Below are 72,089 nucleotides of genomic sequence, written 5' to 3'. Positions count from 1 at the left end.
CTAATTTAAATATATTATTTTCTTTTATTTTCTCTTCCCTCACTCCTTCCAAACATGTAAAAGAGATTTTCTCTTCCTTCACTCTCTTATCTTCTTCTATCTTCCCCTCAATTACAACCAAACACAATGTAAATGTTTGTGAGAAAAATCAAACGCTTTCTGTTGTATTCAAAATAATAATAATAATAGAACCAAATATATATATATATATATATATATATATATATATATATATATATATGAAATATAATAACAGACTTAACAGTTGTAAGGACAAGTTTTGCAACCCAAGGCTAAAATGTATGGGATATTGGTCCAGTGAGCCTAGTATAATAAATTTGTAGAGAGTGAGTTGAAGAGCTAGGCCCTAATGAATTGGACAACGGCTAGTATGAATTTAGAGGATGATTTTGCAAAAACAAGAAGCATTGATCTGAATGAATTCATTGTCCGAGGAGGTAAGTCTCCATATAAATCAATTAAAACGATTAAAAGTACAATTTTGATGACTACAGTGTTTTCTTTCTCTTTTTCGGTCCCCTCCTCATGGAGGGTCTCTTACATTATATAACTCCCTTTGGACCATCTTGATCTTACACTTGTTGATCATTTGAGCCCTTACTTGATTACCTGTCTCATCAGACACCCTCTTTGGCTTTCTATGAATTGTGGTAGCCAAGGCAGTACTGTTCAGGGGTCTTCTCCACATAAATGCGGCCAGAAAAGTAGCTGCAGTGCATTCAATGCTGTGGTAGCAGCTTTCCCTTAGATATTTTTAGGTTCTCCTCCTTCTCGTATGTTCATGATGCACATCCTTATCACTAGAGCTTCTTGGAAGGTCACCCTGATTGTTGGAATACATACTTGAGCTGTATTTATCATACCCAAGGAGAAATTCATTCTCGGACCACCTTCCACTCATTCCTTACTTATGAGACTCTAAACTGGAATCACCCATAACTATTTATTCCTCCTTGGACCATTCATGTTCTCGGCCTAGGCCCAATACCCAATGTATGATTTGGGACCTTAACCTTACAATAGCCCCTCAAAACTCTAGTTTATTCCTCTCATTAGAAAAGAAAACTGGGGTTTTGAATTTCTAAGAGTTAATTCTACTTGATCCTTTGATTTATACGCGTGGGAGTGCCGTTTCACGCGCCCCATAATTGCCACTGACGGTTCAAAGCTCGGGAGGTGCCATTAACTGCTCCAGGCGGCGCTTTGTTCCCCAAATCTAGCTGTGAGGCGCAGATCCAATGGTTGATCTTTCTCTTGGAATTTTGAGTGGGATAACTCCCACTCATTTTCACCCTCTATATAAAGCCTTGAGGGAAATCATTTTCCCCTCATTTTATGAATTTTCAAGTTCTCCAAAGATCTCAAGCACTCCGACTCACTAAACTCTCTACACTCCTAAGTTTCCCTAATTCTTTTCCTTAAGAAATTTCCAAAAGATTTTTCTAAAGGTTCAGGGTTTAATACACTCACTTGCTTTCGTAAGTACCTATCTCTTTAAACTTTCTTTTTCTCCTTGGCCTTCTTTCTTTTTTAGAAAACTTCCTTTGCGTTATCTAGGTTTGCTTAGATGGGTAGATTCATGCACCTAGTAGACTCTCCGGCCGGTATGGAGAGTTTTAGGGCCAAATATCATATCCCACAAGGAATAGGCCTACAATATTGTGCCCCAGACCAAGTACTTACAAATAAAGGGGAGGGTGAAGTTGTCATTCCAATGATCGCCTTTATAGAGGGAGGAATGACACTTCCCATGGGTAGGATAACCAGAAACTACCTGCTCAATCACAAGTTGTGTCCCCATCAGTGCGCTCCCAACCTGTTTAAAGTCCTAAGGAGCGTAGATTTTTTGAATGATCAGATGAACTTAGGGCTCACATGGCACGACATCGTTCACATGTACGAGTGTCGTTCCCTTACCAACACTGGATATTACCTCATGTCCCGATCCGATGTTGTTAGATTGATATCCTGCCTTCTTAAGTCCAACAAGGGCTTGAAGGATGACTATTTTGTAGCCTCCGGGGAGTGGCACGAAGGTCTTCACTGCCCAGTTCAGGCGGGAAGACCAGGCGGGGTACCCTATGATTAGGTCCCTTAGCAAGGACTTTAGCCTTCTTAGTTAGTGTTTTTTTTTTTTTTTTTTTTTTTTTTAACTCTGCCTTAACATTTCGCCTTCTCGGATAATAGTTTTTATTGATCTAACCACAATTTCCTCCTCGGATGTTTTTGCAGATAAAAACCACATTGCTCTAAGACTCAGTTTGGTCAATCTACCGGGTCTCAACAAACTGGTGAGATCTAAGATATTCATAAGCGAAGACAGACAGCTACGGGCCGCTCACTTAATTTTGGATTACGAGCCTCTGTCTCGCATATTTCAGGACGTAGGCTAGGCAATAAAGGGTGGTGATCCTAGATTAGCACGCATAGACATCTCTAAGCCGAGGTTTTTGGCTCGAAGAGACCTTCCGCCTATTGAGCTGCCCATTCAACGCATCCCTCAGGAAGTAGCCACTCTGAGGGAGGAGACAACTTCTACACACTTATCCCTCAAGGCCGAGATCGGCCAATTCCACCTTGAGGAGGAAGGTGAAGTGCCAGAAAGGCCGGTAGAGCTCTCGGACTCTGAGGCCGATTTTGATAGATTTTATGTTGCCCATTCTCCGAGGTTAATAGTTGCTTGGGTTGATACTAGCTCAGAAGACAAAGAAGAAGGTATGGACTTAAAGCAAAGGACCAGCTTAAAGGGTCTACTGGCCAACAAGAACAAGGGGTTAGCTTCGGAAGAAGTCCCCAAGACCCAAGTTCCTCCGATTCTCCCCTCTCCTCCTTTCCCTATGACAGTGGTGGGACTGCTCCCTAATCCCGATTTAAAAAAGAAAAGAAAAGTACAGGAAGTGGAGGAGGGGGAGGTGATTCCTCCGAAAGGGGCAAAACAGCCGAAAAATGTTAGAGATAAAAGGGCTCCCTTCGTGGAGAGCTGTGAGGAGTCCGGTGGTACTGAAGTGCACCGAGGGTCGCGCACATGGGCCCTTTGGCTAGAGTTGGCGGGTGCTCTCATTTCTTGGGATGCCACGATCTGGGAGTCTCAAAAGGGGCACGCCACCCACCTCGCCGAGGCCTTAAAGCAGCCTTTTCTCCTCCTTAAGGATATGTAAGGTCTCAGGCGTACCAGGCAACTGGACCTTTTCATGTCATTGAAGAGGGACCTTGCAATGGTAAGTCAATCAACATATTTTTTTGTTAAATACTAAAATGCACATTTATTCATATATGTATATATTTTTTATGACCCCTTTGCTACTTTTATGTAGGTTACCCAACAAATTTATGTAGCTAAGGAATGGGTTAGGAATGCCTATGATGAGGTTAAGGCTGAGGTCCACTTCCGTTTTGAGGTTGAGAAGGCTCTTGGAGCCCTGAAAGAAGAGCACAAAAAGCTGGGCAATAAGCTGACCGTCGCCGAAAGGGAACGTTCAAGTGCCCTGGCTAGTCTGAAAAACGTTGAGGCCCAGTGTTGACACCCTATTTTACAACCTGCATTTAACCTCACATGGAGGGTAAAAGGGTAACTTCACCTTGGAAATATGCATCTTGATTCTGGTCATTAGATCCTTAATCTCATTTCATCAAAATGATTTTGATGTTGTAACGATTAAATCGATTGGTCATAAGCCCGAATCGGACCACTAGATTGAAAGTTATTATTAAATCAAGTTTTAATTACTGAGATACACCATCACAAATTGAGTCCGACTATATATGATTATGAACAATTGATTTCAATTGGTTATAAGTATAATAAATTTGAGATCAATGATGTGTCATAATTTGATTGATTAGGACTACATTATATGGTAGGGTTGCACACACCTAATTAACTAGATAGTTAAACATTAATTATTCAATGAGTAATTTGTGCAATTATCTTTTAATTAAAGTAATTTTGAAACTAGTTAAGTCTGAAATAGGAATGATTGGAGCCACCTAATGTTAATTGGGAACTAATTTGGGACCTATTAATGTTAATTGTGCTGAAACCATTTTCTAATAAATGACCTTTACTCACTATTTTATCAATATCTGTTAGAATATTTTGAATCTGTGAATGAGGTTAATTTTTCTAGAAACTAGACATCCGGGGCTTCAATTTGAGTACAAGAATGAGACAATTCCGATTCTAATTAAGTCAAATATGATTTTTTGAAGTTAACTCTACAGACTGTTATAGCAGCTACAGGAAAACCGAACTTTGCTTGCTCCTTACTCTTATCAATCTCTACATTTAATGCACCAAATTTCCCTAAAGGCTAAAATGAGATCTAGGTTCATGATTTCTTGTCAACCCTCATTAAATGGCCTTCCATTCATATTTGCTCCACCACTACTATATAAACCTCTCCTCTCCTTTATTTCAAGACACAAAAAACCTCCCTCTCTTCTCTTTTCTTGAATTCTAGTGAAGTTGAGTAGTCTTGTCATATCTTGGTTTTCTTAAGACTCAAGGTATTGAGTGAGACTCACTCTCCCTCTCCTAGCTCTTCTTTTCCTCCACCCTTAGGACCTCCATCAAGAGTCCCCTCCTCCACTATATGGATCTTGCATGAAGGTATAATCCCCTTCCCTAACTGTTTGTTTATGTTACCATAATAAGAATTTAAGATTAAAGCATGATAATTCCCTTGAATATGTTTGAAGGTTTTTAATTGTTCTTATGTGTTCTTCATATGTTCTTGGTTGTTCATCATATGTTCATGCATATCACTAGATTTAATCTTAAATCTACATCAAAAGTATAAAAAACATGTTTGTTTAATAATTATTTCAAATCCTTGAATCTAGGTTATCATCATCTACACATATTCACTAGAATTTATTTTTCAATCCAAATGCAATACTTAATAAATTGAATTAGGGTTTATCACATGCACACACATTAAATTCAACATGTAAATTAATTGACATATTGGATGATATAATATGAATGTTGGCCACCATAGTCTAGAAAACCGATTTCACCGGGCAAGTTAGGTGCCTAACACCTTCCCACCTTGTAACATAGCCGCCGAGCTTAGATCAATGGTTAGTAGATCAAATGCTTATCCATGTAATTTTCGATTGTTAGATTGTAACTAGGAAACAAAGCCATGTTATTTTCCTATGATCAATGTAAATTTAATTACAAATTAATAAAATGAGGAATTTTTCAATTTTGGTTTTCTTATTTATTCCAATAATTAAATAAGTGGCGACTCCATTGTAAAATCCTTAATCTAAAGGGGAAAATATAACTAGTCGAATCTCTATTTTAAGAGGCAATAACACGACTCCACCCATTCACGTAGGTTAGGCCCAACATCATAAAATGTCACAAAAACGGGGCCGGGGGCGCAGTCTCTCACAGTGGTGACTCCACTAGGGATATTAAGGGCTAAGTTTCAATTAGATTATGGTGGCCAACCATGTCATTGTTTGTTTATTGCTTTTATGTACATAATATGTCTAATATGTCATTATATTGCATCTCATGCATCATTTGCTTGAATAGAATTTATTTTATTTGTGTGTAAGCTCGGAAGCCCGGTAGTATTAGCCGTGGATTGTGGTCTTCTTGAGACTCACATACTCAGCGGTGAACCTACCACCCACCGCGACAAGGATCATCATGGTTATGCCATGGTGGTTCATAGGGGCAAACTGTACCGTTCGGACCAACGCGGCACTCCTGGCGTCATAAGTTGGGAGGTACGACGTCCTAACTTGTGGGGACCTTTAACCTATCTTCTACCATGTTGTAATGACCCATAGAACCTAACTTTGGGTCGGTCCATGTAAATTGCATTGCATTACACATGTGTTTGGCCGTTGTTTGAACCATGATGAGCCCAAGTCCAACGCTTGAGCCCATCATAATTGTTTGAACCTTGTATGCTATCAATGAACTCAAGCCCAAAGGATAGTGATTGAACTCTACTTGGTATGGAAACCGAAAATTGTTTCTTGAATCATTCTAAGCCCAATACTTGAGCCCATCAAAGGTGTATTCACATGATCAACATCAAGGGCCAAAAGTTCACAAGGTACAAGCCTTCCAAGTGTAAGGTCAAGCCATTTCGAGCAAATACTAAATGATCATATGGTTCAAGCCTTCCAAGTGCAAGCCCAAGCCATTTCATCATAATCAAGGTTTAAGCACACCAAGCCTCAAGCATTCTAAATGGACCAAGAAGAAGCAAGTGGCCCAACTTTGCCTCACTCCACATTTGGTTTGCAACATCATGGTTAAGCTTAAAGTTTGTTTATTTATTCCATGTGTTCTATTTTTTTTTTTTATAATTCAAAAATTTCATGTAGCATTTAATGAGCTTTGTTTGTGTATATATATTAAAAACAAAAAAAACAAAAAAAATTCAAAAAAAAATTCAAGATTTCCAAATCTTTCCAAAAAAAAAGAGAAAAATTTTCAAATGAAAAAAAGTCTTTGGACTAGGGGCATTGAGCCCTTAAGTCATTTTTTTGAAAAAAAAAAAAATCTTTGAACTAGGGGCATTGGTCTTCCTAGTGACTTTTTCAAAAAGGCCCTTTTTTTTTTCTTTCAAAGATTTCAAGATTCTTTGAAGTCTTCTTTTCAAAATGGTACATGAAGATCCCTTGGACAAAAATATTTCTAAATTGTGATGTTTAAAGGCTTGAACAATCAACTTGTATTGAGAAATGATTAATTTCATTTGATCCGTGTAAACACTTTTGCTAAATTACTTTGAATAAAAGAAGAAATGGGCTTACAATGCAATCAAAGAAAATCTATCCATCAGAAAATTCAAAAAGCTCATGCATTCATTCCAAATTTCTGAAAACTTTTGTGTCTCTAATAGAGCATTCATACTTTTTCTTTTAAGAGGAATTTATTAAAAGAGCTCAAGTCACTGTGCCTGCAAGCAAGCATTACTAGGGATAAGAGGCCGTCTTTGGTAAAACAAGATTATACCTTAACACCTAGAATGATCATTATCCATTGTTAGCCCATTTGAGCCTTTAAACACTTAGCCTCTTTTTTGCATAAACCCACTAAAATCTAAACCTAGGGTGGGAAAATTCAAAGTATGCATGCTTAAATCTCATGTTAAGGAGGAGTCGACCTTGTAGTTTTGAAGCTAATTAATAAAGCTCTCCTAGAATACATGAAAGACAAGCAGAGAATTCATTAAACTAAAGATAAGAGATCATCAAAGTAAAAGGAGTTTTCATTCAATCATGAAAAGAGAAATGAAATTCCATCAATGTGAGAGAAAACAAAATGTGCATCAAGTTTGAAGAACCTAAAATTCATCATGCCAAGAAGAGTAGAAGGTTCATTCAAAAGAAAGTTCATCAAAAAAGGAAAAGATTCATCAAGTACAGAAATGTGCAAGTGCATTAAGGCAAGAAAGAAGTCTAGAGAGTGCATCAAAATGACCAAAAATCATTGAATTGAGAAATACAAGGAGGGCAAAAGGTCCCCAAAAGTTCATTCAATCAAGAGATGAAAGAACAAAGAAAAAATGAAAAAATGAAAAAAAAGAAAGCCCGCTAGGCTGAAAACCCAAAAGGGTGGTCTAGGCAAAAGTTAGGGCCAAAGGAAAAAAAAAAAAAAAAAAAAAAAAAAAAACCCCTAGACTGAAAACCCAAAAGGGCGGTCTAGGTGAAAATTAGGGCCAAAGAAAAGAAGAGAAAAAGGTAAGATCCTAGCAAATTGAAAACTTGAAGATGTAATCTAAAAAGAAAAGGATTTTACAAGATGAAAGTCTAGAGTTATGATTCAAGAGGAATGAGCTTACATACAAATGTTGATACAAGTGAGCAATGAAGACTCTTCTAAAACTTGATTTTTGAGTAATGCTTACTTGGGGGAAACATCATAGGGAATTTTGAGCCTTTTATATCTTTCATTTCATAACCCAAACCCAGCCTACATTACAACTCATAAGTAAAGACCTCCTTGAAGTCTTGCTAGTTGTAGGCACATCTTAAACTCTAATAATATTTTTTTCTTGAATTAAAAAGGAAAAATGCTTAAAATTGTCAAACCCCACATGATAATATGTCCGAGGAAAATTTTTCTCAAATTCTCAAATCCTTAAAATGACTCAAAAGAACTTTCAAACCTGGAACACTCTCTTCGTTTGCACCCAACAATGTGATTCATAAATATTATCACATTTCATTTCTTGATTGCCTTTGGAGACTTAATCTGACAATGTTCAAAAGGATGAAGCAAATTTGATTACATGAGTTTAATGATCTTGATCCTTCTTAATCAAAGAGATTTGTTTGATTCTTAAACACTTTGATTTGCCAAAATGGTTGTTCAAAGGATCACCTCTTGTTCCTAAATATATATATATATATATATATATAAAATAAAAAAAATAAAAAAAAAAGGAGAAGAAAGAAAGAGAAATCTCATTTCCACCAAAAAAAAAAAAAAAATCATTCTTTTTCAAAATCCAGTTCTCTTGAACTACGTCTTGACCTGATCCTCTACGAGAGAGGTACGTAGGCAGCCTTTCAAAGGCCAGGTCCCAAGCACCTAAACAATCTTGGGGAACAAATTCAAAACAATGTGACAAAATTGTTTGGGTGCATGTTAGGCTAAACTCATTTGTTTTGCATCAAGCATGCTTAAACTTGGGGCATTGGCCTATTTATATTATATGCAGATATGTCCTTCTCGCATGAAAGCATGTTTTTATTTAAGGCATCAATCCTTTTTTTTTTTTTTTTTTTGCAAGTGTGTCCACATTAGGGGCATTGGCCAAAAATGTTTTCATGATAATTGGTTTCTAACAAGCTAGAGAAAGAAAGTCATTTTGCAGGAACCAATGATGGCGGATCGTGATCTTCTTTCATGTTCCCCAATGGTAGCAATATCAAATTAACTCAGCTTCCATCCAAGCAAGGAATATGCCCCAAACTAGGGGCATTGGCTAAGTGCATCCAATTTCTTGTAATGAATGACTCCATTGCTGATTGAAACTTGCTTTTTTGCAGGAATCAAAGTGAAGGATCCTTTATCTCATTCAACACAAGTTATCTCAGATATGCACCCTCATATAGCCAGATAATAGCATGATCTATACAGTGTAGGATCGACAGTAGTTCTCCTACCTCCAAGGGATCGACCTTAGTTCTCCTGAAACTCATAGGATTGAACTTAGTTCTCCTATACACTGTAGGATCGACAGTAACTCTCCTACATTCAAGGGATTGACCTTAGTTCTCCCGAAACTTATAGGATCGATTTTAGTTCTCCTATACACTGTAGGATCGATAGTAGTTCTCCTACCTTTAAGGGATCGACCTTAGTTCTCCCGAAACTCATAGGATTGATTTTAGTTCTCTTATACATTGTAGGTTCTCCTACCTTCAAGGGATCGACCTTAGTTCTCCCGAAACCCATAGGATCAACTTTAGCTCTCCTATACCTTGTAGGATCGACATTAGTTCTTCTACCTTCAATGGATCAATCTTAGTTCTCCTGAAACTCATAGGATCGACTTTAGCTCTCCTATACACTTTAGGATCGACAGTAGTTCTCCTACCTTCAAGGGATCGACCTTAGTTCTCCCGAAACTCATAGGATCTACCTTAGCTCTCCTATACCCTGTAAGATTGACAGTAGTTCTCCTACCTTCAAGGGATCGACCTTAGTTCTCCTGAAACTCATAGGATCGACTTTAGTTCTCCCATACACTGTAGGATCGATAGTAGTTCTCCTACCTTCAAGGGATCGACCTTAGTTCTCCCGAAACTCATAGGATCGACCTTAGCTCTCCTATACCCTGTAGGATCGACAGTAGTTCTCCTACCTTCAAGGGATCGACCTTAGTTCTCCCGAAACTCATAGGATTGACTTTAGTTCTCCTATACACTGTAAGATCGACAGTAGTTCTCCTACCTTCAAGGGATCGACCTTAGTTCTCCCGAAACCCATAGAATCGACCTTTGCTCTCCTATACCCTGTAGGATCGACAGTAGTTCTCCTACCTTCAAGGGATCAACCTTAGTTCTCCCGAAACTCATAGGATCGACTTTAGTTCTCCTATACACTGTAAGATCGACAGTAGTTCTCCTACCTTCAAGGGATCGACCTTAGTTCTCCCGAAACCCATAGAATCGACTTTAGCTCTCCTACACACTGTGGGATCAACAGTTTGACCTTAGTTCTCCTGAAACCCATAGGATTGACCTTAGTTCTCTTATACACTGTAGGATTGACAGTAGCTCTTCTACCTCCAAGGGATCGACCTTAATTCTCCTGAAACTCATAGGATCGACCTTAGTTCTCCTATACACTGTAGGATCGACAGTAGCTCTCCTACCTTCAAGGGATCGACCTTAGCTCTCCCAAAATCCATAGGATCTATAGCAGCTCTCTTATATTTCCAAACCAAAAAAGGTGATGGCAGCACAAAAAAAGATTCATTTACTTGTAACTGCTTGTTGTGATAATAGTGAATTCTCGGGAGTGGTGACCTTAAAATCACTCGGAGGGGTTTTTGTCATGTTAGTTTTCCCCATTTGAAAACAAATCACCCATGTCAAATTTATTTTTTGCTGCACTTTAGTTATTGGTGCTTTGTTTGTGCTACCACGCATTTTGCATGTTAATTTGATTAATTAATAAACTTGGCTAATTAATCAATTAATTCATCACAAGAGGTCAATACATTCTCGGCCTATCACTATTTCTTATCATTTCAATTCTTCACCAACAATCACAACGGTACGTAATTACGTTATTGTCTTCTATTGTTTAATTCTTTTTTATTTCGGTTTATGTCATTTGATCTGTTTATATATTATAAAATGTGTTCTAATATTACAAGTAAAGCCATTCTGGCAGGCAGGTTCATTGTATATTCAAGTAGTTCATTGTATACCAAGTTAAATATATTATATATTGCATAAGAGTACAGTTCATCTAATTCTTTGTCTTTGTCTAATTTTTATTATTATTTTTAATCCTTGATGTGACTTTGGAAATGTTAAGACTTTGAGTTTGTTGATTTAATTTTCCTAAGTTGTAACGCAGAGCCTACTGTTTTCTAATTTTCTAAGTTGTAAGGCAGAGCCTACGTTTTCTAGAGATGATATATCTCTTTTTCATTGACCCTATGTTTATGTTAGAATTGAGATTATTCAATGAAATCTACCTTTAGTTTTTTTGTTTTTTTTGTGCATTAGTTATATTTTGAGATTATTTAATAGAATATTGTATTTTGTGATAATTTTTTTTTTAAATGTTGTTAATGCCAACCCGCCGAGTTGAAACCACCAAAATTTGTAACCAATCTGCCGGCTTTAGACTTTGGTGGGTTGGTAGTGGATTGAAATTTTTCTAACCCGCTAGTGGCAGATTGGATAGAAATATTGGCGTTTACCCGCCTAATCCGACCCGCGCACACCCCTAATTGGAATTATAGGAAAGAAAAGAAAAGAAAATTGAGAAAATGAGCATCCATCTAGGCCCACTTTTCTCATCCGCCCAAAGTGGGCAGAAATAAGGAAAAAACCATGTAAAATGAGTGCAACTTTTGGGGGCCCACTATGGAGAACATTTAAAATTTCAATTTTATCCATCACAAAGACAAACATTCTAGATTTTATCAGATTATTTAGATAAAAACATATATCTAATTTAAATATATTATTTTCTTTTCTTTACTTTTCTCTTCCCTGAGTTCCCTCACTCCTTCCAAACGTGTAATAGGAATGGATTTTCTTTTTCATTTCTTTTCCTTTCACTTCCTTCACTCTCTTCTCTCCTTTTCTCTTCCCCTCAGTTACAACCAAGCACACTGTTATCCTCTCTTTATTTCTAGTTTCAATTTTAGGCATCAAAATTGGGATTTGATTTTGGGCTAACCATTAACCTTTGTCTCTGGTCCTTTTTGTCTTAGAGTGAAGCGGATCAAGTAGCTGTTTAGTGACAATGTTGGAGCTTAGGTACATGGCCCTTAACAATAATGGAGGCCTGCAAAAGGGCCATGAAAGAAGAGACAGCCCATAGTTATTTTCGTTTTCACCGACCAGATGAAAATGTCTTACTTTACTGATGTCCCCATCTAATCTAATGAATAGTAATATAATTTATAGCAGGGTTCGGTTCTTTATTTTAAGGGTAAAAAATGTAGAATTTTATTCATTTGACAGGTTGTAACTTGTATTATTACACCAAGCCTTTTAGATCAATTTTAATTGTATCTTGCACACAATCTAGGTATTTTAGTGGCAGACCCATGCGGACAAATTTGACAATTTTATTTTTTTTGTTAAGTGAAAAATAAAATTAGTATATTAGAATTATAAATATTAGTTCCAAACTCTTCTTAAAATAATGTGATTATTTTCTAACAAAGTATAATTTAAACAATATATTAATTTTCTAAATTAATTTAACTATATTACTTCTCAAAAAAACAGTTATCTATATTTGTTATTTAAACGTGTTTAAATTTTTTAAGTTTAGAAAACATAATTTATTTTACATTCAATTATTATATGAAGCAAGATATTTTCTAAACAATGTAATGTGCGGTTAGAATTTGTTTCTAGTGCTCTTTACAAACGGTTCATCCTTTATGTGTCTCGAATAGCTTAAATAGGAAGAAAATTTAAGTAAATCCATCACTTATATGATATATATAAAGACTTTAATAACATAAGAAAAAAATGTACTTGTATCAAGAATTTACCAACATTATGCTGATAATGTGACATAATTATCAATAAAGTAGCTTCTCTTTCTACACAAACTTCTTCTCCCAAAACGTTAATATTGTTGAAGGTATTTAGCAGTAAATTACTCGTGGTTTTAAAAACAAGTTTGGTCAAAGAACCAGTTTTGGCCCCAGTTCTCGATTTTACCTGATTTTTTAATCAATTTTAGGGGATTTTACCAAACCAAATTCGAGCCCAATTCCTGATTAAACCTGTTTGTTTTTAGACCCCTTATAATACAACCAGATTAACCTAGTTAATTAGTCAAGTGATTACTTAGTCAAATTATCAAATTTAGGTTAACACAAATATCATATTATTGTAAAGTGCGGAAAATAAGGAACACAACAACATGATAACCCAGGAAAACCAAACCGATATAAACCTGGGGAGAATTTAACCTAACTATCCTCAAGGTAAAACAAATCCACTATAAAAGAATTGAAGTTTACACAATAGCGACTTAGACCACTAACATCCTATTGCTACCTCGAGTAGGAAACTTACTACCATGACTACGTGACAGCTCCGAGTCCACGGACTACTTCTTTCTTAGATTCCTAGCAAGTACAAGTACTCCCGCTTTTGTATCTTTAAGCTCTTGAAAGCAGCAATTGAATCAATCACCAAGCTCTTGACATCAATCTTGAGATTGGAAACCCTAAGTGTATGTGAAGCCAAACACTTCTAGATCTCACAAAAAATTCACACACACAGCATAAAAAGCAACATTAAAACGTGGCTAGGGTTTTCCCTTTTATACTTAAGACAAAACATAAAACCCTACACGTCAAGCGAGCTTGGGCTGAGTTCGAAATTCTGCAGAAAAAAAAAATCTGCACGACTTTTGATCGATCGAGTCTAATTCTCGATTGATCGAGCCAGGCAGATTTACATAGTAAATCCTGCAGTAACTCAATTCCAACTTTACATAAAAACACATACTTTAAGCAAGTCTAAACAAGACTAAAACGTTTTGATCATGGTTTGCCAACATTACAAAATGAAGTTCTAATACATTAGTTCCTAATTCCTTAGAACCTAACAAAACCGATCAGTCCGGTCCCGCTTTTAAAACCATGAAATTACTTATCCAACGCACTACCCCTATTCAACTGCAAATCAGCTTAAATATGTTGAATTGCAGTACATAAAGATTGCATGAAAAATTTCAATTTCTCCTGCATGCCAAAATCATCATTAATTATTTTCAGTCATGCATAATAAGAATTATCCATGATAACTAAAACCATCATTTACTAACCATCACAGTAGAAATAACCATAATAAAAATAAAAGAGAAGAAAAAAATTATACAATACAAAATGAAGATTATGTTTAATGTTTCCCTTCCAAACAAAAAGTCCTTGATCAATTCATTTTTCTTTTCAACAATTTTATGATTTTTTTTTTTTGAAATACATAGTTTATGTTTTGGATATTAGGGAGAGGAATTGTAGAATTTTTTTTTTTTTGTTACGGTTATTATTTTAACATAATTTTTTCGTGTTTTAGATATTATTAAGAGAAAGCTTGGGTATTGATGTAATTTACTTTCTTTAATGCTTTCAAATTGTCGGCTCATTGGGTTTTGGATCTTAAGTTCTTTTCTTTCTTGTTATTAATTTATAAAATTTTCAAATAAATTTTATGCTTTGCAGGCTTTCATTAGCAGTGAAAAATGCTTTGCATATTAAGGAGAGGAAACATTTCATTTTTTTGGATTGATGATATTTTTTTTTTCAAATACGGCTTGTGGGGTACAGAAATTGAATAAGGTAGTATTGCCATGTGTCATACCTAAGGCCGAGAAGGCCAATGCAATTCTAGAGGAGGTCATATTGTAGAGAAAGATCTTCAAAGAAGAGGTTAGCCCTTACGTGACTAAAGGGATGGTAGCTTCCACCCCATTTAATACATCCTACCAAACCTCCTGACCACATTTATGTAGAGAAGACGTCTGAATAGTGCTGCCTTGGTTGCTGCATTTCACAGAAGGTTTGGGAAGATGTCTGATAGGATAAGCACTTGAGTAGTAGCATGCATGATCAACAAATAGAGGGCCTAGATCATTTAAAAGGGGCCATATAATGTAAGAGATCCTCCAGGGAGAAGGGGATCAAAAAAACCTGTAGAAAAAATATTGTAGCATAAAGAACAGAAACTGCAATCAAGTCCTAGAGTGATATATTCAAGAGTTACTCTTCTCGGACTTTGCCGAGGAGGAATTTCTTTGCAAAAGACTTGTTTTTCTCTGTTTTTCCTTGTTTTCTTACCATCTCTAGTCCATTGTGAGCGTGGTTCAATCCATTGAAGCCTAGTTTTCAACGCACTATCTAAAAATTCTTTGTATTGGGCTCCTTGGGCCTGAGTCCTTCTACCTTTTGGGCTTAGGAATCAAAACCTGTCCTTACATGGCTAATGTGGTTTTTATTTTAGTGAGAGGAAATTTGGTTCTTTAGAATATTTGTGGCTCTTTTGTTGTTTTCTTTTTTTATTTGGATTTTATTCCTAATTTTCTTACGTTTGGTTTGGAACAAATTTTTGTTCATATTTTCATTTAATCGATTATCATTTGACATATTTTCTATCTTTTTTGGTTACTTACCATCTCTCATAAGTTTTTTGTTTCCTTTTTTCTCAGATTATTTTGTTTTTTATAGGTACAAAAACATTTTTACAAATAGTTGGTATATATGGATGACAAAACATTACAAACATTTGTTTTTAACCTCACCCCTAAAAGTGTCATGATTATGCATGCAAAGGTAGTATAATTGATAACGGGAATGGTAACCAAATGCATTAATGCCTATATCACGCACTGAAGTCAATATTTATATATTGAAATTATAATATGGCTAATAAATTAAATATTAATTTTACTGTTTTATTTCTCTTATTTTTTGTTTATTAAAATGATAGTATTATATGCTCATTGTATTGTAGAATATAAATATAATTAAAAGACCAAAATATTGGTAGATAGGAATCAGGATATATTCCAAAACCAAAATATATTCAAATAGATATCCATAAATTCTAGTGAATTAATTTTCACGCATGCATGGGTAAAATCTATGTATATATATATCTCTTATTGATTGATTTGTCAAGAACTACAAATAATTTTTCAATCTTACTTCGTTGAGATTCAATTTACAAATTGTTATTCAACGTAACAAGTAAAGGCCAATGGATGAAAGAAATGGCATAGAGGTAAGTAATAATGTAATATAGCATGATGTTTTGCATACACTAAATTTCATATATTTGTAATTTATAAATAAATAAAAGTAAGAGGGGCAACCAATTCAAGATCTCAATCATATGAGGTTTAAGAGACAAGTAAACATGTTTTATACATTGGGGATTTTTTTTTTTTTTAAAACAAAATACGTTGCAAAATTTGGGTTGCTAAGAAATTAGCTTAGAGGATACCCTTGGAAATCATATAATGACTTTGTGAAGCAAGTTCTACTTATAGGCAACATTTGGTGATTTCTTTGAGATGCTATATTGCCTTTGAAGTTGTTGGTGTAAAAAAATTCATATATCTTGTTAGGGTTTGGTTCAAATTTATTTACACATGAGATACATTTTTTTAATGCATGGAACTTTCTATTTAATTTTTTTAAAATTAAATCTCCAATATTGGATTATATTGTCTCCTTTTACTCTCCATATTTGCAAACTATCAACTTCATCAAAGATCAATAATCACATGATTTATACTGGATTATATTGTCTCTTTTTCACTTTTAAAACTACACAAAAAATTTTGTTTTATGATTAAATAGTAATGTCTAAATGATGTCCAATTAACTTGAAATTCTGCATGTTTATTAAAAACAAAGGGAATTTGTAATCAAATGGTGAAGTTTTCAAAATATGAATTTAATAAAAAAATTATTGGTGTAACATTAATTACATAGTTTCACTGCATGTAATTATATCAGTGGATTTTTGAAAAGTAAACACTATATTGTTTAGGTACTAGACTATCTCCAGCCAACCAAGTGTTAATTGTTTACCCATTTACTATAGCTAGATTTGTGCATTGCTTTCAGAGAATTGATGTATATAATATATTTTGGTTCACAACCTTTTGCTGACACACCTTGTAATCGGTTCTTAAAATTTCCAGGTTAAGAATGAGAGTAAAGATTTATTTAGTAGATTGCCGGATAACATTCTCTACTATATTCTATCAATCCTAACCAGAAAAGATGCATGCAAAACCAGCATACTATCCCGCAGGTGGAGGTCCCTTCCACACGGACTACACTCGGCACCTATGTATGAAGTTCCGTATGAAGACAATTGTTCAAAATTGACGTTAGGTTGCTGTAATCTAATACAATATCATATTGATTTTAATAAACTCAAAGGATTAGTAACTCTTATTCTAGATGTAGTTATTATAGATGAAACTGTTATGGCAAGTATGCTTTCTACGTGTACCCTACTTGAGGGTCTGACCTTAGATGCCTGCAATGTTGATTCAAATCTAATTGTTACTGGTCCACCATCTCTTCGTCTGAAAAAGTTGAAAGTGCGATATTGTTCTACAAAGAAGATTGAGATTTCTGCTGCAAATCTCATTGCATTTGATTTTAGTGGAGACATTACGCGTATTTCTTCCTTCAGCGCTCCACGATTGTTGAAGGTGCATTTTTACACAGGTACTAAAAGCAGCACATTTGCACATGGACTAGCCCAATTCGCATCCCATCCTTGTCTAGAGGACCTTTCTCTTGTCATGGACTCTAGTACAGTAAGTGCATATAACTTTAAATTATGTTATACTACTCAAATTTTTTACTTTGTACGATAAAGCTGCTGTACATTATCTTTAACCCTTTATTGCCTTTGTTTAGGTGCAAGAAATACCTCAAAGCGTGCCATTATTTAGGAATCTCAAAGAATTGAACTTGGAAGTGTACCTGAGTTGTGGCTTAGAAGAGGATGGACTTTGGTGGGTTTTATCTATTCTCAAGGCTACTCCTCTTTTGCAGAAACTTGAACTTACCGTTAGTCATGAAATTTTATATATATGAAAGGTAGTGCATGTTTCTTGTGGATGTCTTTTCTCTTGAATAGTCGAACAAAAAATTTTTAAACTACATTGCGCCTGAATTTTATATACTATTGTACCACTTTGCTATCAATATATGTTGAAGTATATTAAAAAAAAAAGGGATAATTATAGTAAACTCACCTGAGATTAGGTCCGTTTTCATTTTGCCTACCTATGGTTTAAAACTTTACACTTTGCTCACCTGAGGTTAATTTTGTTAGCCTTTCGTAACCCACCTCTCCGTTTACTGTTAGAAAAACACATTTTTAGGCTAAAACAAATATAACAAGAATAAAAAAGCTAGGGTTTTTCATTGCTCATGAATTTCAATGAGAATAAAGTGGAGGAACAACACACCAATCAAATGACTGAATGAAATTATTTTTAATCTATAACAATATCAACAATTTCACAACAGGCCAACTATCACAACAGCCCAACTATCACAACAGCCACAATCACACCAGTACTTAACCCTTTCTTCGAAGGCAATTTTCCTTTTGCTTGACTCATAACAGGTGCTTCTGGTAATGATCTCGAGTTCAATGGCACCGTCTGAGCCAATGCAGTCATTTGAGATGTATTGGTGAACGAACAAGCAGGCAAAGGACTCGACCCACATAGCTTGATTTCCTTCGTTCATCTCGGGTTCCTTGGTGAACGAACGAGCTCGGGTTCATCTGATTTCCTTCGTTCTCGCATCTGTCTCAGTCTCAGCCTCCATCTCGACGGTTTGGAGCAGATCTAGGAAGAGGGCCGGCGGTGGTTTAGAGAGAATGGAGCTTGATCTCGGCCTCCGTCCCGGTCTTGGCCAAAATGGAGCTCGATCTTGGCCTTCGTCTAGGCCGGCGGTGGTTTTCTTTTTTTTTTTTTTTGCTTTTGGGTTATGGGTTTGATAATGATTTGATTATGGTGGGATTATGGGTTGTGGCTTGTGGTGGTTGTGGATTGTGGGCATGGTGGTGGTGGAGTGGGTGGCAACGCTTCATGGGTTTCAATTTTTTTTTCTTTTTTTTTTTTTTTTTTTTTTTTGGTTGTGGGTTTTATTTGATTTTGGCTTGCTAATGGTGGTTGACCTCCATGGCTGCCGTTAGCATCATTATGAGCCACCGCCACGACAGACAAGTCGCCGTACAAGCCACCATCAAACTTTAGGTCGAAGCACTCGACCACCACCATCGGCAGGATGAACAATGGTGCTGTTTTTCTCTCTCTGGTTTGTTTCTATTTTCTGTTTAATCTATGATTGGGTTCTAAAACTTTTTTTATTACAGTTTGGGTTTGAAAAATTAGAGGGATTTTGGTATGGATTCAGAGGATTTAATTGGTTTTGGATGTGAGTAACTGAAAATTTTGAACTATATTTACAAATGTTGTGTTCTTGTGTTCATGAGGAAAATATTTAATGGTTTGTGTTTGATCCATGTTATGTTCTATTTTTAATAAAATTGTGTTTTTCTAACGGCTGAGGGTGAGGGTGGGTAATGGATGGGTAGCAGATTGAAGTTCAGGTCAACAAAGTGTAAAGTTTTAAACCACGGGTAGGCAAAATGAAAACGGGCCTAACCTCAGGTGGGTTTACTGTGATTATCCCTAAAAAATAAATAACAAAGTTCCGCATTGATGTCGCTAATAAGTTTGTTAGGAGTAAGATTGTCACATAAGGCCCTCACCATGCTAGCAATATTTTATATTAAGAGTAATACTAATCACACACTCTTTATTACATACTCACTATACACATATAGTTACTCAAACAAAAAAATTTATAACAAGATTTCACAATTTTAATTTAAAACATCATAATTTCAATTGAAATTGTGTTTTAAAAACATAATTTCAAATGGTGTATATATAAAGTGTGTAATAAGGAGCATATAATAAGATTTTCCAATACATTAATATTCCTCCATTAGTTATTGTGAGAGCGCCAAAAGTTAATTTCATGCATGTTTAATGGAGATCAATTTATGTGTCCCCTGCCTAGGTTGGAAATATTGTGCATCGTGTTTGGAGTTATGTGTAATTATAGAATATTTTGATAGTACAATACAATAAATACATATTTCTTCTTTTCATTTTATAGTGGATCATATTTATAATATTGATAATAAGATTTACTATTCATGTGAGATGGGTGAATATATACCATGGGCAGCACTATAGCCAGCCCAAAAGGGTTCAAAACTTCAAATGAACCCCCTAACTTGGCGAAAAAAAGAATTATATATAATTTTTTTTGACCTCCTAAAATAAAAATTTGAATACCCTGACCCTAAATTTTGTTTAAACCCAACTAAAATAAGTTTGAATATAATTATCTTAGTGCTACTTTCATAATATTTTCACAATAATTTTATAATAAAAGTTAAGTAGTAAGTTGTAACAAGTTTTTATCTAAGCTCATAGCTGACATCACTTATTTACATACCTTTAACAATTTGTCACCTAGATTTTATTATGAAAGTGTTGTGTCAGTAACACTACTCTAAAAATTGCTCCTTTGTTAAAAAAAATACTAATTTTAGCAATTTTTATTTTTATAAAAATACACTTCTACCTCCTTAACAATATCATTGATTTTTTTAAGAGTATTGTTATAGTCACACATTTTTCTACAACATTTTTACAAACTATTAAGGTAGCAAATTCTTATTGGTTCACATTGGGGCCCACCTCTTATATTATTCTTTTTACTTATCAATAGCCACTCATCATTTCAACTATTTATAAAAAAAGTTTATAATTTTAGAATTTTTCTCATTTTAAAGACCATAAAAAAAAAAAAAATGTATAGATCTAAAATCTAAAACAAAATATACAAGCCCAAAAAAATTTATTCCAACAACAAAAATTACCAATAGTAAAACTAAAAAAATAAAAAAATAAATAAAGTCTAGTTAACCAATTTTACCCAAAATAAATAACTTGACCCTTTAAAAAATTTTAAACAAAATAAATTTTTTTTCTTACCTAGCAGAGCACATATCAAAGACAAAAAAATAACTAAAATAAAAATCAACGACTAAGTAGTCGTAGAGTTAGAAGCCGAACTCACTGCTCACAACCAGCAATAAAACTGCTCCTCCTAACTTTAAGTTCTGGCTTCATCCCATATCAATTAATCTGTGTCTACATTTGTGATCCTTTCCTTATTCACTTTATCTCTCTTTCTCTTTTCCATGTTTTCTTTATGTCTAATCAAGTAGTTTGATAAATATTCTACAAATTACCAAATCCAAAAAGTTTTTTATTGCTTGATCCAATTCTAAGGGAATGACCGCATGTATGCTTAAAAAGCCGTACACTTCAAAAGCTAAAAATTTTATCCGTTGCTATTTTTTTCTTACTTTCACGTTTACTCCCATTCCTACTTCTAAGTATATTATTATTCTTCTTTATCATATATTTTTATTTAATTGATATTACATATAAATATAATAAATTATCTTTAATTTGATAAAAATATATGATTAGTTATTTAATTATATTTATTTATGCATTTAATGGTTGTTGTCTTGCTGATCGTTAAACTATTAATAATTTTTTTAGATTATTGTACAATATAGTTGTATTGTACACTAAATTGTATTTAGAATACTATTTTAGATTACTGTATATAATATGAAAGTTATATATACTAAAAAAAAATAAATCATTTTATTTTTTACTCCTCCACAACAAATTTTTGATTCCGACACTATTGACCCCTCTCAAAAAAATCTTGAAGAATATGCATTTATTATACTCTCAAAGTAGTCCATAATGTTCCTAATTTTAGCCTTATCCAATAATGTAATTGTGCCATGTAATATATACACGTAAGTTGTGTAGTGAACAATATTGCATTATGCTTTTCTTTGATCAACATGGTCAATACTTGGTTCATTCTAATTTCTACAATAGAACCCTCCCACTTAAGTAATATGCAAACTCTTAATTTTAGTCAAATGCATCTTGTACATCTTCCAATTCCTAAAATTTTGATATACTATCTTGGTTGTAGGTATGTGATCAAGACTTCTATGAGAACCAACTAGAAACACGGAGTTTTTCTAGTTTTTCACATGATCAATTGAGACAAATTGAGATGCATGGGTTTATGGGTAGCTGGTGTGAAGTCGAGTTTTCGATTTATATGCTTGAAAGCTTAACAAAACTCGAGCTAATGGTTATCGACCCATCTAGGAGGTGTTATCGCAATGGAATGTGGGCCAATCATACAGTTCCTTCTTGGGAAGAAAAACACAAGTCAATTGTCCAACACAAATTTGAGAAAGTGAAAATGAGTGCTCAACTCAAAATCTTATAAAGTTATAAGGTGCTACAATTTAAGCATATTAGCAAATAGCAAGGCACCCTTGCTTCATGGAAACTATTTTTTTTATCTTTATTTTTTTAGAAAAATGTTTTCTTTTAAGTTTGAATGTTTGAAACTTTGGATTGAATAACTTAAACCATACTCCTATATTTACATATATGAATAACAGGTGTAATTTTATTATTCTCTCTCTACAAACCACAATTCTTTAACACCCTTAATCATACTTCAAATTAGTAACAAGCAAGATTACATAAAACGCATTTAGAGAACAATATATGAGAGAGTCTACAGCATTTATTAGCAAACGGTCCATGAACAATATAAATACAATTCTTTATTCTACCATGTCCAATCAAGGGATCAAATATGACGTTCAAATTAGTTTGTTTACATGGGCAAGAGAAAGTAGATGAAGAAGGTGATATTCCATGTCTTTGTTTCTAACGAGCACGCCCTGAAAATAATAAGGGATCATTACAGGTATTTATGTCGAAGCCTTAAGATCATAGTTGGTGCAAATATTTCTGGTTCGAGTTACAAGACTATTCCGGACGATATCATTGATGAAAACTGCAATAGAGGTAGAAGAGATTACATTTTGAATGGTCGATCAAAGCCACACTTCGAACCCCCTCCAACAGTTACTGTTCAAAACGAGGAAGAATTCAAAAATGCATGTCTTGAGGAAGGGAGTACTATCACAATTCCTGAGGATGTTTCTCAGTTTTTGTATGAATCGATCGTAAAGCTTGCAGAACAGAAGGGGGTTTATGTTGGTGGTGTTTTTAAGGAATGGTGGAACCAATAAGGACGGCTTGATGCATTTGGGGGTCTAAGGCGGAAATTGATTATCTTGTTTTAGATGCAAAATTACTGCTAATTAACATGAATTATGTATAATTTTTTCTTTTTTTAGAAATTTCATGGATAGAAAAAATTTGACAAAATATTTCATACTTGTTGATGTGGTAAATTAATAGTGGTAAGTAAAATAGCGGTGTCAATGGTAAACTTAGATGAGAACTAGTAAAAATTTGCTACTAAACTCTTATTATTATTCTTATTTTTTCTTAGAATTGCAACATTCACAATATTTTTTACAACAAATCCTAGGTTTTAAGTTGCTTTTTAATTTTTATTTGAAAATATCACTATAATTATTTTTTTGCAATCAATAACAGGTTGTAACAACTTGCTACTTAGCATTAGTTGTAAAAGTGTTTCGTAAAAAATATTGTGAACGTTGCATTTTTCTCTATTTTTTTTTTTTCATCCAGTAAAAAAATATTATTTTATATATTGATTATAAATAACCCTATCAGTCAAAATTTGGGGGCCTTTTTTTTACTTGGAGCCTTAGACGATTGCATCTCTTGTTCCACCATTCAGCCGGCCCAGGAACCAATGCAAGTGTCATTCAAAACAATAGGAGTATATAATAATAATTTGGTTTAGGAGCATATAAAATTATAAATTATGCTGTTTATTATATGTCTATGACTGGTATTGTTTTTATTATTTACCTCAATTTCCGTGGAATTAGAAAGTTTTTGGAACTAGCAACTTATTATTCTTTTATGGTTTATACTATATTATGTGTTTAAGGCATTGGGTTTGAATAAAAATTTATGATTTATAATTTATGCTTCGGTTAAGTTTTGTTATTGAAAAATGGAAAAATGTGTTGCTAGATCTTATATATCTCAGTGGTCATTTCGTGTTTAATTTTTTTTTTTTTTTTTTATAATTTACAGCAACTTAAGCGGCGACACATTTATAATAAGTTAAAAAATCGTTGTAGAGAGAGAGAGAGAGAGAGAGAGAGAGAGGTTAATCATTAATGACAGCCATGGCCATTTATGATTCTCATCATTTTTAAATTTATTTCTGCTCACCTTAATTCATACAATGCAATAAATGAGCACTCGATTACCTTGTTATTTCTTCTTTCGTTTTTATGTTCATTTTTTTAAGGGACTTGCAATTGGCTTAAATCTAGTGTTCCTCTATACTGTAACTGAACTGTCATTTTTTATAAACCCAAAACACCCTATATTACTCTAATACAGATTCAGACAAACTTATGCGTGTTGATGAATTATCGATTCATAATGAACAAAAAAATTATGGTTTATACATCACAAAAAGCGAAAAAATAGAAAAAAGAAGAAGATAATATTTGTTGCGTTTAATTAATTTGTTTATAATTCTCTATGCAATGGTTTATAATCCTTCTTTAAAAGAGCTTATTCTGAACTAGTAATCATCAAAATTTTAGGTCTAATATGTTAGGTGTACTTCAGAATTCAGGCTGACTTATTTTCTCAAGTCAGCATATCATAATTTTATTGTCTAGAAAATCCATATCATCGCTCTCTCTCTCTCTTAAAAACAAATTGAAATTAGGTTTTGGACCATGTTCATTTAAAGCCCAAAAGAATCCCAAAATCCATCCAACCAAACAATTAATTGGTTTCATGGCTTGTATAATTTTTACTTCAGGGAGGGCTCATGGACCACATTATATTTCTTATCCCCACAAAATGAGATTCCTCAAAAAAAAAAACTCATATTATCAAAAATGGGTTGTTTAGGAAAATTCCAAAAATTCAAGTCTATTGGAATATTTGGACAATGTGATTGTGAGACCGACCCATATTTATTGAGGGCCCAAACATTAAAGGCAAAATGATATATGTAGCTGACCGGCATTCAACCCAAGAAGGCTTATCAAACTAGAAGACAAAACATTCGTTAGTATGTGAAAAAAAAAAAAATCTTGCACATCCCACTAAGAAGTAAGCTGCCAGCACATAAAGCATTCATCTCTTTTATTTGGCATATTAGCAAACGAGACCAAAGGTATGGTTACAAGGCCAAAGTTCAAAGATGCCCCAACCAAATTCAAGAAATGAGGAAATTTCCCATCACTCATAACACTTCAAGATGAAACTGCACCTTAAATCTTCAGTTCATGGTCCAAACACATGAGTTTTCGTGGATGAAATTTGAGAATTTGTGATTTGGAGGGCAGTATAGCTCCAACAATTCCCAAAAGTAATTGGGCATTAAGCTTGGTGTATCCATCAACTTTTTGAGGTCTTGAAAGGGCCAATACGTAATAGGATTTCATCACCAAGCTAGTTTTAGGGAAATGGGTCTCCCTCTCCTCTCTTTAGTCTAATCAAGATTTAATACCTTTTATTTGTCGAGAATTTTTTTTGATGAAGAAGAAAGATCAAACAAAGGAACAAAGTTTGGAGGCATGAATAGTCATTTCTCTTATACAATATTTGCCCGAATATAAGTGTTTCTAACTTTTTATTGAAAATTTGTCCCTAAAATACAACCAAACCTATTGGTTTCTAAAAGATTTCAAGCGGTTTTAAAATTTCAAAAGTTAAATGAAAATGAGAGTTAAACCCATATTTATAAGCCAAGTGTAAATATAAATAAAGAGTTATAATTGTTAAAAAATGGTTAAAATAATTTCCCACTAGTGTAATTTTGGTCATAGAAACTGCAAAAACCAAAATTTTGCACAATCTCACCTAAAACTCGCTGGATACTTACTAAAGCAAATTATACAAAATTTCAAATCAGAGAGCCACAAAGATCTCACCTCTCACTTGGATCTACCGAGATGTTGACCAACTTTTCTGACCTTGTGTTTTCCACTTTTTTACTATTGTTTCTTTAATGACCTCACCTAAAAAGGTAATATCACATTTTTCACCTACAAAATGGGATTAAATAACATTCTTCCACTACCAAAGTGGAATCAAACATGTATTGCAACCTAATAGGATATATAAAATACCCAACCTCTAATCATCAAAGTAGCTTGTAGCTTCGGGATAAATAAACCAAATGACTTAAATTTTCCAATATTTCCTCTCTTAGCCAAAGATTATATAGGTTATCAAGAACCCATTACCCAAGGGAGAGGAATACCACTCCTACGAGTTGGTCTTTTCCTCCCATTTTTTCCACTTTACTTTCAAGATTTGGCATGGTTTAGGAGGACCAAGTAAAGTACCAAAGAACTAACCATCTAAGAAGTAAAGACCTTATCATCATCTACACTCAGAAAATTAATGCCATCTTTCTTCCCAATTCCCATTATTCTCTTTCCTCACATCACCATTATTCTCAAGACGCCTTAGAAAATCCTTTTCCACACATCACAATTATTCTCTTTCCTCACTTCACTTCACTTCTCTTCACTTAAAGCCTATTTAAGTAAGATAAAATTGCTCTCATAAAGGAGTCACACATCTTTCTAAGCTAGTGATCAACAAGAGAACTTGACCCAATTGATCACACTCTTTTCCTCCAATTACACTCAAATTTTTTCCACTAATTCGAAAGTTTTAAGGTTGAACCTATATTGGTTTACTATTATTGTTACCATTGGATTTTTATTATTTTATTCATATCTTAGTGATGGTTCAAGGGTGTTAAAGAATCGTAGTTGTAGAAAGAGTATGTTGTGTCTGAAGAAAGGAATGCACTGCTATCCAGAGAAGGGAGAAGATTACGTGGAAGATTTGGCATTCGTGGACAGCACCAAAAAAAAAAAAAAAAAAAAAAAACCAAACTCCTAAATTGTAGAATAAAGTTTGGCTACAACTCTACCAAATATTTTTTTATTAAATGTGATTTTTAACAAATCTATCATTAGATTATATTTTTTTCTTCTCCTCTATGCTTGCAAAATTTTCAAAAAACCAAAAATCAATAGTTATATTATCAATTAAATGTTTAAGTTTTAAATTTTTTACATAAAATTATGTATAAAAAATAAAGTTATAAATTAAATAGTAAATAATATTTAATTAACACAAAATTTAATATTTCTTAAGAACGTAAAAGAATCAGAATAAAAAATTGAGATTTTTAAAATATATAACAATGTAAAAATATTTTTAATTGAATTTGTAGCCAAATAAATCCATTGATCAGGTCAGATGCGGGATAGGAGTAAAGTAAAACGCTGGGCTTCGTGGCCCCATTTGTTCTCTTTTATAGATACGAAAAAGAGAGAGTAAGAAGAAGGAAAAAGAAGAAGGAAATACTATGATATTGAACTCAGCTGCAGGCATTGGCATGGCTGTCCCTTGCACTTGCAGGCCTCCATTATTATTAAGGCCCATGTGCTTAAGCTCCAACATTAACACAGAGCAGCTACGTGCCCAGCTTGATCAGCTTCACTCTGAGGCAGCAAGTACCAGAGCCAAAGGTATGATAATACATGTACCCATTTGATAATAATTAACCATACCCGTTTGCTCTCTTTGATAATTCTGTTGATAATTAGCCATACCCATTTGCCTTCTCAATGCAAAATCATTTACAGGATATATTTTGTCATAGTTTATCTCTTCTTTGATAATTGTGTGTTTCCCAGATAATTGTTTGGCCAGTTGAATTGGAACAATGACTTGGTATATCATATAGCCAATATATAAAATCTTTCATTATAAAGTAATAGTATTGAAATTATGACCACATGAATTGCTCATGAACAGGCTTATGACTTTTTAGAGATGATGAATTGGGTTGATGGGTTTGTAACCCAAAATGAATTTTAAAGTTATGACATTTGTACAGTAAATTTTGCATATTTTTACACCTTTACTGGGTAAATCAATCAGAACCTTTGGCCTCTATAGAAAAAAAGGGATAATTTCTTTGATGGATTTTTTTTGAGGATGATTGGCTCCAGTTCTTGAAATGGTAGAAGTAGGTGTTCTGTATGGCCTTTAATAAAAGAAAAATGTAAATTTTCTTTAGACATTTAAGGATTTTTTTATAAATAAATCTAAGTAATAGAGATTTTATTAAGAAACAATAGAAAAAGTACACAGCATGTGCACCCAGTATCCTCCAAGAAATTACATTCTAAAATTTAGAAGAGGAATATTCCGATAGTGAATGGCACTGGATGCTGCCACAGCATTCATGAAACCATAGAGTGATATTAAGAGCATTGACTCTAACTAGTTCAGGTTGATCTACACAATGTTCAAACTGTAGTTATTTCTCTTTTGCCAGAACATCTGCATTTGACAAAGGCAGTCCAGTGCTACTATCATGATACATGACAATCGAATCTTCCTTTATAGCTTGCTAAAACTCCAAAATCATTGCTAGGCATAAACCTATGTACTTTAAATAGAATTGCACCAGCGACCAGCTCCCTCACTATGGCACAATGTAGTATTCTTACATATCCAATCCTATTTCAAAATAATTAACTTTTCTGATCATACAGTTACAATTAACCCAAATTTTCTGGCCAACCAAATAATTCTATGTTTTGTTGGACGTTTGTACACCAAATGCTATACACACTTTCACATATATTGCACCACTTTTTTTTTTTACTGAAGGATATAAGTGTTTTTTTTTTTTTTTTTTTTTGTATACATGTGATTAGTAATTTTGGTTGTGAACTTGAAATATGGTAATAAGATTGATTGTAGTGTTCATGCTAGACTGGGGGATGTCTTTGCATTGATTTTTATTTGAAGCATATTGAGCACTAGTCTTGGTTTCTTGTAGTATTGTGTCCCTAGAGAATTTTACTGCTTTTCATTTTTTTTCTGAATGCAAAATCAAACCTCAACTTGTCTAAATTATTGGTTGTTTCAGTGTGAATTTAGATGTAAGAGGAACTTAATGTTGGATATCTGAATGACAAATTTTCTTTTCATTACTATTATGAATTTATGGTTTATAATTCTTTTATATTTGTTGGCGAGCTCTTCAGGCATTGTTTAGATATCAAAGAATTTATCTTCTCCATTCAATTGCTTATGTTTGATATTTGACAATTGAAAAATACTCCATTGCTTTTAGTGCCAAATATCCGAAAAGCATACTGCATATAATTGGTGACATCATTTTAGAACACTTTGTCATCATTGATTTTCAGCAAACAGTGCAAGATTAAGGCTTCTGCGATTGTCAGAAGCAGCTGAGAAGATTCAACGACAAGCAGCTATTAGTGTCCAAACTGGGAAGGAAAATGATGTGAGAGAACTACTTTTTCAGAAGAAGAAGGTTAAGCAAGCTTTGGAGAAGTCAAAGAGCCGCATTGAATTGCTTGATGAGCTTTCCACAAAGCTTAACAAGGTAGAATAAAGTGTTAATTATTAGAAAAGCATTACTTTCATGTTGGATTCAACTGAGGAACTTCCTGGACTTTTTAATATCTATATTTTAAGTAGCAAACTGAGTCACATCAAATTTTCATAATAGTTCCTCCACAACCCACCCCCCCCACAACACACACCTCCCATGGCATGCTCCAACTCTGCAAGTGAGATTGTGTTGCTAGTTGTGTTATATGTTATGCCTATCAGGCAGTGAATATAATAAAGGAGGGAAGGTGCACTACAACTAACATAACAGCCAGTTGAAAACCACTAGCTAGCTAGGCTAATTGAAAAGCAATTTGAGGTGGTGGAACCTAGAATCAATTAGGATTAGGGATTATATCTTGAGGCAGCTATGCATGATAAGATATTGCAAGAATGATCATGAAAGTAACTGTAACTTATGCATAGAGCGTGCAAGTGATACAGTGCGTGTCTTTTCTTATTCTTCCTTCATGCTTTGGGAAATAGATGTCTGCCATATGGAGTGTTGGAGGCTCTTGATAACTTTCGACCTAGTTTATGGTTTTTGAAAGGAGGTTGTCCTTGTCATGTTTAATGGTCTTAGTTCCTGTTTTAATATATTACATTATCTGTTATAGACTTCAGAGAAATTTAGTTGTAACATATTATTTGATTTATCTCATGCATGCTCTGATTTCCTTTGAAATTGAGCTATCAAAAGCATTTTACATAGCAGTTTAGGGGGAGAAGGGGAGGGGGATAGAATGTGTCCAATATGGTGCCAGTGAGGAAAATGGGACATCTTTGTGAGATCATATTTTCTGTACTTAACTTACCATCCATGCTAGTAGTCCGCTATTCTCTTTCTCAAATTAAATAAAAATTAGAGGAAAATTCTGGAATTTAAGGTTATATAAGTTTGGATGCATCAAAATGTTTCTCTTTTTCAGAGAGAACAATCTGAATTTTTTATGTTTGTTTTTGACAGAGAGAGCTGGTGGACATTTACAAAAATACTTAGCCAGTATATAGCAGTTAGTGTGAATTAGATATGATTTTTCTTAGTGTATAAAAGCTTTTCTCGAGTTTCTATCTGACACTAGGTCTCATGTGTTCTAGTTTTTTTATTTATCCAAATAAACCCTATCCTTGTAGCAAGTGCTGCCACAGGGTTTATCACAAAAGCATAGGGATTGGCTGCCAACACCATGTCACACATGCTATGTTAAATAAGTCCTTCATAAGACCCTAGCTTAGACAGGAAGAGAGATTAGATAGCTCTACAATCCATCCATCTTATCCCTATGTCTTAGACCAAACTGATTCCACTATGCATCGGCACTTGTTATGCAAACTAAGTTCATGTAAATATAATTAGTTTAAGACAGATGTTGGGCTCATGTAAATAAATGGTGGATTTTATTAAATAAATTTGTTTTGTATATATCTTGTACATGATTGTTCAACCAGATAAGATTCTCTATATAATTTACATATATGTCTTATTATGGCCTGAAAGATCTCTACTATTTTAATCAATGTGTAAAAGCTACTTATGATTATTTTAAATGTGTTTCTTTTCATGTCACTGGATTTATTTTATTTTCAAATTTTATATCTTTGCTCAATCTCATTTAAGAACAAAATCTTTCAGCCAACCATATGATCAGAAGAAACCTAATTTGGTTTCAGGCCATATCTCTGAAAGAAAGTCAGCTGGTTGGGAATGTTGGTTTGGATCTTGAAGTCGGCAATGAAAATGCACCCAGTCCTGTTCGGATTATAACACCAAAGCAGGAAAATAAAGATCTGAATGAGAACATAGAAGTTGAGCCTCATGTGCTGGAACTTGATGGCCAACAGGATTTGCAGCTTTGTTCAGAGATTGAAGAAAGCCTACTTGTTGGTAAGGAGCCAGAGGATATTCAAGCTTCTTTGAGTGTTGGCATTTGGAATGATAATGACCTAATCAGTGGCTTGAGTGGAATGTCTTCTTATGATGAATTCTTAGAACATATAGATCAAGAGCTGAGCAAAATTGAAGCAGAACTTGTCACCATCTTGAGGGTCTCAACCTTTGTACTAGATAGCAAAGAGACACCAAAAAATTCAAAGGTGCAGCAAACTCAGGAACTTCTAGAGAGCATCTGTGGGATTAGAAAAAGGTATGCATATTAATAAACTTAAAAGTTGATATATAAATATTTTGAAACAGTCATGATTGTTGCTGAGATTTATATACTAGTGCAAATTAATTTAATATTGAGAATGCAAGTTTATTTTCTCCCCCACAGAATTGCAAGTATCAAGTTGACAAGGTAGAGACCAGATGATATTTCATCTTTTCGTACTCAGTTTTCAGCAGGCAGGCGAGGATTGATTCTATGTATTGTGGTGCTGGCAGCTAGAGAGAGAATATGAAAAGATTGTGAGAGCTCAATCCTAGACTGGCTGGTTTCTCTTTTGATGTGTATTAGTAACTATATAATTACAAGTTTTCCCTTATATAAAATATCCATTAACACTTTCCCCAAGCTGGAGCATAGGTATCCATCTTGCCCATCTTACGAAGTTCCTTAGTAAATATGTCTCCTAATTGATCCCAAGACTTGACAAAGGAAGTAACAACTTGTTTCACAGATCATACCTCAATTAAAGTCAGTCCAACTCAATTTGCTTTATGGTCTCATGAAACACAGGATTACTAGCAATATACATAATAACTTGATAATCACAAAACATCTTCCAAGGCTTATCAATAGAAAATCCCAATTTCTTATAAGATATTCAGTCATAACATTTTGCATGTTGTATGAGCCATAGCCCTATACAGCACACAAGCCTCTGTCTTTCAAAATGACCTCGAATTCAATCTACCCTAGAAAATCCAACAACCTTCAAATGAATGAACTAACAATTTCCCAAACACTAACTAGATGCTTGTATGCGAGTCTTTTTTGGTCACTGTATACAAATACATGCAACATAAGTTAGTTGATTATGTTCAACCTATTGTTTTAAAAATATAAAAGATGGCCAAGCATTTAGATTTTTTTTCCTGTTAAGGATCCTAAAATTGTTTCCTTCATTGTGACCTCATTTATCTTGTGTTTTTGTTAAATGATTATGCTTTACTTTATGAACTATTAAGTGTTATTTCTAAATTGAGCATCATTGAGATTACTTGGAGATTGTTTTATATATATATATATATATATATATATATATATTTGGGATCATGCCCAAGAGCATTTTTAATCCATGGAGGAATTAATTCGGTAAAACACTCTTCCTTTATTTTGAATTTTCTTCCTTAAGCCTTTTGTGGACACTATGGAGAGAGGAATCATCAAACTTTTGAAGATGTGGAAGGCTCCGTTGTTTGGCCATAATAATTTTTCATAAGATCATTATTTGAATGGTTGAATGGTCTCGTGTGTTGTGTCCTAGTGAGATTAATTATATGCTAGAATTCATTGATTCTTTTTTTTTGGCAAATCTCTTCCTTTGTAATTTTTAGCAATTCATGCATGCTTAAGGTAGATCCTTTTAATAAAACTTAATACTTATAAAAAATAATAATAAAATAATGGTACAATATTATAGATATATATAATCAATTCCACACTATAGGTTGGAATTCTATTATATCTATAAAAAAGTGAACTCCTTTGTTTTAGTAACGAAAGAGAGGGTTTATAATAGAAAATCAAAAGTGCTTTTCTGTGAAATTCCTTTATGTGAGCATCAAAGTTACTATTTAATATATTACTGCTACCCATGTTCATGGAAAATACTTTATAATCTGAAATTTTATTACTTATCAAAAAAAATGTTTATGGAATATGCCTATATACATGTATAAACACATAAATACATATATAAATGTATGTAATGTAATATTCAGAGAAAAAAAAAAAAAAAAAGTACGTTATTTAATAGATTATATAATATATTCCTCATGTTGAGCATTTGAAGAATAATAATTGGTCATCAATGTCGCCGAGCTCCCAGCTATAAAATCCAAGTTTCTGTTTCAGATTGCTTCTGCGATGATGGAGAAAACTAACCATTTTCTGTCTCTTCTATTTTGAATTTCTTGGATCTGTTGTATTTTTGTAGTTAGCTTTGTTCCTTCTCATGTTTCGTGTACTTCCGGTTAGGTTTCGTCGCTTTATCTCTTCTCTATATACTATATCTAATTGAGATTGGGAGTCTTGGTGTCAATTTTAGTTCTAATATAACCCTATGTTTTAATTGAAATAACCCTTTTTGATGTGATAGTTTCTCTTAAAAAAGGAAAAAAAATTAAGAGTAATTTATTTACTTCAAATAAATATTTGTATATATATATATATATATATCTATCTATTTAATAAATATCTAAAATTTGAAATGTAGCTTTTATTGTTGTTACGTTTATGCTGAGTCATATTAGTGTAGCATTTTGGTTAATTTTGGTCCAGTTTAGTCCATTTGGTCAACTTCAGTTCATTTCGTTCTTTCTGTCCCATTCGGTCCATTCCATTCACTTTAGTTAATTTCAGTGATGTTTTGGGAGGAAAGGTTTGTGTAAAAAGAGGAGTTACTTTATTGACAATCATATCATCTTTTCAATGCGTTGTTGGTAAATTTTTAATAAAATTATATTTTTCTTATATTATTAATGTCTTGTATTATTTTTTTATTTTTTTTATTTTTTGATATAAGTAACGGATTTACTTATGTTTTCTTCATTTTTAGATCATGCAAGGCATATAGATGATGAACCATTTGTAAGAAGCACTAGAAACAAATTCTAAGCATACATTACATTATTTACAAAATATCTCGCCTTATATAATAATTGAATGTAAAATCATTATATTTCCTTTAAAACAAAAATTCCAAAATTTAAAATATTTTCAAATAACAAATGTGGGGCCCGACAACAGATGGGCCAGATCCATCTATTCACAGGAATACTTAAGGCTCAGGCCGAAGAGGATAGTAGTCCCAGCCCAATAAACACAAAGCACCAATGGGCCATAGAAACCGTCGAGGAAGGTACAGCCCTCGGCTAGCCCAGAGCTACACTAAGGAAAGGGGTAAAAGCGGCATAGGGATAATCTTGTAAGAAATATAAAATATCTAGGACAGGCTGCCCAAACTACTTGCCCTAGACGGAGCTTTGCCTCTCACAGAGTCGTGTCTCTTTAGCCTACTCAACCACTCCCAACAACTCAGGTCTTAAACTGATGGGACAAGTGTCAGGCTAGGAAAGTTCGACCCTACACGTGGACGAAGGAAATTGAATGCATGCTAATATAAAAGGAAAATTTGCAACCTAAAGAGGGGGATCCTCCCGGAAAGAAAAGGACCAAAAAAGGGGTGAACACCTCTAGATCATGCATGAACAACTTAACAAAACCACAGCCGAGTAAACATGACTTAGCCTTTCGATCCCACTCTCTACAAATGATATTGTACGGGTCCATTTACGTGCGAACCCAACCCTACTGTGGTCCAACGCTAATCGTGTCCTTACAACAAATATTGATAACTTAATTTAGAAAATCTAATATATTGTATTAACTATACTTTGTAGAAAATAATCCCATTATTTTAATAAGGTTTTGTGATTAACACTTATAAGTCTTATCTCATCTACTATTTTCATTTTTCACTTAACAAAAAAACAAATCGTCAAAGCTTTCCCTCACAACACACATTGAAACAATTCAATACACAAAATTTGGGATTTGATATGATTGGATTATTTTAGTATGTGTTTTGCGGGCTTATGTTGAGGCCAAAATCGGGTTTTACTAAGTGAATATTAGGTTTATAAGTGATTATGAGGAACCTCAACTGCATTTGAAATAGTTATTTTGAGGTGTAAGCATATATGTAATTAGTACTTTCCACAAGTCATTACAAAATGATATCAGAGCAAACTTAGTAACGCCATGTGAAAAACTCAGTCACGTCATCTCCAATGCTATGTCATATACTCTGCCATGTCACCATTGCCACGTGGAATTGTCATCAAAACCAAAAAGGACTAAGAACGATTCAATTTGAGAGTTAGTGAAAGTCAGCTAACTATGACCTATACCTAAATTCAAGGCACATCAACATTCTACCCAAAAAAAAAAAAAAAATTAACGCATAGATTTACAGGAGATGGAAAGATATGAAACTTGACTAGATTATTGACTCACTGTACCATTGATATGTAGGGGTCTCCATGGGTATGCAGCTGCCCCATTTTGTACTTCTTGTCTTTCTAGTTTTAACACAATTGGTTTTTCTTCATCAAAAAGGTACAATTTGCAAGGGGTAACAATGATATAGGGTATACATACTTCAGGATGAAATAAATAGCTGACTTCTCCAGCTAAGAACGAATTGCAAAGGGTAAAAATGAAATGAGATCCCCAAGCATCCCTACGTATTTGAAAGCATTTACAAAAGAATAGCCCCAATTCGCATCAACCATTGACCACATTTCTGAAAAAATATATTTGAAGTCACTTACCATATCTTTGATGAAGAATGATTGTGAACTCTCACATTGCTTCTGTACAAGCTGGAGAGGCCTTAGGAGGGCTATTGCTTGAGCAATATCCTGAAAGTCATCATCTTTGATTTCCATTAGGAAAACCATATTTGAGTCATTCAGCTTCCATATTCAGGATGTCATTCAGAGTAAGTTTGCCAAAATGTCTAGTGTCCTGTAAATCAAATTCTTTGGCAATCTGCAGGGTCTCTCTCTGTGTTATCCTTCTCATCAGCTTGAGCTTGTATATGATGAATTCGGCTTTACTGTAGTAATAAAAATGAAAAGGAATATCATCTAGATGGTTCCAAAAACAGAGAAGTTGATAAAAAGAGGACAAAAATACATGCAAATCATAGAAGAAGAAACCCATGAAACTACAGAATAATCTTTTTTAAACAATTTTGTTTCTGAAAAGTAAACTTGGAGATTGATTTCGCGTGAGATATTAAATTGATAAAGTGCCAAGAGCCTTGTATCTTAATTGGCACCTCCTGCCCTCCCCCCACCCCATTATTGTAAGTTTGTAACTATCAAAATTAAATTGATAAAGTTCTTCTCATGATTTCTTTAGGGTTTAATATGAATTTTTCATTAGAATCGACATTGTCTCCAAAGTATGCAACTGGTCATCCGTAAGAAATCAATGCCTTTCCACTATAAGATAAATAAAATGCTATAGTCTGACATTGAAGTTGAAAAAACCACTTGCAAAACTGAGGATGTAAACTATACTATAGTACTTCCTTTTCCAAATTGGCTGTTACCAGAATGTGCATACCAGACAACAGAATCGATAGAACAATTTCCATCCTAGTCAAATATTGCAGCCAACCTCCCTCATATCTGGTTTTTCAGGCCTCAGTGTGTATTACATTGCATTAGTAGTAGTAAAAAGAGTATGATTTCAAATAGATTAAAACGGAAGAAAAGAATAAATGTGGCTGACCCATTGAAGATCCATAGCCAACCCCAAGAATTTGGGATTAAGGCTTGGTTGTTTTTGCAGTGTTTATTACATTGCATCAAGTCTCCCACATTTCTTTCCATTTCTCTTTTCTGATTTTTATGTCATATACAACTTCCTATTCCCAAACTTGAATATCCGTCCCTTGTAGATAACTCATTTTAGATCTATAGGTTCTGAAGCAAATCTGTAGTTCCACACTTTTCTTTCCTGTTTAGGGGGTTTACTAATCAAGTAATCAAGCCTGCTTTATCTTATAATGAAGTACTTGAGGATCCTCATTTTTAACATGAACAATTATCTTGTTACTTATGATATTAACCATCATTTTTTTTTTATTCTTCTTTGTCTACACTCACTATCCTCGCAATAGGGTACCTTAATGCTCCGTATGATTGTGTTTTCTTGGCACTCTTCCAAACTTCACTGATTTTCACGCATTCTGTCTTACGTTTTTCAAGACTTACTCACAGTCACCTAGAGATATACCTAATACCCTTCTCCTTTGATTAAAATGGCCATTATGACTTCCTTTGAAGGAAAATTTAATTTGGTGTTCTTGATATATATATATATATATATTATTACCCTAGTCCCTAGACTATGACATATCATTCTCTCCTATATTTTCTCTTCCATAGTAATCTTCAAATTTCTTATCAAATTATTAGTATTTTCTGTTCCATAGTACTCACTTCACTGTAAAGGCCATATTTTGCATCAGTCATTGCCTAACCCTACATTCTTCTTTTAGTGTAGTTTATGTATAATCAATGTTCGCTCCTGTTGAATTTTCTGTCTAAATTGTTCTTTCATACTGATAATCATGACTAGTTTCAAGTCAACGAGAAACTCACACTGACAGAATTTCCCTAATAAAACAAAAATAACATATCTTCAAAGAATGCTCAAGGCATGAGCAGGGCACTTTTATGAGTCCATGTTATGCATGCTATAGGTTCTTGAAAATAAGCATTCAGTTTCATAGAAAAAGCATAGTAATTTAGGGAGTAGGAATCAATTTATGGTAATTAATTATTGTCAAATATCAACCAAATTTACATGTCAATCTAATTTATTGTCTTGAGAGTATGCTTCTACCTATCAATTATTGCAGTAAATTATCAATTACCTATATTAATTGCACTAAATTACCAATTGAACCAAGTTGTATTTAAGTGTGAAAAAGATGAGTAATTCTTCCATAACATTACTAGAATTTATGCTAAAAGGAATCATAAATACCTGATAGTACCGTCATGATCGAGGTCTGCAGCAACCAAATCCCTGGCAGAGATCTTCTTATGAAGAATCCATTGTGCAAATCTGCGATTCCTCCTTTCGATCCTGAGCTCGGTAAGGTATAAGAATGCCTTGGCAACAGCTAATGTGCTTACCAATAGCCAAATAATTGCAAAACACCTTCCTTTAATTGTTGTGAAAGCATAATCCCCATAACCAACTGTTGTCACTGATGTAATTGAGAAATAAAAACCATCAACCCAACTCATACCCTCTAAGAAATGCACTGTAATTGTTCCTACAGCAATACATCCAATCACAACCCCAGAAGCCAACCCCACTTTAGTTCTTATCCTCACTCTTCCCTTTTTAGTATCTATCATATATGTATGAAACAAATTCTTGTACTTGTTCTCATCCACGCTACTCAACAACACTTCCTCTTGTTTGTTACAAATGTGTGTTACGAACGAATTGAGCAAAAATTCAAAGATTACAAAACCAACTATAATGAAAACACATGTGAACAGTTTAGTAAAAGTGGAGTCTGGTACAATGTCACCATAACCAACCGTGCAAAGCGTCACCACAGTGAAGTACAAGGCGTCTACTGGCTTGTAAGTAGTGTGACCTCTAAAACTCCCACTTGTCATGAATATTGTAACTACAATTATGACATATAAAATGACTCCGATAAATGCTAAAGGGACGATTCTAGGAGATGATGCTTGTGGTTCAGGGGGATTCACCTTAGCATTATTTTCCCTTATGCCAAGCAAATATTTTGGAAGAGAATCACAGCGCCTCGCGCCCATCTTCATTTTGTTGCTCAAGTTGGCTAAGAGGTTTAAATCAGAATCTTCATGATTATTTTGTGCTGGTAATTGCTGTTGAGAGGAGGGTCTGGTAGGCTTTTCTTCTACTATTTCTTGTTTCCCAGAGAGAAGAGGTTCATCCATGGTGATGAATGTACATCATATGAAGTTCGATATCTAAAGATAATTTTTGTTTTTTGTTTTGAATTAAAGAAAAGAAAAAAGGAAATTTGATACACTCAGTGCAGGTGCAAGTGCAACACTCTTACCTACAAGTCAATGCAGTAATGAAGTTTGGTTGCTCATCTAACTCCCACTTTTCTTTTTTACCGGTAGTTGAAACTAAATGCAATATGCATGGAAAACCCAAGAAAAAAGGGGCAATTTAAAGAAGGAAATGTCAGAATCAACTAAACTTTTCGAGTCCCAACATTTTGGAATTGGTCTTATTTTTAGTAAGTTTGATCTTGACTGTTAACTGATTGTCCCAAATGATATCATTGCAGGAAAAATATCAAATACTATTGAAAATATCTTTCCAATTTAATTGTCCGAGGATTCAGGAAATTGTGGCCAAAACTGGTCAATGAGTTAAACAAAAATTAAGAATCCTGATTTATTTAAGTCTCATATTGTTTTGTACTTTATGGTATTAGATCTTCCTTTCCCTTTTGAACTAGTATCCTGATGTTAAAAGGCACATGATAGTTGACCAAGTACACCTGGGTTAGGTTTTTTTCGTATCTTAAACGTCTTTTGAAAGATCTATTCATTTGTCCACATTAATCCTTCCTATTTTTCACATTTATATTCCTTCTCCATCACAATTTTTTTTTTTAAATATAAAAAAATAATTTAATTAAAATTTTTTAAGTGGTCTCAAATAGGGCAGGTCAAAGCGTATAAAAGGGTGTATGCAATTGATTGGATCAATGTTCAAAGTGTTAAGGAGAACACTCACGTGCCCCATTTAGACAGTTCAACTAGTTAAATCAATGCAGTTAGGAAAGTTTTAGACAGGTTGTAGCTGTTTTCTTTTATTTAGTTTATCAATTACTTGTGACACAATAAATTTGGAGTCATGCTAGGAACATAACAAAAATTCACAATTTTATGAAATTTCCAAATTAACTTATCACCTCTTTCATGGATCATAAAAAATTTTAAATTGCAAATTGTAGTGAGCCCATGTATAAGGTGGTAGTAGGCTAATTTACGAATGTTGCAAAATTGATGTAAATTTTTGTTGTTTTGTTAGATAAAATTCTTTGCAACTACTGAGCATATTTTTATGATTAGTGTACAATAAAGATGGCGTTGGTGGTGGTTTCACCGTCACTCTTATTCTTGCTCCCCTTATGTAATCAAAGAAGTAACTTTGGCAATTGAACTAATGGAAATTTTCAGTTCATTGCCAATTTAGGCTCTTATATTGGCCTTCAAAGTGAGGTCTCACGATAAAATTTTAAATGGAAAAGGAACATAATGGAAGTAAGGCAATCTTATATTATGGTGATAGAAGTGTCGAAATGAGAGCTCTAACTCCAACTGGAAATTGAAAAAGGAACCTATTTGAAGAGAAATTTCTTGAGTACAGAGAGAAAGAGAGAGAGAGAGAGAGAGGCAGTTTATTTGAAAATACATCCCAGAAGCAAGAGGTATATGCAGAAGGCCGTTTGTTTCATAACAATCAGATCATCATTAACAAGCACTAATGCGCATCTAATATTCTCCAACCCTTTCCCCAAAAGCCAGCATGTCCTTTAGATTCTGCACGTAAAAGAGAGGGAAAAGTTAGATAATTGGAACTGCATGAATTCAACAACCTAAACATTATTCCTGTACAGTGTACAGTTTTGGCCCAATAATCACCCACCTTGTTTAACACATCATATAAGGCTTATAATCATGTTACAATAACGAGTCAACATCACCAATAACTAATCTTGGCCCAAAAAACATTTGATCTCTATTCTTTTCTCTGAAGGTTGGTAATATTTAAAAATTACCTTTTTGTTTGTCTGTCTGAGTTTTACTTTGTCTAAAAAATAAATTGTGGAAAAAACGTAAAACTTTACCTACAAAAATGAGGGATTTGAACCATGATTCTTCTCATAAAACAATAATAAAAAGTGCTTAATCACAATGTATGGATACTTGGGGTTTATATATATATATATATATATATATATATATATAATTCGATAGTTACTTACAACAACAGGAGATGAGGGATTTAAACCCTGATTCTACTCATAGGGAGAGCATGCAAATACCAGTGGCCTTATGGTCCTGTGGCATTCCACCCCGTTTGTGGGGTTTGATTTTGAGGGTTAAATTCCCTTAATTAAACTTGGCCAAAATAAGTACACTCTTCTTAGAAGATAGGGCATAAGTAGCAAATAAAATTTTTGAGAAAGTGATGAATGCACAACGTCCTCAAGTGTCATGGTTAGCAGCACATTGAGGTCCTTGAGGCAAGTACATTGAGGTCGTTGAGGGAAAGTAACTAGAGTTCGTTGCATAATATGCTAATAGCCGCAATCATACATAGCAACACATGTACCATGTCTAGCAGAAAATGGACAAGGCAACATTTTAACTTCATGGCATACACAGTTTACTTAAAGAGAGGGTATCACAATACTATTTTTCAATTATTCGAGTCAAATGTATTGAAAAGTTATATTTGGGTCTTCATTCAAACGTTTTTTCTGTTTCCATACTAATCACACAGTTTTCATTCAACTTCGATAGTACATTCTATTCAAACATGTATGAATGGTTGGGAGTAAGTACAAAAGAAAAGAAAATTTTGGAATTTTCTTTCAAGTCTCTTGTTTTCATTTATGTAATAGTCAGATATGGTTTTCCCTCATATTTGATATTGTACTCTGTGTTCAAACAATTATGTCAAAGCCTTTCCATGTCGAAGACTCTATGTATATGTATATGGACAAAGTCTGGATCCAAACACCACTAGGAAGATGACATTATTCCTTGTCATGTGAAATGCATATGACTCACTTAACCCAACCAACCAAGTGAGTGGAGCCAAACCTTTTCCTATATATATATTCCACAACAACATACAAAGATGTGATTAGTGTGGCCTCTCTTTTTCTTGAATGGATGAATAATGAGCTTTTAATCTCAAATATTTTTTTTAATAGGCAGATACAATTTACACAGTATAGAATTGAACCTGTGGTGTCAAAGATGACACCTTGTCTATAGGGAGAGGAGAAAGAGGAGATGCCATTGGTCTAAATGCTATTGGATTTCAATCTCATATACTGTGTCCATAAAATAAGTCAATATTGTTGACAACTAACAAGTGAACAGAATTAGTATTAGCTACATAAAAAATTCATTTTCTCATACATTATATATATATATATATATATATATATATATATATATATATAAAATTAGTAAGTTACCTATGATGCACCAATACGGATACAGGTATCGGTACGGTACAGTACGGGTATCAGAATAAAAAAATGATTTTCTTCTACTCGATACTCTCCGGGTACATTCGTACCGGTATCCCACCCGTATCCATATCGGATACTGATACGATGGCATTTTTGCCGTATTGGTGCATTAGAGTAAGTTACAAACATATTTTGTACTTTATTGTGCCAAGATCAATCCAGCAGTTAAGATAATGTCAAGAACTTCAATCTTCATTTTTCTATTATTTAAGATGACAAATGTTTTCCTCCTTTTCTTATTTCCTTTTTCTAAAATATATTAATATACAACCAGTATTTAGTAATTAGCTTTTGCATCATAATCTCATCCTATAGTTTTCTTCCTTTTTCAAATTAATGTTTTCCTCCATTGGAACTTATGTGTTAGGGTTCACTTATCAAACCCTAAAAACACTTTCACAGTAAACAACATGGAAAAAGGCACCCTATGGTGTTTACCCAACTGACATGCTTCACATTGTAAAGACTCAATTTGACGACACGACGGAACTAATGACTTCAAATTCTTGAGAGATGGATGACCAAGGCGACAATGATGCTGAAGAGGCGAGATAGACAAATGAGAAGCCACTAAACGAGAAGAACCACATCGATCCAAGTAATAAAGTCCACCGGCTTCATGCCCTCCACCAATAATCTTCAACGTCTTGAGATCCTGAAAGATACAATGAGTGGATAAAAAAATGGCAACGCAATTCAAAATTTTAGTAAGCTTACTAATTGACAAAAGGTTAAAAGGAAAATCAGGAATATATAAGACAGAAGAGAGAGAAAGATTAGGACTAAGATTGGCAGTGCCCAAACCAGAAACTGTAGTGGCCGAGCCATTTGCCAATGTAACATTGGGAAGACTACTAGTTTGCTCAAGGTCAGAGAGTAAACTTGAGGTACCTGTCATATGATCAGTAGCACCTGAGTCAACGACCCAAGGGTCTTGAGTGGCAAGACAAGCAGTGGAAGTACCTTGTTGAGCCAAAGTAGCAGTAGAATCAGACCTAACAAAGTTGGAATGCAGAGACAAGAGGTGATTGTACTCTTCCTCAGGAATAGAGACTACTCCAGATGTCGGTGGAAGTGACTGTGAAGGTGGTTCTTGAACTTGAAAAGTAGCTTGGTTAGCCGAGGGTTTACCATACAACTCCCAACAAAAGTCTACTGTATGATTCTCACCATGACAATAAGTGCACTTACGAAGACCACATCCTTTACCACGACCCCCTTGTTCACTCCCACGACCCCCTTGGTCATGACCTCCACGGCCTCGGCCCCCACGACCTCGACCTCCACGACCACCTCTATTACTCCCCATATAAGTGGTAAAGACAGATTTATCACTAGAAGGTAATGCATCAGTATGGGAGGAAGAGAAAGGGTCAATACTCGAATCAGATAATGTGGCCTGTCGAAGTCTACCAAAAACTTCACTCAATGAAGGGAGGTCTGGACTAGCTAAGATTTGTGATTTTACTGGATTCAAACTTTTAGGCAATCTAGAGAGGAAGCGAGCAACATGCATAGAATCTCGTTGTTTCTTCAAAATTTTAACATCAGAGGAGATAGGCTGATAAATATTGAGTTCTTCACATACACCCTTAAACTTGTTATAATTGTCTTCTAAAGACATATCACCCAAACTCAAGGAGAAATAATTTTGATGAAGATCATAAATCCGCTTCAAATTGTTAACACTAGAGTAAAGTTCCTTGGCTTGTTCCCAAACAAGTTTAGCAGTTGGTAAGAAAACCAAACTACAACTGATCTTAGACTCCATGCTATTCCACATGCAACTCCTAATTTGTGCATCTTCAACTCTCCAATCAGCAAATTTAGGGTTTGTAGGTACAAGAGGTTCCTTAATCACGTAATCAAACTTCTTTCTACCAAGAAGAAAGACTTCAACTGCCTGTGCCCACTGAGCATAATTTCTACCATTTAGACGAATAGAGGTAATTGATAACATATAAGGAGATAAGAAATAATTAGGGGGCTGAGCACTGTCTTTGGACTCCATAATAGCAATCTGAAGAACAAACTAACACTAAAGAAATAAGCTGGACTGAATTAAAACAAACTCCACCAACAACCAATGTACTTCAACCAATCAGCCACGTCAACAGTAACTCATCTATCAACGACTCAACACCAAACTATTCCACAAAAAACAAGGCAGCAACAAATCCATACCAACACCAAAAATAAATAATTGCCCAATCCACCACTAAACATCAACCTAAGGCTGCCTGAACAGATACGCAGAGAACGTATTGAAGAAGAGAAGAAAATCAGACCATGGTTGAAAATCAGACCAGGGGGAGTCTCTAGTAGGGTTGTCGGAGCTAGCGAGTAGGGATATGGTTGCCAGCGACAACAATATCAGTGGGTGGTGGTCGGAGGGTTAACGGCAGCGGCGGCTTGGTGGCTCTAATACCATGTTGTTTACTGTGAAAGTGTTTTTAGGGTTTGATAAGTGAACCCTAACACATAAAATATTATTTATATATAAAGTACATGATATTACTGTTTTGTCCCTATTACTCATAACAACTAGCAAAACAACTTTGATCATGGAAGCAAGTACATGGTATATATCATGATATCATCAGAAAATGTCCTGTATCAATTATATTTTACAATACTTAACCAAAACAATTTTTTGTAACTTACTTGGATTCCTGTGATTAGCTGATGAGAACATAATTTGCACCATCAGGAAGTCTATCTGCAGCAGTTGGAGACATATTGGACCGAGGAGCAGTCTTTCGTAATTGTGCATGGGATTCTGCTTCTCGCTTAAACATCCTAACCAGCTCTTGGAGCTCTAATTTTCTCGTTTCAACATCCTCTTGAATAATGGGGTTTTTCAACCCAAGGTACAGCAACCCAATGGCAATTAACACAATTCCTAGAAAGAAGAGGATGCCAGAAAATAGAAGAAATGCATATGGAGACCCATCAGCTCCAGGTATGCCATCGACATTTATCCCAAAAAGGCTAGTAATGATGGAAAGAACAAGGCCACATCCCCCAAAAACTCCTAAATTATGCGTAACAGTGAGGCTTCTGTCCTAGAATTAGAATTACAACATATTGTAAGGAAACAATTATACGTAGATGAATAATTAGAGAGAGCAGGAGAGAGAGAGAGCAAGAAATTTCAACATTGGCTAAACAACGCTTTAATTAAGTGACACTGGAAGGAGAAATCACTCCCCGACTCACTATAAGTGTGTGTTTGTTTGCATGCTATACTGTAAAAGACAGTGATGTGTCTGCATTTGGAACGTCCTTCAACTTTGACCATTCAACTCTATGGTAGTAGTCCATAACCAGCAGATTTTTCTCTTGAACTCATCAAACAGTTGAGGAAATGAAAAGATAACAAACGAAAATATCGAGACAATGATGTCATTAAGTTTTTATAACACAAATTTCTATTTCCAGATGCAACTATCCTTGAAACGGCCTTGAATTCAGAAATGATCAATGAGATGTTACCCCCATCAACAAAAACTTTGAACATGTACTGTTTCAAATAATTATCCAAATTACTAACAATTTATTTTCCTTTCAAATTTTAAATATTTTACAACTGCAATTTTTTTCACCCAACTAAAATCTAATGTCACTGAACTATTTAACTTCCAAAATAATATATTGATTTCTCAACTATATGTCACAGCTAAAAGCCTAAAAGCATATTGAGATTTTAGTATAGTGTTATCGTAAATGAAAAATACAGAAACTCTTCATATATCACAGAGTGAGGCAATATGCATATCCTTAAACAATGGAATGAACAAGGCTTGGTAAGGGCTTCAATCTAAAACCCAACAAGGGCCATTCCCAAAAACATAGCTGGACAACGTAAATCACCTGAACTTGAAATCACCACACAAGTTACTTGACACTTGCCAATCTATATATTACTAAAAGCTGAAGCGTAGCGTTTAATGTTGCTGCTCTCACGTTGCGCCACATCAGCTGCCACGTCATTCTTTTTTTCCTTTTCTTTTTTAAAATATAATTTTTCCTACAATTTTAAAATAGTTTTTACAATTTTCAGCCCTATAAATGCAGCCCACTACTTATTTATTTACGGTTTTGTGTGAGCTTTTTAAGCTTAAAAAAAAAAAAAAAAAAAAAAAAAAAAAAAAAAACAAAAAACAAAAACAAAAACAAAACAAAACGTTGAAGCCTTTCAAGATTTAGGGTTTTTTTTTTTCAATTTTCTTATAATTGTTTTTAACATTTTTTTTTTTTAATATTTACACTTCTCCAACCTTTTTCTCTTCCTTACCATTTCATCTCCCCACTACTTCTTCAATCTTTTCATCTCCCCACTACCCTATATATTAATACCATTCTTCCTCTTTCCCTTCATCTTCTATTATTTTTGTCTCTTCTTATTCACACCCTCTTACTATAAATTTGTCACTATCTCTTCTATTCTATATATAGTTTTCCCTCACCAAAGAAAAGGTTCCCTCTCTCTCTCTCTCTCTCTCTAAATTTTTTGGTGGATTTTTTTTTTATTTTTCTTGCATCTCTACTTTAGGTTGATAATTTTTTATATTCTTTAAAGCTCTATTTTGGGTTAATGCGATTTAGTTTTGTTTTTTAAATTGTGATTTAGTTTTGTTTTTTAAATTACTGTTGTTGTTTTTATTTTTTTATTTTTTATTCTCTTTGATTGTTAAATGTTATCCTATTGCGTTCTAAAGAATTAAATATAGCATATAAAAATATAATATTATTCTATTACATAACATGATTTGGATAATTTGGTATTTATTCTGTTATATAGCATGATTTTTTATAGTGCTCAATTTAGATGTTAAATTATGAGACTTTACTAATTTTTGTTTATTTTCTAATCTTTTGTGATGGACAAAGTACTCTTAATAGCTGTATTAGAAGTACTCTATAATGCCATTTATTTAAAGAAAAACAAAGGTTAGCCAAATGAAAATAATCGGATAGGTGACAAATTTTAACTTTTGCAATTTTATTTTTATTATTATTATTTTATAACAATGCATGTATAGAAATTTAATTCTTAGATTTTGCTAATAATTGTTTATTTGATAATATGTTTTGGGCGGCCGAAATTATAATTTCTACAAAGAAAATAACCTTAATAGATTATCAAAAACAAAATTTTATCCTACTATTGGTTCAATTAATCATTGTTAAGTTTTATTAATTTTTTTTAGTTTACGTTTTTTTGGTGTATTGGATTGTTTCTATATTACATTTATGATTGTTCCTATAATAAATAAAAATATAATTACGAAATACATTACTCATTATTAGATTAGTTTAAATTGTAAAATTTTTTTAATAAAACCACCATAAAAATAATTATCACGCGCAACGCGCGGGTTCGCAGCTAGTATCATATAATTTTAAACAATTTTAATATGGTCAAGAATATTTTTTTTCTCGAAAGCAACATGGAATTAACATTACTGCATTCATATGCAATAAAACATTGCAGCTACTTGGATGGGCAAAGTCAAAAAGGATTTCTATGACATGATGGTTAAGAGAACTTGACAATAAAATTTTTGGGTATCTGCTTAAGCATATGTGAACCTGCAACCATGCGCGGACTGTGCTCTGCATGACATCTTGAATGGTAAATAAGCGTCCACGAACTGCTTCCTGCTCTTGAATCATTTCCCTGGTGCTCTTTCTCATTCCTTCTAGCAAGCCCCTTGTTGTATTGCCTCGCAAATGTAGAAGAAGCTCAAACACAATTTCCTCTCTTGCATGGAGTGACCATTTCACCCTGATAACCTGCAAGATAAATTATAGGAAAGAAAGTAAATTGAAATTCTATATCATTACTGGACAAGTCAACAAACGGAATACTTCCCATGTTGGACTACAGAAAATGAACTTGTATGCTCGTGCTAAACTAAAACTATTCTAATCTGCTCACTTTTATTTTCCAAACAAAAGGAGAAAAAGTTCTAGAGAAAGTAAAAGAAAAGGATATATAACACGTGGTGGCCCAGCCCAAAGTACTCAATGGCCTTTGAGGTTGGGCTCCCAATTTATTTGTTTAGAGTGGGTAAAGAGTGTCCTACTTTCGGTAAATTCCTTTGGGGTTAACCTAACAGCTCAAGTGAAGGAGTTTAAGACTCAACTTGAATCTTATCCCCCTGTATGTGTGTTTCCCGTGGAGTCTCAAGCTATGTACCGAGCTTCCTTCTCTTTAATTCTCTCTCTCTCTCTCTCTCTCTCTCTCTCTCTCTCTTTTCTTCTCGTGTATCACTCTCTCTCTCCCCAGATTTGCCAACCCCCTCTCACACCATCTCTTCCCCCTTTTTATAGCCTTCCCTTAGTGGGTTTGTCATCATGAGTGGTGATTTTTCCCAAACAGGTGGGCCGCATTCTGACCTATATTCTTGATTGGATGGGACCTGCTACACATTTCTGAATTGACTCCATTGGAACTTATGCCAACCTCCAAATTCATGTTCAGCAGGCGGATTTCCCCAAGGCACTACGTCTCGTTCTTGGCAATATCTTGTGGTGGTCAGTTTGGACTATGCTATGCTCGGGCCTTTCTTCACTTGTTTGGTACAACTTGGGTGGGCCTGACTTACATGGGCCTTGGCCTTGGGCTGGTATTTGATTTATGGACCGTACAACACAAATACGGCAACGTGATACTTTAAATAACAGAAACACCTTATATATATAAATAAATTATAAAATAAAAAGAAATAAAAAAAATAAAACCCCACAACTCAACCTTTTTGCCCGACAGATTAACTCAACCATCAATCAACTTCATATATGTAAAGTGTAAACCAGAATATGTGCATGTTAGTTGCAGCATTTCAAAAGATTCATGATATTCAATCGTTGAGAGAAAGTTAACAAGTAATGTTTCCCATTCCTAAACAACCAATTAAAATCTTTAATTTCCTCAGAGCATTGGACATCCTATTATCTCACAGTTCTAAAATCCAAAGTGAACTGAAATTCGATCTGTCTCTTAAACAAAAAGACATCCTACTAAAATGCCTGGACAAGCAAGTTCTAGATTTTTCTATCACCTGAAAAATGTGTTGTCAAGTTGTCATATACTCAGCAAGATCAATTCTCTTACCAGCATTCTGCTTGTTTTCTAAAGCTTAAAATCAAACAAAATGTCATTATATTTTAGAGGGATAACAAATGAGAACCGTTCATTAATGAGTGACACCTCAGTTCCCAACTTACTTGACAGACCAATATCAGATCTTCACAACCATAAACTTCTCGGTCGCAAGGTCTAAGCCATATAGACCATATTTAATTTGCTCACAATTTCCAATCATTTTCTTTCTAATCTATCAATCTAAACAAATTTCTCTAAGAAAAAATGTTACATTCCATTAGATTTACCATCAACCTTGGTTACCATCCCAATTACCCAATTATCAACATTTATGATTTGTAAATATCATAGCATAGCATTTTGCTGATAGGTTATTGAATAGCTTAAAGATATTTCTTTGAGCACTTCTTGAAGATACTTAAGTTACAAGCTGAAGACTGGTAGGGGGAATTGATCAAGTTGATGACGAGGTATGACCAAAAAAAAAAAAAAAAAAAACCCAAGTGTCAGATCTGATGTCAAGTCCTATTAGAAAGCACTGCAAGGTGGTAAAGGAATTTACTTTCCCATGGAAGAGTACCTGACATGCCAATGTGCCTCCTACTCTGGAATAACCTTTTTTGTTTTCCCATGGAATTGCTTTTTGGCCAAGATCTCAAAGATGGAGAACAAAATCAAGAGTACCAGGTATTGTATGTGAAAGCGTGGATCATTTATTACTTCGTTGTTTTTTTGTGGGCTTGAATGGTGGTTGGCAGGTTCAAGATTTGGAGGCATAAGAACAGTGAAACTTGGAAGCTGTCTCATTATATCATATCTGGAGGAATAACCAAACACTTGAGGACGTAGAGCATCAACCTTGTTCTCCTGAGATCTCCTTTTGGTAGGATGTTGGTTTCATCAAAGTCATTTACACCCATGTCAATAATTGATCTACAGATGGCTTATACCCTAGCATTTAACTTATTTATAGTCCTTTTTTTTTTTCTTTTCACTGTTTCTCTCTTGTACACTTCCCATATAATATATTACACTCATTTTATGCCTTTTTATAAAAAGGTGTCAATGTCAAGTAACAAAAGAAACTTGGACTTGAAAACAGAAATTAAGAACAAGTTTTAATTATTCCTCAACATTCTATGATTGGAAAGAATTTTTATACGGTGAAAACCAAAAAACCTTGAACACCTAACTGTTGTTCAAAAAACATTTGAATGGAAGTCAAAGAATTCAAAATAACAAGGGATTTTTACAAATATCGCCCCTGGACTTTTGATTTGACCAATTAACTGCCTATAAGCTTGTGACAAAATAAACCATCTCTTAGCCTTTTTTGTTGAAGCCTAATAGATTTAATCATGTGATATGCACATGGAGGAGTTTAATGCTAATAAGGTTTGAAAGATCTTTCTGAAAGCATAAAGTAAGATACCTGGTTTGATAACCATCTGATTTCCTGATTCAGAATTACACTGAAAAGATGCATATCCTCGTGGTTTCTCCTATTCATAAGTGATTATCATTTGTTGTTAAAATCATGTTAGGCAAAAACAAGGTCATGCACAGGAAACAACGGATTTCAAGTGAATCTGAAAGTTTGAAGACAAAATGGCCCACATGCATGAATGCACCTGTCCATAAACTTCAACTCAACTTCATCGGCAGCCCCAAATATACATTTGCGAAATAACCTGTAATATCAAAAACAACGCAAGAAAGTACCAAGCAGGAAACCTTGTAAGATCATTTGAATGTAAACAAACAGAAATTAGAACATAAATAACTAAGAACTTTATGATGATACTAACGCTCTAATTTACTATTAGAGGAATCTAAACGGCCACGCATTTTGGCTATAATAAAGATTTAGTTTTTATATACGTTTCATTACCCTATAATTTGGAGTAAGTTGCCAATACTTCTAATTTGCGCAATCAAGTCCTCAAATTTTTTCATCTATGCCAGCCAATCAAGCCCAATCAAAGACTAACCTTAATGATATGGAAGCAATTTAATGACTTCAATCTCAACAAGTACTTTTTACTCATAATATATTATGTGAATACAAATTTAACCAACTTTAAAACTGAACTGTGCTTTCCAACGCTGGTGCACTTAAGTGTAAAGGCCTCCTAGAAACTAACACAAAACAAAAAAGTGCAAGCGCGTGCCTCATTTAAGTAAAAGTGCACAATTTAAAAAAAAAAAAAAATATATATATATATATACACGTATGTATGTATGTATGTATACATATGAATTTTAAAACAATTATTAATTAGACAATATGACAATCAAATGATCAAACTCCACTTGTGTCTATAATTAGTGTCGTATATTTTGTTCCTGGTTGGTCCCAAGCCTAGGAAAAAGAGAGTTTCGGTAGGTTAGCGGCCAATGTAAAATTTAGTCACTCTATTATGAATGGAACCATTATAGATAGTCGTTGTTATTGAGAAAATCGAGTGATCAAAATATACCTAAAAGACAGAGACCATAAAACACTAGAATGGTAAGTAGTGACTTCTATGCCTACTAGATATTTTAATGTCTTCTTCTAGAATATGTAATGAGGGATTGAGGGGTGGGCTTATGTCCATTGCAACATTCCATAAAATCGGTCTTTGTAAACAAATCCGAGGTCCATATCAATCGCATTAAGATCTAACAATTAACTTTAATAAGTAATTTAATTTTTTTTATATATATATTTTTCCAAAGCCACTTACTTTAATTACAAAAAGTGCTTATGGTTTAGCGCTTTGCACTTAAAGTAAGCATTTACCAACATTGAATTCACTGTCAGTATGGAGAAGGATGGAGTGGGATCCTTAATGCTATCACGTTGCATATTATCAACTAAAAAGGCCTTTAGGAAAGCCATATGCATCAATTTTGTCAATTTCATTAACATCAATATTTAATTGGAGCTCATCGCAACAGTTGGAGGGACTTGATTGCTTAAAGTGGGAGTACAAGGACTGAGCTCAAATTTACCCTAGACTATAGGGTGGTAAAATTTACATAAGCCAGAATTTATACCATCATAATTGTATTATTAAAAATAGAAAACTAGCATAGGCCCTACAGAAATAGCAAATTTCCTTTTCAAAGAATACACATTAAACCATAAGAGAATGAGCAAAACCAAAACATGGAAAGAAAAACATTAAACAATTAGGTGGATTTGGGTGTGGAGGTTTATGCAGCTCATATCTAAAAGATCAAAGCAGGATTTGGCAAAAAATACAATTTGACCAACTTTAACCAGAGAATAATTCTTCTAACTTGAAATGTGCATGGTTATACATTGACATTGATCACTCAAGAGTTCTGCTTTAGAACAAGCCAGATGAGAGAACCACCAGAAACCTTTTGTATAAATAACATTTTAGTGATACTCTTTTTTTAGAGCTACATGTGAGCTTTTAAAGGGAATTGAAAACCTAACTAGGGGGTAGGGGAGAAGACACTCTCCAATATGTGAGTTTCATATGTATGATTTGGCATCCTTATCACTTGTGTGCACATAGCATATAAAAATCAAGATGCTAAAGAATGTTATTTCCCATAGCATTTGCAAAATTCTGTGTGACAATAATTTTCTTGAATATTTTTCTTAAATTTTTGTTTGGTTGAGAAGGTAACTCCTTATAATAAAATTACTCACCTATCTTTACCTAATGGCCAGTATAGATTGAATGGGAGGTATTATTAATTTGGATGAGTAGGCTCACAAATGGGGACAAAAAGCATCACCTATCATCCCATCGGGCAAGGCGACAAGCTAGATGTGCAATGAGCTCATGAGCAGTTCTTGGTATGTTAGTACCTCCAGCAGCAAGCAGTTCCTGAACAAGATACAGTATTGAATCATGAGAAAAAACTCATTTACATTAACTTTAAGCATAGATATTGAATTATAACTAACTCTTTTGACAAAATCATATGTGTCATGATCATTAACGAAGTTTAATTCAGCAATAATCAAACCTGGACTTCTGCAATACCCAACACATTTATATTTGATGCTGACCCTTTGACATGCAAAGCTGTTACTAGAAATTTTTGTGCCTGCCATGACCGAAGAACAATGGGGATATCATCCTCATCAACAAATGGGTCTCCTGCCGACTGCCCCAGGAGCTCAAATAATAGTCCCCCAGAAACTCTAACAGGAACCTGTCAAGTGTCAACAATTAAGAGATCATTCAGTTGCTGTTACATTAAACCTGAGAAAAATGTAGACAGATTAGAATCCTAAAGATGAAAAAAATTTAATACTATAATCCACTAAATAAAATAAAATAAAAACAGCAATTAAGATTTTGACAATCACAACGCACCACCTTATTCATTGGAAATGTCCTCTGCACATTTGGAATCTAGCTTAATATTTACTTATTTCGGCCAAGAGCCAAAACATTACTTATTCCTTTCCCTCCAAATCTTCCACATTAAACAGTGGGGAATCTTGTCTGATTTGCTTGATAGATGTAGCCTTGATACTTCTTAGTTCTTTTTGTCTCTCTTGTTTACCTTAGTACATGCCCTGTGTGCTTTGGCCTTTTTTGTACATGCTTTTATTCAATGAAGGTTTATTGCTTATCAAAAAAAAAAAAAAAAAAAAAAAGGAGCCAAAAGGACTATTTTCAAACAACCACATTAGAGAAGGGGATGAGTGGTGTCTTTGGGATGGGGTAGCCCTTCCCTAGTTCCTTTTATAAAAGGATCCATCTCCTCCAAATTTGTCTTTAGCCCATTTTTCAGCAAGGGAAGACTAGGGAATGAAGAAAGACAACTAGGCAGAGCCATCCAGAGAGCACAATTTGGACATAGATTCCATTCACCAAGTCGTGTTTTTTATAAGTAATATGATTTATTGAGAAAAATACTACATTATAGACATAGTAAATAGATGAGATAGCCTAAATAATTACAAGCAAACGAGACTCTATAAACTCTATAATGGAACTACTTTCACCAAGACAATGCAGTAGACCACGCATTTTATGATCTAATGAAGGATGTCTTCTTCTATTTACCAATTCATTACACCAGAAATCAGATTGTATACCTTGGTCTAGGTGTCAAAGTATGAGTTCTGATCTTGTCCTGTCCAAAACCTAACTCAATTCTCACTTCAGAAAGACAATATCCCATGGCAGGGTTTTACACATAGGGCTAGCTGCAGTGCCATTTGGTAGGGGGGCTGCCCTGGGGATTAGACCACTTGGTTAATATTTTATGGAGTAACCATGTCAGTTATTTGAACAATTCAATAGTTTTGCATTGGGAATGAGACTATTATTCAGATCTTCATCTGTCTAATTTTCTTTGGGTGATAGACCTTCATGCTTCTCTCCATCCATTAATTGACCAATGTGGGTAAGTCAATTTGCTCTAGTACAGTAATATCTTAACCAACAAATCGACATAATTTGTTACAAAACTGAAGAATTGCAGCTCCCCAAATTCTAGAAAGATCACTGACCCCACTTTAACTAGGAAGAGGAAGGATTCTAGCCCTCTTTGTAAGAAAAGCTGCAGTCTCAGCTTCAAATAATTTGTGTCTACAGTCGAAATTCCTTTGGGCCTCCTCAATTTACAATTTAGCCTCACCTTAAAAACGTACTTGATAAAAAGACAGAAACTAGCCTTGCTTAAACAACAACCTTATGAAAGACTTTTGCCTATATGCATGTGTATCTATGGACATGCATATATTAGGGCCACACCAAGGTGGGAAGAAGGACCAAAACTCTAGCCAAGCACAAACCCCAAGGTTGGTAGAGGTTTAAATTTCATTCCTACACTAAATATAGGCAAAACTTACACTAAATAATTTGTTACTGACCATACTTGTCAAGGTGCAACCTATTGGTAGAGGGCTTGGATGAGCTGTAGAACCAAACATCCTGGGTTGGATCCCCACAAGGAATTCCTCTGGATTACCTGATATGTGGTTTTGTCAGGTGAGGTTGTGTATCTATGGTTTACTTAAGTCCCTAGGAGCGGGTCCAAAGGGCCCTGTCTTGGTTTGGTTCCATATCATCAAAAAAAAAAAAAAAAAAATTTGTTACCAACCATATCCTATAGGGGTAGGACTCGTTAACATCTTTACCCCCCTTCGCAAATACAATTTCCTCTGACCCAATATGGGCAAACCTTACAAACTGATCATACCATTAGGTAGCTCATAATTCATAAATTGGCTTTTATATAGTCATGAGTAGGAATATTCAATTTATATTGGTTACCTAAAATGTTTTATAAATCCTTGCAAAGCTAATCATTAGAATTCTTAAGCAGCTTCTACTATTAAAGTAGGATACAAAAAAGACCAATTAACAAAGCAAAAAACAAGTTGAACAAGTCAACTGTGAACCGAAAATGGTAGCAAACAACATTTTGGACAGTGGTTTAACATGGTTAGTTCAAGCAGAGAGATCTGCCTCCCTGGACCTCAAGTTACCTTCCAGATAAAAAATGAGGCTGCAGCTGGACAGGTAATATGATACCTGGTTATGTGGATTGAATTGGATGAGTGTGTGTTGTGCGGGTGTATTCTGAGTCCCACATTGGGTGTTTACCAGGTGGATCTTGGATATATAAGCACTTATAAGGAGCCCAACTACAACTTGACTGGTCCTTTTGGGGGCACAGGCGCAAATGTAGCTAGGGCTTTCCTTGGGTCATTAACCTAACCGAGGTAGCTTGATTTTTGGCTAAATCTTTTACACCTGAGATTGAATATGAGGAAGTTGTGATTGATTAAACATTAGAATGGCTGCATAGAGAAATTCTTCTATTTGTGAACCCAACATCAGCAGGAGATTGACAAACTTTCTTCTCAAGGGTAAAATACAAAACAGAAGACTACAAATTTTTTCCTGCCAACTATACATGTCTTCATAGTTTTCGTTTCATGTCACTGGAATCTCCATTTTTTATTTTCTATGTATAATTTACAATTTTTCTAGACGTTATATAATGAAGGCCTTACGCACAGCAAATTTTCAGAGTTCATAAAGCAAAATCTTTAGCAAAACATTCATCTCAGCACCATTCCTGTATAAATCAGAAATGTAAAAATCAAGTTCCAGGGGTTTTGTCAGAGTTAGTGTTTGTGACTTGTAAGCATCATATAAACTGTTGGCCCACTCAGTGGCAGATTAAGATTTTGGGATTGATGCACCAATCTCCTTAGGTTCCAGGATCTATTTGTTCTTATTCCATAATTGTAATGCCTCAATGTGAATATTAACATTAATTCAATTCAACAGTTCAAAAAAATGGTGTGGCTTCACCATCAAGTTCAGTGTGTCAAAATTTTGTAGAGTAAATTTAGTTACAATGTAGGTTCATTCATGTAGCTCTCACTAACATGTCAATTTGATTCTGAACATTATCAAATTCAGAGATATTACACCTTATCTCAAAACCATGAGCCCTTGCACTTTAACAGATAGTGAGAAGATTCTATTCGCTGCAGGAACAACAAGCTTTTACCCAAACAGCAATTTATGTGAAGTAACAGCAGAAAAATAACGAGTATGATAAAAAATAAACCAGATCAATATCCAATAAGATTTTATTTCAAAAAATAAATAAATTGTTGAATTACAGATTGTCCGAAAAGATTGAGCATTTAGGAAATGGTAAATTAAATCATTTAACCATAATTCTAACACTCACCCTTGATAAGTGAGACCCAATATGTGAGATTTTTTAACATTTTAAATGGGAAGTAGAGTGGAGACAAAGATTAAACTTAGAACCTTTTGATCTGATATTATGTTAAATTACCGCTTATCCCAAAAGTTTAAAATTTTAGAAAATGGTAAATTTAATCATTTTACCATAATTCTAACAAAGATGTTTTTATTCCCAATGGGTGCCCAGTGGCTATCAAGTTTTCATTTTTTCTTCTCTTTTTCTGTCTCTGCTAAGAAAATATAAAAAAGTAATTTACCTCATATAGAAGGTGCTTCATTCGCTCACTTATCAGCTTACTTTCATCTCGCAAAGCAATGCTAATAGCAGGATGCAACCATTGAGCATTACTCAACCAGGCACTTATGTTTGGGTGACCTGCATCTACATGACACCACCAAGTGCGTCCCACTGGGCGTTCCCAGTAAGGAGCGGCCACATCTGCAACAGTCACATCATCTTCATCATCTGAGAAGTTGATAGGCTGCAAGGCCCAGCCAACATCAACTTGCACTTTCTGGACAAGTTCAGAAATTCTAGCCCAACCTATCGGTATCCAGTAACTTCTCGGGAATTCTTCCTTCCCATGGTAACAGCCTGATTGATAATCCTTGCTATCAGTATGATCGTCAACCATATCACTATCACCAATTCCAGAGTCTAATTGGGCTGCAGATTTACAAAAGTTCTCCCCACTACCTTTCGGGGGTAAACGACTATTTAGTTCACTTGATGAAACCTGCTTCTTGGCCATGTCTTGTACTGATCGGGTCTTCCTATGGCCTCGAATAAATTCAAAAGCACAAATTAGTCCATCAGTCCAAAGATCACTCCCCAGCATGACATCTCTATTGAAGTGGTTTTTGTGATTCTCTTGTTTCTTCATTCCTTTGCTCACAGAAGCCGGATCCACACCACTCATGATGCCTTTCATCTATAAGCAAGTAAATGTATGTTAAGCAACTCCAACATTCAACTAGTAGAAATTGAAATGGATAGGATAAAAAATATAAACTTACTAGAACAAAATTATAGTCAATTACACAAAGTTACTTAGCTGATAGGTGTTATGTAATGTCAAAAACCAAAGGCAGATATTTCTTGCTGGAAAAGGCAACCAACTAATGAGGCTTAAAGCCCACTATTTTTTTTTTTTGTTTCCTACAACAAGTGGGAGATGGGGATTTAAACCCAAGTTCTCCTCTATGGGAGAACCGGGCAGTGCCTTTGAATCACAAAGCTCTTTGTAGTGTACCTACCATTTTAAATTGTTTGCAGGCCAAATGGCCATTAATTCGTAGTAATCAAAGGTAAGACAACCAAATTGTTGGAATTTGACATCAAATATTCAAATAACAGAATTCCACAATCTAAAGATGATAGAGCCATTAGGAAATTTGATTTTCAAAAGGCAGACCAACAAATGACAAGAATATTCAGTAAGTCCAGAATTCTCTTTTTTTAACTTAACACCCCCAAATACTTTAAATGTTTCCATTTAGCCATTACTAATTATTTAATCAAATTCGAGCTTAACATCGTTATGCATGAAAACATTTAAACAAACAAACAAAAAAACCCAATTAATCTTAGCAGAAAAGAAACGAAATTTTAAATCTCAAAACTTTTCACTTACCAATAAAAAAAAGAAACTTTATTTAACCCAATACAAGACATTCATTTCATTGAAACAAAAACAAAAGTACAACAAAAAATTTCCCCTTCAGCAAAAAAAAAAAAAAAAAAAAAATTCCCCCGCTAAGGACTGCAAACAAGAAAAGAACAAAAAAAGAGTATATCCCAGAAAATGCTTACCCGAGAAAGAGAGATTAGTAGTGAGTGATCTGAAGAACATGAAAAGGGCCAAGATTTTCTTCAACAACCTCAGTCACTTTTTATATATAACACAGATTGGGTTTGGCACACATGTACGCGGTGAGGAGGTTACATGTGTTGTGACTTGCTAGAGCTTGTGCTTCTTCTTTGAGGGGTTGCCACTTAACCATATCCATAAGTCTATAACTAACTATAAAGAGTGAGTTCTTTTTCAATTTTGTCCCTTTACCAAACTCATGCAGAGCTTTGCCTTCTACAGTCCACCATGACACGGGGATTCAAAGAAACTGTTGACCCTTGACAGTTGACTCAAAACTAGGAAGGATCACGTAGGACACCTTATTTTGCTGGAAATTAAAAATTAAAAATTGAAAAAATATAAAATAATTTTAAAATGTGAATAGTAGCTAAATACTGTTGCAAATAAACTGACGTAGGTCTTCATTGGTTGGCTGAAACTATTATGACGTAGGTCTTCAATGCCGTGAGTCTCAATTTTAATATGTCAAACGCAACAAACGTGTTGGCAAACGCATGCTTAGTTATTTTTAGAATCAATTAGTGTATATGTGTTTAAATTAAGTTATAACCTAAAAGTTTAAAATAATTATAATTATAAATATATATGAGTTTAAATTATATTTTTTTTTAATTGTAGGGTTATAACTTAATTGTCGAGTTTAAATTATACTTAGTGTTAGAGTTATATTTTTTTAAGCCATAATAAATATATTTATGAGTTTTACTCCCTTATTTTTGTTTTTTTTTTATTATATAGACATGAGTTTATTCTTTTTTTTTATTGAATTTTTTATGATTTATTTATATTAAGCTTTTTATGTTTTGCATAACATTAACTTACTTAAAACAAAAAATTTAAAAAATTTAAATAAAACTCATAATGCAAAATTAGACAACAACTTGAATTTCAATTTAGAATCTTACGGAATTTTCTTTTAGCTTTGAATTTAATTATATATATATATATATAATAAAATTTTGCCAATGCTTCGATGAAATTTGGAGAAGCACCCTTTTGTCTAAAGAAATTTATTGGGAAAGAGAGCAAAAGCCACAAGATGGGCCAGGCATGAGCTCTTCACTCTCGGCCCAAAATCCAAGTAAGGAGAAGAGAGATGGGTACTGGCCCCATGAGCTTTATAATTAACAGCCCATTTAGCTGGGCCAGAAAATTCTCACTTCAGCTTATAAAAGAGAAATCTCAAGCTGCAAATTTTTTTATCATCAACTTATTGTCGTGTTTATCAGAACTTATCAAATTAATGTACAACTTTCTAAAATTTATTTTTTTTTAGGTATAGTTATAATTTTGACCAATTTTTTTGTTTAAGTCCTATAAAAGCTGGGCTCCAAACTCTGGATACAACTTACAAGCACAAGAATTCGTAAGCAGAGTAAGTCTTGTTTTTATTTTGGTTTATTTAGTGTCTTTTGAATTATACTTGTTTCTATTAATTACTTTTTGATCGAGTGTTTACAGTAGAAAATAGGGTTACTACTGTAAACACAAAATCTCAAAATTTGAAAATCAAACAATTAAAAATGGTTAATAAATGTAAATTTGTATTGATGAATGAGCAAGTATATTTCTTTATATATAGATTCTGGTACAATAAAATTATCCTGTAATTCAACCTCCTTGGTAAAGTTTTGATTCAAGTATTGGATTTGATGTAGCCTTGATTCAAACTGTCTTCCACTTTGGTTGAAAGATGAATCAAAGATCTTTGTAACAAAAGTACGATGAAGTTTTTCAAAGATTTAGAGCTTGAATTTAATGAAATGTTGATGTAAATTTTTGAAGATGAACCCCATCTCTAGGTAATCTTTTTGTCTATCTCGCAATATTGTCATTTGATTGATTCTTTATTTCTTCATTTCTTGCTAATACTTGTAGATACTTGATAATTATTCATAGATGTAAAATTTCATGTCTGTAGACAAGAAAATTTACATTAATTAATTAAAAGTACATATTTTAGTTGTGTATATACTTGTTAATCTAAATGTAAGGTTGTGTTAATTTGTCAATAGATTTGTCTCCTTTAGATTTGGAGAAAGACGCACTTTCTAGATCTGAAGGAAAATGCGCTTTCTTTTTGTCATTAGACAGATTATTGGATTATGTTATATTCATTTGTCAACAGGATTGTCTACTTCATATTTAATGGTTAAGGGTAATTTGCTTCATATTTGATTGTTATGGGTGAAGGGAGACGAGTTTTCTTGTTGTAAGAGCTGGACAAGTTATCCGATTGTGTGTTAGGATAGACGATTGTTGACACAAAAGCCTATTTTACTGAATTGAACAATATAATGGTCAACTTAACACATTTTGGTGCGGTGAAAATCTCTAAAGCTAGGTGTTTTTTTAAAATTTATTTTCTGTGAAGTATTAATTTCTTCCAATATCCTAATAGTGAACTTTGTAAAACACTTTTTTGCCAAAACATTCAATTTCATGTGTTTTTTTAATAACTCTAGCCTCAATTGAAATGATTTCTTTGTATTAATATCACAATGATATGCAAAAATGATGAAATATTAGCCACGCTATTGGTATGTTAAATATATTTCATGTAAAACAAACAAAAAATATATTTCACGTATGAGGACTTTTCATTTGCATAGAGTATTTTAAATATAAAACAAACAAAAAATTTATAATAACAAAAACTTATAAATTCTGAATGATATCATTTCTATCAAATAACTCAATTCAGCTTCAAACAATTTCATTTTAAATTTCGCTAAAATTTGTTGTACACAATAATTGGGCCCAATCTAGAGTCAGCTCAACACATTTGTCATTTTGTAGCCTAAGGTGACAATTTTTAGTGGGACTTTATCTTAATTTAAATATTAATTGAATAAAATTTACACTTTGATTTTTTTTTTCATTTAAAAATCTATTTTTCTTGATTTTTGTAATGCAAAATTACTACTAATTATTTTTTTTTTTCAAATTCTCCTAAGATTTCCTAATCAATTGGTAATATCACTAATACACTTAATCTTTATTGTGACATAATCGGTTTTAATGCTGTAAAATTTATCGTTAGTTTTTTTTTTTTTTTTTACTGTGTATTGTTAGTTAATATTGTATAAATAATACATGCATCAAAAAAAAGGAATCCAGCCTTTTTAGATAAATTAATATGTTAATTAGACAATTTTCATATATTTATAAACATATTTTAAAATTTTTAATTTTGAAAATAAATCTAAACAATTATTATCAGACTAAATATCATGTTTGATATAGTCTTTGTCTCTCTTAGCAATATTGGACTTTAAGTATTACACAATGGATTTCAGTAATAAATTTTTTCAAAAATTATTAATTCTAATTTTTATTTTTATAGAGAGAGAAAGGAAAACTAAAATTTGTAAGAGATTGAAAATTTTTACACTTAAACTATTACAACATTGTAAAACGCACTAATATAATATACTACATTCGAAAAGAATGAAATATTTTTTTAAATAATTTTTATTTATTAAATTTTCGGGTTTAATTAAAATTTTTACATTGTAAGACCTTTTTTTTTTGACAAAATATTCTATTGGCCAATATAAAAAATCCGTTTTTTTCCTTAGTTGAGAGGCCTCCTTTTTAGTTTTTATTTGGGGGTGTGAAACAATTTGTGTAATAAATACTACACTTCTATTTTAGGAGGGCCTTCTTCTATTTGGGGCCTTAGGCCATTTTCTAAATGGCCAAATGGTAGAGCCACTATGAACAATATGAAGATTTTGAGTAATGCAGAAATTTTTGACATAAAGGAGGAGAGACTATTGTTCAAGAGTGTGTCTCGAAATAGTCCAAAGCAGCTGCTGGGGTGGATTGCTGCAGCAAGGCTGGAAGAGAAGGCTGGAGATATTTCAGGCTGCTAGACAATTGATGCAAAATGGTTGTAAAGAATGTCCAAAGAACGAGGAAATTTGGTTGGAGGTGTGTCATTAGCGCATCCAGAAGAGGCGAAAAGCTGTTGTTGCTAAGGGAATCAAATTGATACCCAGTTGTGGTTGAAGGCAGCAACATTGGAGCGCGATGACGTGAATAAGAGTATAGTGTTAAGAAAAGCGTAGGAGTTTGTAGAGTTGGCCAATGAAGAGAAAAACTGTTACTTCATAAGGCTGTGGAGTGTTGTCCTATGCAGGTTGAATTGTGGCTGAAGTTGGCAAATTTAGAGCGGTATGACCAGGAAGGTTTCTTGGAGACTTCTAAAGCCATTAAAAATACTATTGGGAGTGGTATTTGACCCAAATTGGTTGCAATACAGTTTCATAGGCTGAATATAACACTGCACAATTAGGATTTAAACCCTCTGTGCAGCATACAAAGATGCGATTAGTGTAGCATTTCTTTTCCTTGAATGGATGAATGATGGGCTTTTAATCTCAAATATTTTTTTTTAGTAGGCAGATACAACTTACACGGTATACAATTGAACCCGTGATGTCAAACATGATGATCTCAGTCATTGCCTAAGGCTGACATTCTTCTTTAAGTGCAGTTTATGTATAATAAAAAAATCAATGATCTCTCCTGTTGAATTTTCTGTATAAATTGTTCTTTCATACTGATGATCATGACTAATATCAAGTCAATGAGAAACTCACACTGACAGAATTTTCCCTAATAGAACAAAAATAATTTATCTTCAAAGAATGTTCAAGGCATGAGCAGAGCACTTTTCTTTAACAAGTCCATGTTATGCATGCTATAGGTTCTTGAAAATAAGCATTCAGTTTCATAGCAAAAGCAGAGTAATTTAGGGATTAGGGACCAATTTATGGTAATTTATCACTGTCAAATATCAACCAAATTTGCATGTCATTCTTTTTTTCTTTTTTTTTTTAATTTATTTTTTTTTTTTTAGCGTTTCAACTTATGGTGTTCGCTTATAATAATTGTGTTATTTATCATCAAATCAAGACAACAATTGGTTTTTAGTGTAGGCGGGAATGGAATCCTAGATCTTTTATTCAACTATCAAAGATTTTACTAGTTAAGCTAACTAAAACTCACAAATTTGCATGTCAATCTAATTTATTTTCAGAGTGTTTCTACCTATCATTAAATGCAGTAAATTATCAATTAAACCAAGTTATATTTAAGTGTGAAAAAGATGAGTGATTCTACCAAGACACTAATTGGTTTTTAGTGTAGGCGGAAATTAAATCATAGATCTTTTATTTAACTATTAGAAATTTTATCGGTTAAGCTAACTAGAACTCAGAAATTTGCATGTCAATCTAATTTATTTTCAAAGTGTTTCTACCTATCATTAAATGCTAGAAATTATCAATTAAACCAAGTTATATTTAAATGTGAAAAAGATGAGTGATTATTCCATAACATTACAAGAATATATGCTAAAATCTTCTCCAAAAAAAGAAAAAGAAAAAAAAAAGAATATATGCTAAAAGGAATCATGAATACCAACCATATTTTGGACTACAAAATCCCCTTACAAAGATTCTTGAGCTCTGGGGAAAGACATCTCTTTTGAAAGTGAAAGGTCTCAATTTTCTCTCTAAACAATTTTTCAAAACTATAGAAATTTGGTTTTCAAACTAAGGGTCTGTTTGGATACCACTTATTTTGCTGAAAACTGAAAACTTATTATTGAAAATATTGTAGTAAATATTTTTTTAAAGACAAAATACTGTTCATGCGTTTTCAGGTGTTGACTGGTCTATAAACAGTGCCGTGGAACCAGCAAAAAAAAAAAAAAAAACGCAAAATGCAGAAACAACTCTACGCAAACGCACGCTAAAACTTGGCTCCAGACTTCTGAGAGGATTGGTTTCAAGAACAGGACTTCCTAAGCGATGCATATGAGTCTTCTTTTCATATTAATTTTCAAAATGACTTATAATTTATGCTTGTTTCTGTTGATTACTTTTTGATTGAACTTTAGTATACCATAGGTGTAGAAGCTATGGTTACTACCGTCGGGACGAGTACGCATGCCTTCAGGCTACGTACGCATGTTCAATATGTGCGTAGCCAATCGTTGACCATGTGTATGAAGCCTAGTATAGCTAGAACCATATAAAACCCAGCTCTAAGATAGCCACCTTAAGGGTATCTAATTTCATCGTGTACCCATTCATTTAAATTATTTCAAAATCCTTTTAACTAAACGTGATTTAGGAGTTTTTATTAGGTACTCCAAATTAAAATGGCGCGTACTTCTTCATCAATCTGACATTCATTTTCGGTGGATATATCTTGAATGCAAGAGCAGAGAGAGAGAGGGTATCATGTTATTGTATTTTGATAATATTTAAATATCCATTTGGAAAAAAAAATTATCTATTTTTTTGCTAAAATTTTTATGCTAAAAGTGTTGATATGTATATATATACCTTAAAAAAAAAATTGAAAAAGTGGGAGAAGCTTAAAAAAAAAAAAAAAAAAGAGTAAAATTTTAAAAAGCTATAAATAAACATTTTCAGTAAAAATACCTAATAATTACTTTAAAGATTTCGTCCATATTTTCTACCCTTTGCCAGGAAAGTGCTAGGTGACTTTACTTTCCCTTCCAATGATGTTCTTCCTAGAACTTGCTGAGAGAATAAATGAATTTTCTTTTATAACTATATTTTGAAAATTTGCAATATTAAAATGAATACTATTATATTGCTTGAAAGTCGTGTTTTTAAACCCGAAAAAAAAAAAAAAAAAAAAAAATTTCAATATGCGGTCTTCTTCTTCCTACTTCCTAGAACTTGCTGAGCATTTGCTATCATTTCATCAATATCAATAAATCATAAATCCATAATTTCTTTTTTTACACGCACACCCATATCCTTTATTTCTCCAACTTCTAGTTCCCCATCTTCAATAAAATCTCACTCCTCAGAAAAACTTCATCAAATCATTTTGTTGGTTCAAGCAAAACTCTACATCGATGGCTCTTGAAACCGATGGAAGCAGCTTTTCATTGCGTACCAGTAAATGGATTTTCGACGTGTTCCTCAGTTTCAGAGGCGAGGACACCCGCCGCAATTTTCTGCGTCCTCTGTATGCCGCTTTAACCCAGAAAGGAATCCCCACGTTTACAGATGAGAAAGAACTTGAGAGAGGAAAACCCATTCCCTCAGAACTCTTGAAAGCCATTGAAGGGTCAAGGTTTTCAGTGGTCATTTTTTCAAAAAACTATGGATCCTCCAGTTGGTGCTTGGATGAACTTGCAAAGATTGTCGAGTGCCAGAAAAAGATGGGGCAAACGATTTTTCCTGTTTTCTTTGATGTTGATCCGACTGAGGTGCGGAAGCAGAAAGGTAGTTTTCATGAAGCATTTGCGAAGCATGAAGAAGTTTTTAAGGAGAATTTGGAGAAGGTGAAAACATGGAGGGCTGCTTTAACAAAAGTTGCCAATATCAGTGGGTGGGTTATACCAAAAGGGTAAGTTTTTTTTTTTATCTTCTTTTAATTTGCTTCATCAAGTTCCTCATTTCCTCTGATTATTCAATTCACAGCTCTTTTAGCATCTATTCAGTATTTTCTTCCGTATTTCTTTGAAATCTAATGGCTTTTCATAATTTGTGAAGTCTTACTCTTAAAACTTGTTAAATGCTCTGACACTAAACCAAACCAAGTCCCCAAATCGATTATTTAATTGTTGTGATTGAGGATTTAATGCAGCATAGACAATATCAATTGATAATGATAAATGATTGGAAAGTAATCTTGCTGATGGCATGGAGAAAAAATGTAAAAATAAAATCTTTTAGGTGCAGTTAGATACCACACCACCCATCTTCAAATCTTCAGCTTTTTAATTTTTGGTAAATAACCAAAGTATACGCTATTGCTGAATAATAACTTGCATATCATATATGAAATTCGTAGCGGAATTAAAATCAAGATTATACTAGAATCCGAAAATTCAATTAGAAAGAATTTTAATAAAATACCTTGATGCAAAGTTAGCATAAGGGTTTACGTATATAACTTGAGGTGAGACCAAAGGGAAAAATAAACCCTAACTCCAATGGTCTTGGGCCTCCTGTTATCTATAATAAGTCCAAAGTTAGCATTAACCACATTTTAGTTCACTATAAAAATATGGTTACACTCTAAGTTTTTGTTTAATTAATCAAGATATCCTTAGACTACTTTAAATTGCATTTAGCTCAATTGGTGAAGTCTCTGATGGTTGAATAAGAGATCTGGTAAAATCATTGATGTATTGATCGTACAAGATCTCACTCTAGTGTACATCAAAACAATCAACACTTCACGTTGAGTTCACCATCCTCTTAAGACTGAGAGTTAATGCATATAGCAGTTGTAAGATCAATTGTTTATTCATGTAATAGTAGTTAGTAGAATAATATTTCAGAGCAGTGACCCTATTGATCTAGTAATAAGTCTGTTAGTGATTTGGACTCTGGGGGGTCATGACTCCATTAGTACTCTATTAATAAGTCTGTCATTGATTTGGACCCCAAAGTTGCATCACACACATACTATAATGACTCAAGGAAAAGTTCTGCACTATACCCCCAAAAGACTAGTTTAGTCACAAATGAGACTCCTTATAGTTAATAAATCTTAGATCAGCCTCATATATGCTCAATATGGGACAAGTCTCTCTCTCTTCCTGATATTAGATGTAGACCTGTTGGCTGCTTGTAGATGATGGAGGTGCACTAGAGTTGACGGGCTATGAGGGGCATCTGTTACAGCCAAGATCTTATCTAAGCCGTCCAAAAGGGGCTCTGCTTCTTTAGCTCAATTTGGATTATTATCAATTTTTGCTAGGTGTTGCGGGAAAAAAGTGGGTTGGGTTTGGGACTGATTTAGTAATTGTCTTTGTGGATGATGATGCCTAGATTTGGAAAAGATAACTAGGCTAGTAAGTCTTTTTTCTTCTTTCTTTTTCTATTTGGTTACTGGAAAAGTTTTGGAAAAAGTTTGTCATGTCCTTCCCTTAATTTGGTTTAAATTTTCATATCTTGAATTTTTAAAAATATTAAGAAAAATCAATAAAATTTTATTCATTTTTTGCATTTTTTTAATGTAAGACCCAAACAATTCCCTTTTTTGGAGCATTTAACAGTGCATTTTTATCGGAGGATTAAATTGAATAACAATTAAAGTTAGAGGATTGAATTAAAAAAAAAATTGAAGTTAAATGCCTAAATTGAATTTTGGTAAAAGTTAAGGGTGCGATTTATAATTTAGCCATAATTAATTAAACACGTATCTCTATCTAACACACGCCTAGCCAAAGCATAATTTTGCACAATGTGTAGTTTAATACTTACTATTACAACAGGAAGAACAACACATAGTTTGTGAGTGAAAGCTGTGAAGAGGACTAGTCATTTGGATCTTACTTGTATTTTGATTAGTAATGTTAACAGATAATATATTTGAAATGTACTGAAATCTTATTATTTTGTATCTTTTCTTTAGTTTATATTTTGCTAACACTAAATAGATGTTAGTTTTAATTACCAATTTTAATCTATTCTTGAATTTTTAGAATATTTTTCATTCTTGAATTCCAATTTTTTTTTTTTTGTTTATACTTAGGTCCCAAAAATAAATTCTGGCTCTTCACTCATTTTGCAGGCAGGAGTCAGAATATATTAATGCAATTGTGGAGAAGATATTCGAAAGACTAAGTTCCATAAAACTAATTAAGGACTTGGTTGGAATTGATTCTCGTGTATGGGAAGTATATTCAGACTTAAAAATAGGATTGACCGATGTCCGTGTAATTGGGATAGATGGGACGGCTGGTATTGGTAAGACAACTATTGCACGAGTGGTTTATGATAGCTTTTCAAATCAATTTGAAGGTAGTAGCTTTCTCCATACTGTCAGAGAAGAATCTAAAGTACATGGTTTAGCTTATTTGCAAGAACGACTTCTTTGTGACATTTTGATGCAAAAAGATATAAAAATATCCAATACTTCAGACGGAGTCCAATTGATCAGGCGTAGGCTATGTAATAAAAAGGTACTTCTGGTTCTTGATGATGTAGATAGTTTGGAGCAGTCAGAAAGTTTGGCTTGCATGCGTGATTGCTGTGGTCCGGGAAGTAGAATTATCATCACAACAAGAAATGAACATTTGCTTAAGAGACTAAGAGTTGATGGAATATATAGGCCTAAGGAATTGAGTAGTGAAGAGGCTCTTCGTCTTTTCAGCTTGGAATGTTTTCGCAGTGAATGTCCTCCTGAAGGTTATATGGAGATGTCCAATCAGGTTGCCAGTTATGCTCACGGCCTTCCTTTAGCTATTAAGTTTTTGGGTAGTAGTCTGTTTGACAGAACCATCCCTGCATGGAGAAGTTATTTAGATATGCTTGAAAATAATTTTCCTGCAGAAATTTTACGAATATTTCAAATAAGTTTTGATTCTCTACAAGAAACAGAAAAAGAAATATTTCTACATATTGCATGTTTCTTTAATGGGGAGGACCAAGATCGTGTAGAAGAAATATTAGACTATCTTAATCTTTACCCAGCAATTGGAATAAGGGTTCTTATTGATAAATCTCTCTTAAGTGTTTCGTCAAACAATCGGTTGTGGATGCATCCTCTAGTACAACAAATGGGCAGAGAAATAACTTTTAGAGAGTCCCCTAAATCTCCTTGGGAACGACGTAGGCTATGGTTGCAAAAGGACATTGACCCTGTGCTTACAGACATTAAGGTAAGAGGTTATGTAGAAATCTTCAACTTAAATATAAACCCTTTCTATTATTCAAGAAAATAAAAATTTACATAATCTTTATACTCTTATTATGAAATTTACGAATCTCTTGTTCTTGTTTGTTAGGAAACAACAGCTATCCAAAGCATAGTCCTCGACTTGCCTGTACAAAAAGAGGTACATTGGAATCCAGAAGCCTTTTCAAAGATGCATCATCTTGTATTGCTCAAAATTCACAATGTGCAACTGCGAAATGGACTCACACATTTTCCTAATGAGTTAAGAGTGATTGAATGGAATGGGTATCCTTTAAAATCTTTGCCACCAAATTTCGAACCAAGGGAGCTTGTTGAACTTAGAATGTGCCATAGCAACATTAAACTACTTTGGAAGGGAGTGAAGGTAACATAGTTTCCTCAATTCCTCAATATTATTTATTTTGCTAAAAATAAATTCTAATTAACTATCATTCTACAATTTAATCTCATTAACAGCATTTGGGCAAGTTAAGATTCATCAAACTCAGTCACTCTCAAGATCTTATTAAGACTCCAGACTTCTCGGAGGCTCCACAGCTTGAGAGCATAGATTTTGAAGGCTGTACAAACTTAATTGAGGTTCACCAATCTGTTGGTGTACTGAAACGCCTAATTTTATTGAACCTAAAAGACTGCACTAGTCTTGTAAGTCTTCCAAGCAAGCTTGAAATGGAATCTCTTGAAAATCTTACTCTTGCTGGTTGCTCCAAAGTCAAGAAAATTCCAGAATTTGCAAAAGACATGGAACGATTAAGGGAGCTTCATTTAAGTGGGACTGCAATTGTAGACCTACCTTCATCAATTGAACATTTAACTGGTCTTACCTTATTGAATCTAAGCCATTGCAGAAATCTTTTGGGTCTTCCAGGCGCCATTTATAGATTAGAGTCCCTAAAAGAATTTACTGTATTTGGATGCTCAAAATTAGCTAAGGATGATAATGAGATTTTACCCACTCGAAAAAGATCGATATGGTTATTGGCAGAAGAGTTTTTAAGAAGTACAGGACGACGGGTCAGATCAAGGTTGATCTGAACAGTCAAACGGACCATGCAAGCGGTTTTGTTAGAATTCTCTCTTTCCATTAAAAAAAGTGTACATTTTGAACCATAGTTTTCACTTTTATAGTTTTTTATTCCTCCAAATATACTAATTTTAGATTCCTTCAGTACATCTTTGAATTTTGACATTTGTTACATGCTCTCTCTTACCCATTGAAATATTGTTGGAATTCATATAAATGAGATTATGGAATTAATACACGAGCAACGCCCCTGTTTATATGGTCATTGTTTTTCTGCTCAGGTGACAATATTTTTCTCCTTCTTAAAATCTACCAAAAGTTTGGTTTTGGCCTTTTAAACTTTATGAAAGTTCAATTTTTTTTTTTTTTGTTGAGAAGCAAATTGAATCGACTATTATTAATATGTAAGGTTAGCCGGCGTCGGCTAAGAGTACAGGTAAAATGTGGGATGGAACCTCCTCCATCCAAACTACTAAACCGCTAACATGTCTAGCATGTCTAGCAAGGCTATGTGTTACAGAATTCCTATTTCTTCTAACATGAGAAATTCTAAAACTGAGAAAAGATTCTGCATGTAATTTTATCTCCTCAATGAGGTTACCATAGGAGGCTAAGGACTGCTCCTCCGCTTGAATTGCTCTGTTGATGATCTCCGAATCACCCTCTAAGATTACCGTGCTAAGGCTGAGCTCCCTAGCAAACATGATGGCTCTTCTTGCAACTGCTGCCTCCACGTCTGCCACTGTCTGAGGAAGAGGAATGTTCTCTGCTAGTGAGGCAAGAACCTCTCCCATACTGTCACGGACCACAACTCCCAAACCTGCACTGTTTGAGTCTCGAAACACTGCTCCATCATAGTTAATCTTCAGGAATGGACTTCGTGGGGGAGACCAGTTCACTGCTGTGTGGCGATTTGTCATCTCAGTAGCTGTCTTCGCTGGTTGCGCCCGACTATAATCTTGCAACTGCTGTCGAGCACCGGCAGCTATCTGTCCGAGCGGAGTTGCTGAGTTACTGCTAACTCTAATTTGGTTTCTTCGATGCCATAACATCCAGACAACCGTGGCAAACAATTCCAAGTCAAGCCCGGCCTCATGAACATGCAGAATAAGTTTTTGGAAATCATCCCAATGTCTTGTGTTCCTGAAGTTCCAACACATATCCGATTCCCAGACTTCGTTCAAACAGGGGCATAACCATAAGGCATGAAGCACGTCCTCAGTATGTGTCTTGCAGTGATCACAGATCTCTTCCTGAAGCACCTACCGTT

The 72,089-nt window shown here is 34.0% G+C and overlaps 4 protein-coding genes across 7 annotated transcripts; 2 read left to right on the top strand and 2 right to left on the bottom strand.

Annotated features, from left to right (window-relative positions):
- The first annotated feature begins 27,185 nt into the window (after positions 1 to 27,185).
- On the top strand, positions 27,186 to 31,995 carry LOC126696721 (uncharacterized). Its single transcript, XM_050393415.1, has 4 exons — positions 27,186 to 27,429; positions 29,128 to 29,327; positions 31,007 to 31,479; positions 31,609 to 31,995. The coding sequence occupies exons 1-4, from the start codon at positions 27,267 to 27,269 to the stop codon at positions 31,634 to 31,636; spliced, it is 864 nt and encodes a 287-aa protein (XP_050249372.1). The 5' UTR covers positions 27,186 to 27,266; the 3' UTR covers positions 31,637 to 31,995.
- Positions 31,996 to 35,488: 3,493 nt separating this feature from the next.
- On the bottom strand, positions 35,489 to 39,162 carry LOC126696720 (two-pore potassium channel 3-like). The gene is made up of 2 exons (XM_050393414.1): positions 38,068 to 39,162; positions 35,489 to 36,121 (listed from the first exon to the last, which is right to left on the bottom strand). The coding sequence occupies exons 1-2, from the start codon at positions 39,021 to 39,023 to the stop codon at positions 35,971 to 35,973; spliced, it is 1,107 nt and encodes a 368-aa protein (XP_050249371.1). The 5' UTR covers positions 39,024 to 39,162; the 3' UTR covers positions 35,489 to 35,970.
- A 1,200-nt stretch (positions 39,163 to 40,362) lies between these two features.
- Positions 40,363 to 59,339, bottom strand: LOC126696719 (uncharacterized). Of its 4 annotated transcripts, none has more exons than XM_050393411.1 (9): positions 59,025 to 59,338; positions 57,469 to 58,143; positions 53,487 to 53,675; positions 53,253 to 53,344; positions 51,125 to 51,184; positions 50,926 to 50,995; positions 47,975 to 48,178; positions 45,044 to 45,444; positions 40,363 to 40,649 (listed from the first exon to the last, which is right to left on the bottom strand). In XM_050393411.1, exons 2-8 carry the CDS (start codon positions 58,141 to 58,143, stop codon positions 45,058 to 45,060), a joined length of 1,677 nt encoding a protein of 558 aa, XP_050249368.1. In that variant the 5' UTR covers positions 59,025 to 59,338; the 3' UTR covers positions 40,363 to 40,649; positions 45,044 to 45,057. The 4 variants fall into 4 exon arrangements, with proteins under 4 accessions (XP_050249368.1, XP_050249367.1, XP_050249369.1 ...); XM_050393410.1 differs by lacking the exon at positions 40,363 to 40,649 and adding an exon at positions 42,545 to 43,034 and having other exon boundaries at positions 59,025 to 59,337; XM_050393412.1 differs by lacking the exon at positions 40,363 to 40,649 and having other exon boundaries at positions 45,046 to 45,413; positions 59,025 to 59,339.
- A 6,435-nt stretch (positions 59,340 to 65,774) lies between these two features.
- LOC126696714 (disease resistance protein RUN1-like) lies at positions 65,775 to 70,966 on the top strand. Its single transcript, XM_050393404.1, has 4 exons — positions 65,775 to 66,489; positions 68,668 to 69,757; positions 69,884 to 70,159; positions 70,252 to 70,966. Exons 1-4 carry the CDS (start codon positions 65,993 to 65,995, stop codon positions 70,828 to 70,830), a joined length of 2,442 nt encoding a protein of 813 aa, XP_050249361.1. The 5' UTR covers positions 65,775 to 65,992; the 3' UTR covers positions 70,831 to 70,966.
- Positions 70,967 to 72,089: the final 1,123 nt, after the last annotated feature.

The sequence above is a fragment of the Quercus robur genome, chromosome 8 (assembly GCF_932294415.1).
Source record: "Quercus robur chromosome 8, dhQueRobu3.1, whole genome shotgun sequence".
Classification (NCBI taxonomy): Eukaryota; Viridiplantae; Streptophyta; class Magnoliopsida; order Fagales; family Fagaceae; genus Quercus; species Quercus robur.
This window is presented reverse-complemented; position numbering and strand designations above follow the sequence as displayed.

Excerpts from the sequence above, each read along its gene's own strand:
- LOC126696719 (XM_050393411.1), bottom strand. The coding sequence starts at position 58,143 with ATGAAAGGCATCATGAGTGGTGTGGATCCGGCTTCTGTGAGCAAAGGA. Across the intron at positions 53,345-53,486 it reads TGGGTATTGCAGAAGTCCAG|GAACTGCTTGCTGCTGGAGG; the intron begins GTTTGATTATTG and ends TATCTTGTTCAG. Across the intron at positions 51,185-53,252 it reads CTTGCCCGATGGGATGATAG|GTTATTTCGCAAATGTATAT; the intron begins GTGATGCTTTTT and ends TTGATATTACAG.
- LOC126696721 (XM_050393415.1), top strand. The coding sequence starts at position 27,267 with ATGATATTGAACTCAGCTGCAGGCATTGGCATGGCTGTCCCTTGCACT. Across the intron at positions 29,328-31,006 it reads TTTCCACAAAGCTTAACAAG|GCCATATCTCTGAAAGAAAG; the intron begins GTAGAATAAAGT and ends ATTTGGTTTCAG. Across the intron at positions 31,480-31,608 it reads ATCTGTGGGATTAGAAAAAG|AATTGCAAGTATCAAGTTGA; the intron begins GTATGCATATTA and ends TCTCCCCCACAG.
- LOC126696720 (XM_050393414.1), bottom strand. The coding sequence starts at position 39,023 with ATGGATGAACCTCTTCTCTCTGGGAAACAAGAAATAGTAGAAGAAAAG. Across the intron at positions 36,122-38,067 it reads GATCATGACGGTACTATCAG|TAAAGCCGAATTCATCATAT; the intron begins GTATTTATGATT and ends TTATTACTACAG.
- LOC126696714 (XM_050393404.1), top strand. The coding sequence starts at position 65,993 with ATGGCTCTTGAAACCGATGGAAGCAGCTTTTCATTGCGTACCAGTAAA. Across the intron at positions 69,758-69,883 it reads CTGTGCTTACAGACATTAAG|GAAACAACAGCTATCCAAAG; the intron begins GTAAGAGGTTAT and ends CTTGTTTGTTAG. Across the intron at positions 70,160-70,251 it reads TACTTTGGAAGGGAGTGAAG|CATTTGGGCAAGTTAAGATT; the intron begins GTAACATAGTTT and ends TCTCATTAACAG.